Source organism: Empidonax traillii, unplaced genomic scaffold (assembly GCF_003031625.1).
Source record: "Empidonax traillii isolate 1590-97213 ecotype Southwest subspecies unplaced genomic scaffold, ASM303162v1 scaffold43:size1863611, whole genome shotgun sequence".
NCBI classification, from domain to species: domain Eukaryota; kingdom Metazoa; phylum Chordata; class Aves; order Passeriformes; family Tyrannidae; genus Empidonax; species Empidonax traillii.
The window spans coordinates 1,537,995-1,604,760 of record NW_020955236.1 but is presented as its reverse complement, the minus strand read 5'-3'; the positions used below and the strand labels follow the sequence as shown (position 1 = coordinate 1,604,760).

The window sequence follows — 66,766 nt, the reverse complement described above, 5'->3', positions numbered from 1 at the left end:
TCTCCTGAGCTCATGCTTGCAAATCCTGAGGACAAATTTCCTCTGTTTTGGTATATATGAGAATTTCCTGCACTTAGCTACAGGAAACAGAAAATAACCTCAGGGGAGCCAGAGAGACAGGTGACAGCGATGGGGAGGTGTGATCCTGGGCATCCTCTGCTGGGTTACATGAGAGGGTCCCACCTTGGGGAAGGGTCTTCCAGACATGCAGCAAAAGGATTTATCCACTGAACTGGAGGCCTGACCTACCTTGCACACAAGCCTCCTGTAGCTTTCCACTCCCTGCACTGGCCCACTCTTACACTGACCCTGCAGGAGAAGGTCACTGGCTTTGGGCAGCAATAATGCGCTTGCAAACCCCAACCACGTTTATATTAAAAGCACAACAGAGTTTACATCCTAAATCCTACATTTTGGAGAGCCCGAGGACTTCGAGATGAATGGCTATGCCAAGCATCCCAAACTCCTCATCAAACAGATGACACAGGACACCATCTGTGTCAGCTGGAAACTGCACCTAGATCACAATCAGCGAAGACGCACTTGAACCAACTTTTGATGTAATCTGTCGAAAAGGGAAAAAACCCCAAACAATCACCGGCAAAAAAAAAAAGTACTGTGGGGGAGCCACTGACGCAGGACTCCAGGGTGCTTAAATGCAGCCTGGCTGGGCCCAGCCCAGCACTGCAGGCACCAGCAGCTCCAGGGTCACCTCCCAGCCAGCAGCTCTCCCGGCCAAGCCATGGAACGCCGAGCAGGTGGGTCTGCCTTGCCCTCGCTCCTTGTTATCAGGGTGCACTGGCTGATGTTCATCACCAGCTGATGTTCATCACCAGCTCAGCCCCTTCATGCTTTGAAAATGTATCACGCTGCACAAACCCAGAACGCTTTGCAAAAGCTCTGCCGAGGGTTGAGACCCATCATCGTATTCTTTCTTTTCTTTCTCCTTTCGTCTCTCCATTTGAATGCAGAGATCAACAGCTTTGCCATCTTCCTCTTCTGTTTACTGGTTCCTTTGGGCTCCTCAGCACCAACAGAGATATCAAAAGAAGGCAAAGCGACTACAGGAGAGAGGCAGACACATTTTACTGAGATAAAGCCTTTGGTATTAGTGATAGAAAAACAAGCAACTAACCTGTTCAGATACTATGTAAGTATCATTTTGCATGTGCTGTGTCTGTGGAGAAATCTCTTGAGTTACTGTAATAAGATTAGAAAGACCATCAGAAAAGAAATGTTTGGGTTAGAAGCTAGAATAGCCTCTTCTCTGTATTCCATGCAAGAAGAAAAGCACCAACATTGCATTATTTGAGGGCAGAGTCGGAGCAATGGCCAGGGCAGCTGCAGAAACCTTGGCTGACTTTGCCTCAGGTAACTTCCAGTGTTCCTTCTCAGTCTCCAGTCATGCTGGGCTTGGAGCAGGCATCTTTTCGGAGGAACTGGAAACATGGCAAGAATTGCCTTGCTGTTCAATCTGATCCTAGTGCTTGAGCACTTCAGCCAAAACTCCTGCTCGCCCATCCTTTCCCTGGAGATGGTGAAACGTGCACTGAACCCAAGTGTCAGTGCCTCAGACAAACTGCAGTTCCTGGGATTGCATTTCCAAGAGTGTGTTGATAAAAATCAGCATTGATTTTTTCCTCTGAATTCACTGCTGAGATTAAAGCCATCTCTGCCAAAAGAGATGAGAACACACTCGGGCCAAACCAGATCTCTGGCACGAGTAAATTTTGCCCACACAGCAAAAAATAAAACCCAACACTTAGAAAAGCTGCAACCGAGGCAAGCAGGGCACGAGGAGAGGAACTGCACACTCACAGCCACAGCCAGTGTGCAATACCTGCTCGATCAAAGGGGTGTAGGCGTTGGTACAGCTACTGAGCCACAACCAAAAACCCCCAGTGCACCCAAGTGAGAATGAAAACCAAAGGGATCGATGACCTCTCTGCTCTCCCTCCCTCCCAGGAAGGTTGTGTCTCTCCAGGGCTCCAAGGTAAGACCTCGCTGCTTGAGACGTCCGAAGTCAAGGACATGGTGAAGACAATACCCGATTGCCCAGCTTTCCACGCCAACTGCTGTGCCCTGCACCACATTTACAGCACCCTGCAAACCCTGGGGAGCGACATGGAAACCATCTGTAACTCCAGTGCCCGCCGCATTGTCGAGACCAACCTGATCCAGCTGCGCAGCACCCTGAGAGAAAGGGCCGAGTTTTATACCTGCAGGAGCAAGGACCTGGCAGAGGCACAGCCCAGCCAGGGCCAGCCCCTGGGCATAGCAGACACCATGAGCTACATCTGGTTGTTTTTGAAGAAATACAAACAAATCATGCAGAACGCAAGAGAAATGTACTGGGAAGCAGCTGTTTAACACGCTGGGATGAACAGGCACTGCAGACCTGGCTGAATGTGACCTGCCAGTGGTTATGGGATCAGTTTGCCAGAAACAACAACTTGCTACTCTATGTAACTATATAATCGAGTTTAATTTAATATTTAAAGGATGAATGCCTTAAGTTATATTATTTATTATAAAACTATTTATACTATCCTATTTGCAACAGCATAGAAAAAGGATGGACTAATGTGAGTCAGGATGATTTAGTTAACCAATCCTGGCATAAGTAAGCAAAAAACAGGAAAGCATAATTTTAATGTTATTTATATTTTTATCTTGCAAGGTTTTTTTCAAAAGTTGATGGTTAGTAGTTTCTTTACTTCTCTCTCTACTAGTGAATTTTATTTATAAATTTATATAGAATCTATTTTTATAAATCTATTTAAGCAATTATATAGTTGATATAGATATTTATTCATATTTTTAACTATTTTAATACTGAAAGGGATGAATGATGTATTTGCTACTTAGCAGATGCACAGTTTTACTCATTTCCTGCCATTACCTTTGGATAGAACCTGAAACCTAATTAAAATAAATTAAATAAAACCAATGTCAGTGGATTCTCTTTTTACCATCTAATCATTTTTTACACTGTTTTTTTGCACTGAAAGCCTAGCTGTTAAAAGACACTAGAAACAGCACCTCTCCTCCTTTCCCATCTATTTTCATTCATAAAGCTTTCAGCTTTGTCCCTGAAATTCCTGGCTGGTTTCTTGTTTGGATGAACCAGCGGTAGTGGAAAAGCACTCGAGTTTCCCAGGAGGAACAGGGGGACAACCAAGCTCCTTGCTGGAGCCAAGGGAAGAATTCCTCCCCAGTGGACCCAGTTCCAGACACCGCTGTGGAGATGTCACACAGTGGGGATGGGCAGCAGGTGCAATTCCAGCCTCATTCCCTCATTTTTAATGGGAAAGGATCAGTGCCCGGGGGCGTGTTTATCCCCAAGGCAGAAACAACTCCTACTGACCTTTCCAGGTGGGGTCAGCAAACCCCAAAAGGCAGGAGAACATTTGTATCCTGAGGGCATCGACATCACCACTGCCAGTGGTTGACTCGAGCCACTTAAGCCCTGGCTGAACCAGGGGATTATGCAGGGCCACTCCCTGTGGTTTCCTCTCCTCTGCACATCCTTTCTCTCACCTTTTTAAGATATAAATAGCTCCCCAGAAGTGTTTTCCTTGGAGAGGGAAACATTTTCTCAGAAGCTCAAACAAGGCATTCAGGTGAGTCAGATGGTCTGTCCCAGCTCGCATCACCTTCCAGGGCCTGTGAGGAATGAACAGTTTGATGGAGGGGCCACAGATGGGCTTTGTAAGAGGTGTCAGAAGGGCAGGACTCGGGGATGGGATGAGTCTCATCTTTTGTGGGTTTGTTTCCATTTTGTGATGGAAAGGCACTGGGGCGTGTGACACACACACCTTGTTCTGAGACAGGAACATGTTAAACATCTCTCTGGATGACAACAGGGGCTCTTCTGTGTTTGCATAAGACCAACAGCACCTAACAACCATTCTCTGTCTGCCCTGTCACCTCCTGGAGAAAGTCTTGAGGGATGAGAACAGCAGAGAAGAGCTCCTGAGGGTAAATATAGTTTAAAATAAATTAAAAAACATCTAATGAGCCTTACATTCCATTCTTTTACATAGAAAGAGAGCCCTGAGCTGTTTGCCCACTGGAGGGCCAATTCCTTTACAGCAGTGATTTCATTTGGCACCATTTCCAGCAGGTCTGCTTTTGGCAGCGTTTGAGGATTAGCAGAACCAGCCACAGAAAGAAGCCACTTCAAAAACGGTCGTGTGGCACCTCAGCTCAAGTTACAGCAGCCTCCCTGAAATCACCACTGAATCAGTAGTACAGAAAATTTTCTCTCCAGCCACAACTTCCTCCCCGAGAGCTCTGACAGCATCGCTGCAGCAGCTCTGGCATTTGTAACGCTTGGTCAAGAGAGGAGTCAGTCTCAAGTGTTGGTTTGTCACTGGTTAAAGAGCTCTGCTCTTCACTGCCTATTCCTATGAAAGTGCTCTGTGAGATCAAGCTGCAGATTTCTGAAAAATGAAATGCAGAGTTCAAAAACTGCTGTACCCTCTGGAACCGCAGGCCTGACTCATCAGGGCTTCTCATAAGAAATATTAAGTCAAAAGGCACCAATGCCAAGGATAAGATCTACCAGCACAAACTCTCATGCGGTGATTCTAAAATAAAATCCTTCTTTTCACTCATCTGTTATCGCCTTTTACCTCAACTAGAGCCTCAGGCACTCAGTGCTGCTTCTGCTGGGCAAGGAAATCCAAAATACCAACGAGGTGACAACTTTCAGCACAGGGAACTGGAGTGTCCTACCAGGGAAAAACAAAGAGCAGTCGTTAAAGGCAAGGATGAAACGTTACTGATTTCATTTTTTAAATGGGCTTAAGCAGCTCAGTGCATAACACTGCCACCAATCCCATGGGAATACCGTGTTATCCAACCTCAGACTCCGCTGTCCAGCCAATGTGTCAGACTCGAATCCAAGCCTGTAAGAAAGTAAGACCAACAGGGCTCAAGGCATTGGTGCATTGGAGAAATACCAGGGCTGCCTGGGAATTACTGCCTGTTAGAAATGCAGAAATGAAAAAAACCCTGTCAAATGAGCTCACTCTCACTTTTGTTTTCCTGTTCACAGGGAAAGTCACAAAAAAGACTGCCAGGTGCTGGCCCTGGTCCAGGAGCAATTCCACTCAACCATTTCCCCACCTCCAGCTAGAAAATAAAGGCATTGCAACCAGTTTCTTCCAAAAAATATCCTTTATTGTTTTGGTTGTAAATATATATAAAAAAAAATGCATTGCACAATTTAACAGACCTACTGGAAAGTGCTACATATCAACAGCACAACAGAAGTTGTGTCATGCAACAGAAAAGGAAACCTAAGCAAAGCAAGAGCACAACCTGAAGTCCTCATACCTTCAAGCATTTTTTTTTCCTTTTTTTTTTTTTTTTTTTAACAAGAATGAATTCCATTCACTGAAAACACATTTAAATACAAGGTTAGAAGAAGAAAACGAGCAACTTATTAATTGTATTGTTAATTGAAAGGTCTGCTCCTAACACAGATGTCTTTTGATTGATAACCTTTTTCGTGTTGGAAAAGTTCAGACATGAAAGAAGTTCAGACAATGGCTACAAAGTAATTCTATGACATACCTAAGGTGTGTTTCTTTGCAACTGAAGTTACTGTAGAACTCAAGTTTTACAGATAAACCTACAATTTGGTACTACCTCTTCTGCTCTAACACAATAAATGAGCAGGAAATCCAACCAAAAGTGAAACAAAAGGAAACCTGAGGCTTAACTGATGTTGTGGGAAAAATATTGGGGCTCTATAAAAGAAAAAAAACAAGTGATCTCCTCTGAAACTCAAGGGTATAAACTGAGGAGTAACAGAAAAACTCCTGTTGTCTCACCTAATTAAAAAAAACTCCTAGAAGTTATCAACAGTTGTCCATAATCCTCCAAGAGTGGTATGACTGAGTCCCTAAAGCAACCTAAATTGGGTGTCATCAGCCTTTTGTGGGTGTTTTTCCATGCAACAAACGTGAAAAGAAACCAAAAAAAGAGAAAGAAAAAGGTGAACACAGTTAACAACATTCTATTTTCAGCTGCATCTTCTAGTTGGCAACATCAAGGCAAGAATTATTCACTCCAGAAACTCCGAAAGTGAAACAGCCTTCAAATAATTTGCACTACAAAAGCATTGCCTTACTGGATGATCTTGCAGTGAGCTTCCCTCTCTGTTCTCAAACCGTTCTTCAGGAGTTTGGGGTTTTAAAAAAAAACAAAAAATCTAAATTTCCCTGTCCCCTCTACCACACGTGCACAGACACACACACACTCTCACAAAGGAATGTAAAAAACCCTGAAGATGCAAAGGGATGATGATTTTCTCAGTACAATTTGACAGCCCTTTGCCTTTTTCAAGCCATTTCAGATTGAGAGGTTTAAGCCCTTGCATATTTTGTGGTTGCTGTCAAGCCTGTGGTCTGACAGCCTGTACGTGAGTGTGTGTGCTCGTGCGCACGGGACAGCTGAGTGGTGAGTTCAGCAGGAGAGAGGCAACTTTTCCCGTTCACACACACGATTACTCACCAACCTCAGTTTGAAAGGGACACAGATAAAACCTTCTTAAAAGCCAGGGAAGCCCCACTTTGTCCACTCACAGAATTTTCCACAGAGCACTATACTGGGGGGAACAATGCATGAGGTGACAAATCAAATGCAACCATGACACCAAGACCTAAGGCACGGATGGAAACATTCTGGTCAGCCTCCCTTCAAGGAAGCCTTCCCCAGGGGTCCAGAAAAGCATGGAAGAACATTCCAGTAGGCTCAAATGGTAGTAATCAAGATTCCTTTGGTTTTGTGCAGAGATCAGACTGTCATGATGAAGTGTGCACTTATCTCTGATCCTACTACTCATTAATTCCTTCAATCCTAGTGTGCTCCTGGAGTTTCACCACTTACTCCTCCAGCTAAGAGGAGGCTAAAAACTACAACACAAGCTAAGAACTCCACCAGATAATGCCCAGAACCTGTGTTTGGGGTGGGGGCCACCTACAATATTCCGATTAACACAATTCAAGGTCAGAGGAACCACTACACAATCCTAGTTTGACTTTGTGCATATCACAGGCCACAGATAAATCATTTAGCCACTCATTTACTCAGTGAAAGATGTTGGATTTGAATGAATATGACTTGCATTCAGTTCTGGGGGTGTTCTCTGAAAGTTTAGCACCAATTCACTGAAGACAGACGTGCATCACCTGTAATTCTGTGCAGATATAGGCACTGTCTGTTTGGCTTGCTTTGGTGACGCTGAGGAAATCAGAGCCCTTAGATGAGGGGAGAAAGTGTTACTACACTTTTGGAAAAAAAAAAAAAAAGCATTGAAACTCCTCAATGGGCAAGAAAGACAGACTAAGGAGTTCAAAGTGGAAAACTGTGCAGGAACCAATACATACGTGGTCCATCTCTTCTCATACCAGTGCTCAGTAGTTCTACTGCTCAGTGAGCCACAAACCAGCTCTTTCCTCCTGTGTTTCCACATGAAGTGAAATCACTCTCCTCACAAGGCTGACTGATAAAGTAAAGAATTCTGATTTGCAGCAGGAGGGGGACAAAAATATATTGAATCACTGCTTTGAGGAGCAGCCACATCATTTCTGGTAATTGCACTATGTGGAAAATATATTTTCACTTTTCCTTCCCTCCCTCCTACACTCTTGCCTAAGTAAGCAATCTTTGATTTATTTTTTTTCTCTTTAGTACGTTAAGATTTGCAGATTTTCAATAGTGCTTTGAGCTTGATTCTCCACCACAATTTGATAAAATAAGCACTTTCCCTCCAATTGTAACCAGCTCGTGACGCAATGAGCTTGATGGTTTTTCCATCCAGATAAAAACCGTAAATTGACAAAATGTTCAGCAACTCAGTCAAATTACCCTTTCCTGTTCCTTTTAAGTCCCTTTCAGCTTCCAGTCCAGTGAGATCTGGAATGTCAGGATCTGAGCTGCCAGATTTCCCTGGGCCTTGAAGCATTTCTTGCACAGCCCCTTTGCTCGCTGAGACAAAACTCCAACGTCATCGATACCAGAAATGGCAAAAATCACACACGATCGCTGCTGACAAGCAGGAGACCAGAGTGCAGGGGAGGCTCCACTCTGAAAGCTCAGCAAAAACACCCCTTCTTGGACAATGTGCCCACTGATTTCTTGCTAGAAAACAGGAGGTGTTTTTGACAAGCAAACACCCACGTGGTGTCTGTGCATCTCAGGGAGATTTTAGCCCCCTGAGGGAAGGATGGGAGGGACCCTCCCCAGCCCATCACAGTGTTCAATGACTTCACTGGAATCGAGTTTGCAACCAGTGATAAAACCGAAGGATTTAAAGCACTGGTTTAAAAAAGAATTTACCTGTTCAACACTCCTTACCCAGCTGCATCCCAAAAAGTATTGCTTAATTAATTACAACATTATGTATGGAAGATCTAGGTACGGATCTCTCCAGAAAAATCTACTCACTCTTTAATTACAATGACAACCTTTATACACTATTTCAACAAACCATTCCTTAGCTGAGGCTTGGGTTTGTGTTGGTTCTGTCACAGATGAAAACACAGGTTATATGTCAGATTTGCTGTAAAAAAAAGAAAGAAAGATAAAAAAAGCATCTCCTCATCTGTCTGCACAGCTACAGGGAGGCATGATGGGACTCAGCTCTGCCTTCCCCTTCAGCTCTCAGTTCCTCAGCCCAAGGTACCTCTGCTCATGGAGAGGGCCCTGGGGTTCACCTTCCGTGTCTCCTCCTTGCACGTTCCTGCTCACACTGAAGGGAACTCAGCAAGGAAAGCCACTGGCTGCAAAACTTCAGGAAAAATTAAAACCAACCCCACCCCCTGTGCTTAGTTCCACTCCCCAGGATTCTTGTTTCCTTTCAGATTTTGGCCCACCAAGTGGAGGACAGTGGGGACAAGGCTGAGAAAAACTCCATCCCCCAAGGAGGACCCCCTGAGTGCATTTCAGAGTGTGCAACCCTCAGATGTTCCAGCTGCTCCTCATTTTAGCACTGGGAGAGGCTGCAGACCACCTCCAGCAGCCTGATCTTGGAACTGGAAGAAAACTGCTCAGAGGAGGGAGGAGGGAAGAGATCCCCACAGTTTGCATAGCTCTGAAGAGTCAGAGTCAAGCCAGGAGTGGAATTACAAGGGTCACAGGATCATTCCAGACTATGAACTATCAGCTGGAATGACTATTCCAGTGCTGTCTCAGGATGGACCATTCCTGCTGTAACTCAGTTTATCTGCAGCAGAGCACAGTCTGTGCTGAGACTCCAACAGAAAAACGTTATGCAGTGTTTTTGAGCTTTTAATATATTTTTACATGTGTTATAATTCATGCTGAACATAACCCTCCCATACACACCAGGTTTAGCAAAGTCCTTCAGGTTTTTCAGGTAGAAAGCAAAAAGAAGAAAAGAAGACAGAGAAGCAAAAAACTGACTACAAGTCTGTGTGGTTTGATATAGTTTTCTGAGATAATAAAAAAGCCAATTTCTCCCCCTTACAAACTCAATTCTTGCCTCTGAAGTGCTACTACGTTTGCCTATGGGTGTGTTTTATATGTGCACATTTTGTGAGGATGGCAGCTGAACTGTGCAGAGTGCAAGCAAACAGCTCATTGATTAAACTGGTATGAAATTCATAAATTTATCCTAATTGGAGAATTTCTGCAATCTAAACCTGCTTTCTTGCACTTACTGCACAGCCTGCTGCCCCCTTGCAATGGCTGTATCAGGAAAAAGAATAAAAATCAGCTACTTTATTTACTAGAAAATAAAGCACGTCAGGAAACTGATCATATGCAATGACACACTCATTAAAATAAAAAAGACACAAAACACAGCCTGAGATTTTAATTCTAGGATTTTTGCCATGACATCACTGACGGATTTTTCTTCTCCTTTGGTTTTGTCGTGTGATCCTGCTTAACAATTTCCACTATTCAAGTAAAACAAATGGAACTGAACACCAGAAAACAAAATAAAGAGCACGTTTCGCTTCATAAAATCAAAAGTATTTTCCCCTTGAAGAGCACATTCCTCGGTGTACAGGATTTACCCTTCAGAGAGTTTAGTACTCGAAGGTGTTTCTTAGAGATCTGTTGCATACAGATGAAAATGCTGCATTGATGGAGACATATTGCTGCCTGCAGGACTCAAACCTGCTGAGTTTACCTGAGCTTGGTGTTTTTCTCACTGAACGGAGCCAGCACAGCACTGGAGAGGGGTCAGAACGTTGGGACAACGCTGGGTCACTGACAACGTTGCGTCGCTTTGCACGTCGGCTGAAGGCAGAGCCGGACACCCCGAGCGATCGGGGCGATGGAGAGAACCCTTTCTAAAGTGCACAGGCTGACAGGAGCCTCACCAGGCTGGGGCTGGCAGGTTCTGCACCCCTTGGACAAGCACCTCAGTGTCTTTGGTTGTTAGGTTTCTCCAGCTCTCTTGTTCAGTTTGATCACGGCCTCCGTGGCTTGTTCCGGCAGGCGCGACGGGTCCGACAGGATCGACGTGGTTGTGCTGAGGTGCCGGAGGGTGTTCAGCACCACTGCAAAAAACAAAACAGGCAGAAAAGCAGCAAGAAAAGCCATTAGAGTCTGACTGACCTTCCTTCTGCAACCCTCCACAATTATAAATGTAAATTGAATACTTGCTGAACTGCAAGGGGGAACAGAAGGTCATTCCAAAGCTGAACACAAATCTCACACATCTTCCTTCATCGTGAGAGAAATCACACTGCCAAACTTACTCCAATGTATTTGAAATTTAAATGCAGTTTAAGGCTGTTTAAATTCTGGTATATTCAGCAATACGGTTTTTTTTCCTGCTCAGTGTTAAACATGGAACCAAGTGTCTTCTCACTCAGAAGAGGTTCTAACTTTTCCCCTGAGCTAACAAAAAGGAAGTGCAAGTCATATTCATCATGTGCTTTCTTTGTCATCCTCTGACTTTCCAGAGATGATATTATATATGGTCTCGCTTCCTATGATGTGGAATAGCTGCAGGATGGAACTTCGCTTACTTGGCCTCAGAACAGGAAGAGAACAGTGCTGATCCAACCAGGCCAGTGCAGTTTCATTCAGATCCTTAAAGCTTGCTGTGGAAACCATCCCATTGAAGGACTCAAACAATGGCTTAATAATAATGCTGAACTGCAAACCACCAAATGTTAAGGGAGACAACAAAGGAGGAGTTCAAAAACATTCTTTGGGAAAGGCTATTACACAGAAAACACTGGATTTCTTACTGGACTCAACTAGCAGAGGGACTGCAACATTTCAAAAAATATTTGTTCAAACCTACAACACTAAGACACAGGAAAAATTGAACCTCAGTTCCTAATGACACTCATTATATTTTGCACAATCCCTCCATACTCACCTGAAAGGGGAAAAAGGCAAGGGGGAGAAAAAAGGAAGGAAAGGGGAGAAAAGGGGAATGTACAAGTTCGTAATTTTTTTCCCCTGAAGTCTTTGCTATTCTCTGTGTAGGTTTCCCAAAAGACAACATGAGCTGCAGTAACAGCAGAGCCCTAAAGATTTCTTGTAGTACCTCACCTTTGTGTTGCATTTTACTTTCCAGTTACCCCCCATACTTTAGGATGAACAAGTTGTGCCTCAAGGCAGCCTGAAGGCAAGGATTCATATCCATGCACAGATGTGGACGAAAACTGAGGACACTTGTTATTTAAGTAACTTGGCTTCAAGTCCCAGCATCAGAATCCCAAGTTCTCGGCTCTAAATGTCCCAGTACCAAACTCTAAGCTCAACAGGTTGATGTAAAAGGATACAATCCAAAACTTCCAGTTCTGCAGGGTCCTGCTCATCACGTACTCGTCAAACATCTTCCTCATGTGGTCAAACCTCTGGCGCGTTACGGGAACCCCGGTGGCCGGGAGCTGCTGCTGACAGGAACTGCAAAGATGTTCCAAGGTCAGAGTCCCACTAAAAAGGGCACAATTCTCTTCCAGACTAAATCAGAGCACGAGAAATGTGTGTATCCCCACTCTCTCTGATCAAGGGGCTTCCCAGGGCACGAGGCTGACAAAATGTAACTGTTCCAGTCAGGAACACAAACTGTTCTCCCATCAGTTTTGTCTGCATTCAAAGTGGTTCTCAAACTGCTACACACACACTTCTTGTTACAAGCAACAAAACTGAAAACAAAGTATAACACAGGACAAAGTTTTGGGCATCCAATTAGAAGGTACAATAGGAATCAAGGAAATATTTACAGTTAGTCCTGAGCAATGTTACAGGAAAAAATGTTATGGGGATTCTGAAGGAACAGATCAATTTAAAATAAAATTAAACAGACTCCTTCATACTTTTTAAGAAAAATAAAAAGGTTTTGATTTGCTGCTAATTCTGATATTACTCCTAAGCCTAAAACTTCTGGAGATGGAAGTAAAGCCACTGGGGTTCTCAAGGTGCTTTACAATAGTACGTAACAATCATGATCCCACAGAGCAAACTGAGGCAGCAGGAAGGTGAAGTGATTTATCAGAGTTATATTCGACCAGTCCAAACATCTGGAGTCCAAGTCCTGTGCCTTATGTGCTCAATCCTATTTTCCTGTGAAAACTGACATTTGAGAAGAAAACTGCAGCAAAGCCACTGAGAAGAGTAAGAGTGTTTGATCACCAGTGAGCACAGCTTTATAAAAGCATCACCACTGCCTTGTTCTCAGAATTATTCTGACCTGACACATCTTCCCTGATGCTGCCACTGCCATGCATTTGTGCTCAGAGCTTGCTGAAAACCCGCACAGTTTGTACCCACAGGAGCTTTGCCTTTAGTTTGGGGCTGACAGCAACTTCCCTGCTCTTCAGCACCCATCTGCTGCATGGTGTGACCCCTGGGCAAACACTCCCTCTGCTAACCAAAGCAGCACAGAAAGCTCCCCAGGTCTCACATGATCGTGGCGTTCAGCTCCTCGATTTCCTCCCGCAGGCGCTTGGTTTCCTCCTGCATCTGGGTCCTTTCCTGCTGCAGCTTAGCGATATATTCTACTGCCTTCTGGAGTGTGATTGCATGGCTGATCTAGACCAAACACAAACACAGAGCTCACCTTCTGGAACACAGGGAGACACACAAAGAGCTTGTCCCTAACCTGCAAAACACTCACAAAAGCACTTCAGCCCCTCAAGTTTCCTTCACTGTGGTGCAAAAACACACGGCCAGACCAAGCAAAACACTTCAGACACTAAACTCTTCATTCCTCTGACTCCTCTTTGAACTCTAGCACAGAGAAATGTGGTTGCAGTGGTTGCTTTCTTCCAGACATTACATTTCTGCTACTTTGTTGAAAGAAGCATTTTAATAATTTAAAATGTTTTGTTTTGTTATCTGTCCTCTTACAAATATTTACAATTCTTACTTAAGTACTGAAGGCTGTGCTACATCTGCCAATAGATTTATAGGGCTGGTAGAAGTGCTGTTCGAAGTTGACAATATAGATTATTTAGTTTGGGAAACCTGAAGTTATTAAAAAGAAGGTAACACGTCCAGTTTTTTTCAAGTAGACTATTCTAGTCAGGAAGTGAAATTCCGATGACATATCACCTTGAAAAATTATGTAAACAAATAAAAATGCTGCAGAAAAAGCTTTCATATTTTCCAAACTATCCAGCAGTGCTCATAAACACAGGCATTAACTCAGGCCCGATGGCAAGGCACATTAAACCAGGCCCAGCATCACACCAGCAGCATCTCCCTGGCTTCTGGTTAGTTTGTGGCTCAGGCACAGTGAGTTGACAATCCTGGCTGCACAAGGATTGTGCCTTCCTGAGTGCAGCTCTGGGGACCAGACCCACCCAGAACGGGTGTAAGAGCCAGTGTGTCAGAGGAAAGGGGACACCCCAGCAAATGCAAAGTCAGCTTATGCTGCAAACATGACAAACAGCTTCAGTACTGGGGTCCCAAGATCAGTTTTTCTACATTCCCTGTTGGCTTTAAAGCTGCATTATTTCATCAGACAAGACTCTGAAGTTGCACCAGAATGACGACGTCTGAAAGCTGAAGTGCTTGCACACACTCCTGCTTACTATAACTCCTGGATTTCTCCCCTTCCCTTTCCAAATCCCTCAGTTCAAGTATCTTCACTTGATATGCCAGCAGACTGGCATTCTCAGTCAACAGTGAAATGATTAAATTTATTAACAAGTCTTTCAGAATGGCTCTGTTTTACATTTCAAATCAAGCTGTCAGTGCTGCCAAGGTACTCACCGACTTGGAGTTGGCTGACACCAAACTGCTCAGGGCATCGAAACCAATCTTGATATTCACCCTTCTCTTCTGCTCCGACAGATGCTTCATCCTTCGATTCTGCATAAAGAAAACCAGCTCAGTCTGTGCTGCTCTGCTTTCCTGTCCTGCTGCTGTGACTACTTCAGCTGTTCAAAAATCAGTCATTTTGGTTGACCTGTGGCATTCACAGCCTCCCCAGTCAAAGCCACGGCACTATGAATTTGCAAACAATGATTGAGGTTTTTATAAAGGAGCTTTCAGTGTTTTAAATTCAATTCCAAACTTTGTAGGTTTTCTTCCTAAAGTAAAAATTTTTTATTTACACCATTTCTGAAGTCAAATTCCAATTTTTGAGGAATGCAGTTAGTTAAGGTTTTGTTGAAGCTTTTCTGTTTAAAACAGTCCATATCACTTATTCCTAACAGAGAATGCCTACTGATACAACAGACAGCCTGACAAAAAGAAAAAAAAAAAAAAAGAATCCACAACTCCCACCTACCCTGAGGATGAAGGCTTTGTCAGAGATGAGCATTTTCATTTGTAGCCTTAAAAACTTAATTCACAAGAATTTTGAGGGAAACTAAGTTCAGTTAGCTGAAGTCTTTTAACGGCATACTTTTGTCTGAGCAGTTCTTAGCATGAGCAATAAAAGTTGCTGAAGTCTTGGGCCACAAGCTGCAAACTTGTGGGAGACAGAGGGCAGTGCGAGTTGCAAGATAAGGAAGCTGTGACTGTCAGCAGAAGCTGCAACCAGTCCAGATAAACCAGCTAATGACCTGCCTAGAGACAGGGAAAGAATCCAGCAAGGGACAAGAAGATCCTGGACCAAAACCCACCACTGGACCAAGGGCCACAGACAAAGTGTGTCGAGAGCACGTGAAGAAGGTGCTGAGTGTAAGGGAATAAAAACCCAGGGATTTCTCAGCTCTGGGTCCCTCTCCAGAGGCACCAGCTCCAGCTGTTCTTACAGCTGCAGCAACTGTGAGTGATTTAACCCAGGAGGCTGACAGAAGCTCCCAAGGCAGAGGAAGTGGAGTCTATACATTGGCACCCAGAGAAAGAAAAGACTTTCCAAGCTACAAAAGGAGCCTCAGTTTCTGCTCCAGCACTGGGACTGCCAGATTACTCCAAGCCCTTGGAGCTATTTCTGCAGGAGGCCAAAGGAGCAGCGAAGATCCCCTCTCAGAGCTGGCCCACACCGCCGCCCTGTGGCTTCTGCTCAGCTCAGCTGCAGCAGCGAGGAACCACCTCCTGTGTGACAGCCACAGCAGAACAGCCCTCCTGAAAACCAGTCACCCACAGCCTGGAGGCAGAGAAAGAATCCAGTATGGAACAAAACAGCTCCAGACCAAAAACCATCCCCAGCCCAAGAGGTGAGTGCCAGGAGGGTGGAGAGCGTGTGAGGAAGGTGCAGAGATCATAACGGTACAAAAGCCCAGCACTTCTTTGTTCTGGGTTCCTCTCCAGAGGCTCCAGCTTGTGTTGTTCCTATTGCTGCACCCCTCAGTTCCTATTCTTTTCCTGGAATTGGATGCCTGGGACTCTGCTGCAGGAAACCTGGGGTGAAGAAACTTCTTTGTAACATAGTTTGCCCTTTCAGAACACATTCCTGGCAGAGCGAGGCTTTCCGGTGGGAGATCACCGTCACCCCACGCTGGAAGGGAGGAAAAGAGTGTAATAAAGCAGTGAAGTGGCTGCTCAAAACCACAGAAAATGCAGGTTCAAGAGCAGGACCGCTATTTTCAGTGCCCTCTATGCTGTTCCAAACTGAAATAACAATGGTACCTGGCAATACAGAACTGTTGAATTTAACAATGCAGAGGAACAAAAGAACATACACCTAGAGACAGGTAAAATACCACTGCTTCTCTCTTTTCTTACAGAAGAGTTACTAACAATACACATCCAAAGTAATTCCTGTCAGAGCAGGTGAGTTTAAATGGCTATGAAGCCTATTTTGCTGCAGAATTTTTACTTTTAAGAACACTCCTCTATCTAGTGACCCCTTTCCCACCATCAGCTAGCCCTGATAATGTGTTCCTTTGTTAACTTGCTCTTTAGCAGCAAGAACAGGCTGCAGCTACTGGTTGTGGCATTCATGCCATGCAAATCACTGCAAACTTTTATAAGTAACTTGTAGCACGGTCAGCAAGGGCCAGTTCTGATTCTCCTCTGCAACAGAACTAGAACTGAGTGCAATCACAGGCTGGAGGTGCTAAACTTACCTTTCTGCCCTGGGAGTAATCAAGCTGGTATCAACTCACAGCATAAACAGAGCCAGACGGGGGTTGGCACTTGCAAACCAGTTAAGTAACACTCCCTTTCACAACAGAACAAATGAGAGGGTTGCAGCTGATTGTTCTGCATTGGTTTTTTTTTTGTGGATAGGTTTCTCATACCATCACAGAAAGTGTTCTGACAAGGTCAGCTCGTGTGTGAGGCGCAACCAGCGTCAGGTGCTACCTCTAGACCGCCGAGTTCTTACCCCAGTAATTCTCGAAGGGTTTTACAGGTGTAACTTGTAGAGTCTGTGGAGCTGCTTCTCTGTGGAGCAGCAAAGCATCACTGGAGACATGTAAGTAACTCAGCAGGTCATGAACTTCCCCTCCAGCGATGGCCAGAGCCCTGCAGACTGAAGAGCCCCAACAGAACAACGGCAAAAAGCCACGGTTTAGAACACTAAGCCTGAAACCTTTGACCAAGTAAACTGAGACCTGTCACAACACTCCTGTGAGCCACAGCAGGAACTGCTGTCATGACCATAAGGACCTGCAGAGGTACAGCTAAGCCTGGCCCCTCTGGTGACACATCCCTGAGGAACAGAGCAGATCATTAAGGACTGACATTTTGAACTGAACAGAGCAGCACAGATGCAGCAGCAAGCTAAGCCCAACACACGGATATGCTGCTGCCTGAAGCACAACCTTCTCTAGTCCATGCTCAGAAAAACAGCTCCAAAGGCAAAGGAGAAAAGCCCCTCAAAGGAAAGGACACACACCTTAAACGCAGCCATAGTGGGGTCCGTGGCAGGTTTTCCTGAGCAGCTGTTCTGAGGAGACTGAGGGCTGGGGCTCTGCTCAGAGGTGCACGGGGAAGCTTGGCCTGAATTCTGGCAGTCCCGGCCTTCATAAAGGAAGAAACACAAGTCACATTAACAAACAACTTCCTGTAGCAAACGTAACTGCTGAGAAGTTTCTACTCAGAAACGAACTGAAATGCAGTCGGCAACCAAATTACACTGTTTGATGCAGCAGCCACATGCTAGAAAACACCAAGACTGCTGGGAAAGCTTAGAATCTCATGGCACAAGCATAATAGAGCCCAAATAGCAAGATGTAATACTCCTTTCACAGACACATAGTTCAGCAAAGGCATGTTGAACATGTAGGCTGCGACTCCATCGTCCTGCTGGACTCCCCCATTCGACTCCAATGGCCTGGGACACGATGGTGACACTTCACAAGCCATTTACCACCAAAACCAGCTCCACTGATGCACATGCAGAAGGATCTTTGCACTTACCTACTGTGTCTGAGATCCTCCAGTCAGAATTAGGGTTATGACACTGAACAACAAACCTATTCAGCACTTCCTACACAGATGCCTTTCAACGGGTTTAATTTCTTGGTGACTATGACAGCACATCCTTTTAGAAAGGAGCCACTTGCAGGAAGCACAAACCCACAGTTTGTGGGAACACTGCACAGTCATTTAGGACAAAAATTGCCAACAACTGGATGCAACTGAAGCTGCAGGGTAGAAAGGGATTATCCAGGGATCCTCAAGGCCCATTTATACCCTGCCTAACCAACAGAAACACACTTACATGTGCAGGGCAGAGAGAACGCTTAGAGCTTTCTAACTTACTGGGTGTAGGTGAGGGAACTTGTGAACTGCAACTGTGGGAAGGGATGTGCTCTCCTTTCACCAACACATCCTGGACTACACTAGGAGAGAAGAGATGTGAGACTGTGGACTGGCTTTGTTGGCTACTTGGTGCTCGCTGTGCTGGACCAACCAGAATGTTACTACGGAACTCCGTCACCCCGGGAGCCTGGGAACAGCACAGAGACAGCACAGAGAAACACAGAGAGAGAGAGAGCAGGGGGGGCACAGGGAGAGGAGTGAGAGAACGGAGAAAGCGGGGAGAGAGAGAGAGATTAGGAAAGAGAAAGAGAGAGAGAGAGATTTGTTACCTTGCCTTTCACTAAAAGGAGCAAATTAATACATGATTAACAATCTGACGACAAGAAACAAGGGCTTATATATAAGGAATTGGCAGGCACCGAAGTCAGGCTTCTGGCAGGAGACCAGTGTCCTTTCATAGCTTAAAGCAGTATTATAACACATCAACAACATAATATACTACAGTCTATTTCCATCTTCCTGCACACAACATATTGGGGAAACCGACTCACATACTCAAGGCATGCTTTCCAATATGTCAGTGGAAAGGTGACTTTCCTGGCTCCTTCTGGCTTAAAGCACAAGCCATCCCCATCCACAGCACTGTGTACACAGGCCTCCTTGGAACCTTACTGTTGTGTGAGACAGTTTCTGAAGACTATTAAGTGCTTCCAGGCCCACAGTGTAACTAAATTAAAGATAAGCAAAGGTAATGCTGAGTGCACAAATGCATACGCGGGGTAACAGGTCATTTAGTGGACTCGTTACCCTCCTGAGCACATTATGGTTCTCACTGCTTGCAAATAACAGGCCTAGAAAATAAATATATTATTTTTTGTTCTTCTCCTTACTCTGACAATTCCAGCTGGTGCAATTGCAACATTAGACTGAGACGTGGCTGGCGTCAAAATCCCCTCTCTTTTTAAAGGTGCTGGAGTTACAATCACAGCTCTGGACTGTCCCTGAAAGGCAGCTGAAGAACAATAATTCAGTTAGAATAGTTAATGAGACAAAAAACAAAAAGGTGGAGATTATTATGTATGAAATAACTTGTCATTAAACAGGGGGATGGATTAATGAGCACCTATTTGGTACTGTTTCACTGCCACCAGTTTTCCATTAATCTCAACCCCCTTAATCCAGTACAAAGGACTCCAACACATCATTTTTTTTCTGAGGTTTTTAGCATCAGTGTCACTGTTTCCAGGGGAATTTACAGAGGTACACAGTAATTCAGGGAGCTGCATTCTGTCAGAGCTGAGTTTGACAGGAGGAAGATCATCTTCACCTCTCCTCTCACATCCACACTTCTTGTTCTGCTGACCCAGGAGGGGTCAGTGATCCAACACTTCATGCTTCCTTCCATACATATTGAATCCTTTTCCTCACCACTTCATTCTACCAGATTCTTTCACTATCTGGTTTTACAGCTGCCTCAGATGACACACAAGCACAAGACAAACAAATGTGACTGGGAATCAGCACCAAAAATCCAGAAAACAGGCTAAAGAACCAGGAGTTCTGCAGTGCTTGGACAGCTAGAGAGAATTCTGACTAGCAGCAAATGTCTGCACATGAATCTGTGAAGATCTCCATTTAACCAAGGCAAATGTGCTGTTGGTTCTTGCCCAGAATTCAGAGAGAACACGATGGACCCTCCTAGACTGCTATTAAGGGAGGAATCAGGCAAAGACAAAACTTCCATCTGGTTTTTGAGAAAACTGACCCAAACTTTCTCAGTTTCATTCTTGCCTCTATTGGATCCATCCCTCCTTCGTACTAACACAGTCAGGATGCACCAGAAGCGTCCCCACAGCCCAGGCCCTGCAGTTTAGCATCAGGACTCTGGAGGGCACACACAGCAGGACAGGGAGACAGTGCAGGATTATCCACTGTCCCCTTCCTGACCGATCATCTGCGACTGTGTTTTGGATCAAGGGGAGTATCTGCACATCCTTTACCAGAGAGGACTGCACAGACCTTGTGCCAGCCCTTGGGTGGGGCTGTGGGGCACAGAGCTCTGTCACTGTGACACAGGGAGCTCATTCTTTGAGCATTCTCCCCATCTAAAGGCAGAATCACAGCCCTTCCACTGTTCACTGACGTTCAGCTGGACTCACGACATCTCCATCGAGCTCAAGAGCCTACTCTTAGCAGTGCATTAATGCTGCCACACAGGCTTGGCATTCCTGACTTCCACATTTGGGGAACAACATTTAGAAGTCACTTTACACGTTCTATGTTTCTGTCCTACACGTGCATCTTTTGCAGACTTTTCTCTCAAAATCAGCACATTTATCCTGAAGGGGTGATAGCAGACTTCTTCCCCCTGTGAAGTCTTGTACCTGATGAGACAATCTGTACAGATTTGTTGAGTCCTAATACCACTAGGCAGTAAATGTGTTACATCCCTTTCTAACACAAGATAGAATGGCATTTGCTTTATACTCAGGAGATGATTTGTTTGTCCTGAACACAAGTGACAGGCATAAATGCCTCAGTGACCAGTACTGATATTTATTCTGTTGCCAAAAATAAAGCGCTAGTCTTTATATAAAAAGTCTTGGATTTGTCCCCAGAGCTTGGTGTCCCAGTACTTTAGGAGCACTGTGATTCCCAAACACCACCACTACCAGGAATGACAAACAACAACAGTTTTAAACCCAGATGAGAAATGAAGTCATCGGTTGTGATGGTCTAGAAGCAACTGGTAAAGCATTGGGAAAGTGATATATGGGGTGAGGAAAAACCCAGGAAGCACTAAGAGAGCCAGAAGCAAAGGCTTTCTCACAGTGAATTGCCTACAAAGCTTTACTAAGTGAGAAATTCTTGTCTTGACTGCTGGAGGTACATGGACTTTTGGTTTATAATCCACTATAGACAGGACCAGTGCCATTAACACCCTGGAACATTAATCATGGACCAACCTGATTCCAAGTGACATGTTAGAATTAGATCCTTGGGTATGTTATTCTCCTGAACAGTGATTTTATTTTTTTTTTTTAGTGGGTAAGCTCAGTATCAGGCCTCGGCAGACACACCTACTCCCTAGTAAAGCCTGTTTAACAATACTCCTCCAGGCAGGGTTTTTTGTGAATTATTGTTGCTCATTTCAAGTGGCTGAAGTCACTTGGCCCCCAGCCAGCACAAGTCTAAAAACAGCCTGCAACAATCCCAACAAAAAGCTTGCTGTCTGTCCTGCTCTGGCCTTGAGCTTTCCCACAAGAACCACCACAAGCAAAACTCCCTCTGCTCCTCTTGCTATTCTTAGCCTTGTGCCAAAGGCTCCAAATCACACCCAGTGTGGAGGTCCCAGCACATCAGTAGGTGCTCGTGCTCTGACCCAAAACCCACGTGCTCCATTTCAGCATCTCAGGAGTCTGTAGATTGCTCGAGACAAAGATCTCCAGTTCCCTCAGGAGATCTCCTGATCTCTCCTAGGGAAGAGCAACACTCTCTCCCTACCACCTCCTCCTCCACAGTGGCTGAATGCACTGAGGGGCAGAGTTCATCACAACAGCATGACCTGAACCTGAGCTTTCCTGGGCCAGGATCACAGGGCCCATGTGCTGATGCAGATACAGGCCCAGCACTGTTGTTACAAGGAGAGACCCCCTTTTGCAGGTCAGCTTTTCACACTCGCAGTCAAACTGCTCCCAGTCCTTCCAGCAGTCCAGAGCATCCCACTGACCAGTGTGGTCACACCCCAGTGCACTCAGGGGTTCCACGGACACCGCAGCAAGATGTATTTTTACTTATTATGCAAAACAAGAAAAGCAAGGTGGTCTTTCCCTCCTGCTGGTCCCACTCAGACAGGAAACCCATGACCCCCCCAGTGCTGCTCACCTGGGGTGATGAAGGCATTCTTTACCAATAAGGACACTGTTTCAGGCTTCGGAGTAGGCACTATTTTTTGTGACTGTTTGGGCCTTGTCCCAGCACTGGCCAGAGGAACAGCTTTGGGGAGTGCAAATGTCAGCTGGGACTGGAGCTGGGGCCGGGGCTGGCCCTGCACAACAGCAGTCTGGAAAGCCAGGTTACAAGGCACTCCCACCCCCGGCTGCTGCGTGGCCAGGACGACGTTCTGGCTCTGGCTGAAGGTGGTGGCGGGGGCGTTGTGGGTCAGCGTGGCAGAGGCCGTGTGTGTGATCACCGTGGAGTCACAGAGCCCAAACTTGGGGGTTTCTGGTGCAGCAAAGGCAGCCGGGGCAGAGCTCAGGTTGGAGCTCAGAGGCACCGCCGGCAGCGGGGACTGGTGCTGCGCAGTCGCAGGCTGGAGCAGCGGCAGGGGGGGCTGGAACACTGGCATGAAAGTTTGTGGCCCGCTGAGAGACGAGTCCGGAGGGAAGTCCGGAGGCTGGATGAAAGATCCCCCACTTCTAATGGTGGAACACTGGTCAGTGCCAACGTCAGGAATGACGGGAGTAGGTACTGAGGAAGCAATCAGTCCATCATCGATGTTCCCTGCTGGAAGAGTGTTGGGCAACGACCCCGACGGCAGGACAGGAGACTGACAGGAAAGACAAATATTACTGATTCAGACATGTCTAAACTCCTCCAGAGGAGCACATGGCTCATGTCAGAGCCTTCTGTTTTAAACATCAGGAATCCCTCTCACCTGGGAGGAGTGGCTGCTGCTGTCTGTCGTGGCTGAGCTGACAGCGGACGCAGAAGGGAAATAATTATTGGAGCGACTGGGCGTGAATAATTCTGAAATAGGAAAGGTCCCCTATTAATTTTCTACTTTTCATACCCAAGTTACAGCATTGCTAAATCCTAAAATTCACAGGAATATTAGTGTTCTTTAGCAAATAATAAAACCAGGCCCTTTTTGCTTCACACAACTGCTGTTAATTAAGGAATGAATTGATCTCTTCAGGGCAGATTTCAGCCTCCATGTAGGCTGGGACAACACAAAAATCTGCCCTCTGCTTAAGGTTCACCTACACACAGACAGCCAAGAGCTGGTCCCCAGCGCAGTCCCACAAAGCTCAGTTATGTGATGCAGGCTGCAGGCAGGGCCAGAAAACAGATGTGACTTTTGACTTCCATGGAGATCCATAACCATCAGAGTCATCAGTAGCAGTTTAACGTCACATGGAATTCTCGACAGTACCATAAAATGTTCGAAGGCAAACAAAATGTTAAATCTCTTCATCACTAAGAAGTGTTAAATGGGAAAACCTTAGACATCTGCAACATAATTTATCCTTGTTTGAAAAACTAGTTCACCAACCACTACAATTTTAAAGAAATTACTTGACAATTTATTATTCTTACCCTGAAAAGGCTCAAAAGTATCCATAAAATCAAAATTTGGCTGGAGAGGAATAAGCCCTGGTTGAATCATATCAGCATTTCCTAAGTGTCCTGCAAAATTCAGGAGACAGATTACATTAGCTTCCCATCACTCACACAGTAACAGCAGCAGGAATAAAGCATTTGGCTAAAACATGAACACACTCCACAGCCAGGCTTGGCCAAGATATCACAGAAAAACTGCTGCTGAAGTGAACTGAGCATCTGCTTCTCTTCAGAACTACAGCACAGTTCTGAAATCAAAAGCACTGGGGAATGAAACTTTCAACTACTAAAATGGAGGAGGTGAGACATGAAGGCTCTCACTAACAACTGGGGATTGCCAAGCTTGGATGTCTCCTGCTCCCAAACCTGTCCTGCCCCTGCTGCACAACACAAACTTGCTGGGAAGCACAACCTGAACCACCAGAGCACAGTATTTTAAAGTAAATTATCGTGCAGCTCATTTGCCTTGAGTACGATTCACGTAAACCACAGTTGCTCTGCAGTTTCTCAGACATCCCTGCAGCAAGGACGGTGCACAGTTCCCACCAGACAGAACTCTAAAGCTCTTGGAATTGTTTTTACAGATGGGACTTGCACTCATTTTAAGGGACAAAAACAATTAAAAAGACACAGGTGCTCCCTCAAAAACACACCCACAACTGTGCTCTGAGATAAATAACAATGCCTTCACCACTGACAAAGAGAAATATTGCTCATCACAGATTTATTCACAGCAATGTCAGAAGGCAAAGCTGGGAGCAGCACACAAGAAGTTAAGACAGAAGTTAAATTTGGATGAATAGCTGGGATTCCATAACCTATAAAGCATAAGACAGACACAGGCTCTGACCTATTTTTCTCTGTCTCAGCAATATAAGACAGATTTCTTAGGCAAGGCTGCAAGAGCAGCAAAGCAGCAAACCAGGGACTTTCCACAGAGGTTCTCACTGCAACAGAGCTACAGCCAAGAAATACCTATGTCCCTGGAATCTGGCCAGGAAACCAGCTGATGTGAAGACAGTGTGGAGAAGAGAGTGTCGGTGAACTCGGACATGAGCATGTCTGCATCCAACAGGCTGCCTTCCTCCATAGGGACTGGGGTTTCCCTGCCATACCTTCTCTTTTGCCAGAGAACCACGTCATCGTCCTGCCAAAGGAAAGGGAGACGAGTCAGGCTGCCCAGACAATGCTGCAGCAGCCTGCTGCAGACCCGTAAAAACAGTCCTCATTCTTCACATTCTTAGGGAAAGAAGCTCTCTTTGAGGAGTCATCAAATGGACTGAAACAGGTCAGTGGTGTTTCTTACACACCAACAACTTCAGCTCGCTGGTTTGAGCAACAACAGAAAACTTCTGCAGAATAAATACCATGACACGCCAGGAAAGGTTTTTGCCCCAGAAAAATAGATGTTGAGTAGAAGGACATAAAACAACTTCATCAACACCCTCTTGTTTGATTCACTACATGTGTATTTTTGTACCTACACTTTAACAACCCTTTGGTTCGAACAAAAATTAAAAATAACATGAACAGCAAGAATGCAAAGCAAACAATTCCTGTCTGGTGAGAAGTATCTGGAACTCTGCAATGCAGTGAAGTGTAATTGTACTCTGACTTTGCACAAGGTGTGCTGATATTCCTGTGGGCACTTTTAGTCCATGGAAAATACAACATAATGTGACTTGGCTTACCCATCCCTCTCTAAAGGCTGAGCTAAAATGCATTGCCTTGCAAAACAGAAAAGAGAACAGTGCTTCTGATCATCAGTTTATATGCCCAAAGCAGCTCTGATGGGCTTGAGGGGACACACTAAAAGGTGACACCACTGTTCCTTTAAAAATTCTGTCTTTCTTTAGGATCCTGGCACAATATCTGCCCGAGTTGGGCACAGCAGGAAGATCTGCAACATGTAGCTCACACATCCTCACAGATCCAGTTACACAAGCAAGGCAGCAGCACCAGTTACAACTCGGTAACCAGATGAAATCACGTGCCAGCCCTCAAAGAGATTCATCTCTCTGGGCATGCAACACTGATTCTCATTTCTTCTGTCACAGCACTTCACCTTCAACCTCTCCTCCAACCAATCTCAGCTACAAACCTTACATTGCTCTCTAAGGCACAGAACATGAAGGTGTCTAATCTTAATTAAGGCTTAAGCAAGATGCTTGTCTTAGATTTGAATCAAAAGCAAGCTACTGCACGTTACAGCTTCGTTATCTACTGTGGGTTCTACAAGCACAAATGCCATTACCTACCCTGACCAAACTTGAAAGATCTTCATCTTTGTGTTTCTGTAGCTGCAAAAGGAGAACAAAACAGATGGTAAAGTCAGAACAGGGCCGGCATGTGCCAGGAGAAGACCTGATTTTGCAAAACTTTTAAGACCCAATCATGCACAGTCAGTCCCAGCACAATAATTTTTAGTTAAGTGGAACTAATCAGATGAGCGTGTCTGTACCAGCTTATCATCCGGCTTAAGTGCTCCTGCATGCTAGAAAAAGGGATAGAAAAGCCTCAAAAAGCAACAACATACTGATCAAGCTCAAGTGAACCAACAGACCCTTTTCTTGAAGTATGTTCTCCACTTGTGGTATTCCCTGATGACTATTTCGATTCTTCGCTTCCAGTATTTCCCTTCCGTCGCAATGGCCTGAGAACACAAACACATACCACGAATTACACGGGATCACACAAGGCCTGAATGTTCAACATGTTTCCAAGCAAATATTCAGGCATAAAAAATGCAAAAGAAAGCATGCTGATTCTGTTTGAGCTCGTGTATCAGCAGCCCACACTGCCCCGGAGTTCAGCTATCACAGAGCAAATCTGACAGTACCAACTTCATCTTTCCCACAGAAACCAAACACGAGATGATGTCTGGCTGCACTGTCAGCATCTCCCACACCAGCTCAACCACAGCCAACAGTTAAGAAATGGCCAAAAAAAAGTAAATTAAACTTAACTTTCTGAAATATAACGTATAAAGCACAGAATATCCTGTGAATGCCACCAGGTTACATGCACAGATACACACACATAAGCAAGAGCTGCTACAGAGAACACAAAGCAATATAAATTTGATGTCCAGCTCAGGGAGGAATGTGACCCTGCAGGTCACACACTAATGGCAACAAAAGGATCAGACAACATGGTCTTTGATGTGTCACAGAGAGCAGTGTATAAATTGGGGAGAGCAGACTAATGAGAGCCTTAACTTTGTGTTCGAGGGTCACTTTCAACACAAACATCAACACCGTTCTTTTGAAAACCTGAGACAGTTCCACAAAGTCATCTGGAACTCCTTTGAGTTATAAATTATTCTAGAGTTATGCAGTACAGAGAGAGTCACATATTGCCACATCAAGGGCCTCACTGGTTTTCTGCAAGGAGCCAGAGGGCAGATGTTAGTGTTCATTTACGTTTACAAGAGCACAAAAATGAAAGAACACAAACTCGTATTTGCTCTTCCTGTGAAGTTACCCTGACACAAAAAAAAAGAAATTGTTTGTTGTCCTGAAACTACACCTCACCACTTACATCAAATACAGAAAACTCTCAGAGGGTCACTCAGATTCAGTCCTGAAAACAGCTGTCACTCTGATTTCCCACCAACTTCCAGCCAGAAGACACCTCTGGCTGTCAAAATCCTAACTAATCAAATTTCACCTCTTTGACTTACAATTCACTAAACTGGAACATTAACATAAGTTACACAGACAACAAACATCCTTCTGATTGCACCTTGATCACCTTAACGTGATAAACCTACAAAAGCAGGTTCAGTCTGCTTGTAAGGGTTCCTTCTAAACAGAAACAGAGCAAAGATTTGCTCAGCTGCCCTCACTTCTAGCAGAGCAGGAAATGTTGCGGAGCCCAGGGGTCAGCGGGCTGTCCCTCGAGTGTCACACACACCTCTGGCCGGCGATGCTCGTCCACGTCCACGGAGCCGTCCAGCGGAGTCACAAAGTGACACACGGGGTTCTTGCGCTTCTCCAGGTCTGGAACAAGAACCAAAGGGTGAGTGCTCAGCACGGGAAGGGTCTGCCATCTGTCACCTCAGTGGCAACACGTGAAAGGGAGTCTGGCCAGGGCTTCTTCCCAACAGCAGGAGACAGGGAGCTCTCGGTGTGTGCTCGGAGCGCTCAGTGCGTCCTCTGGGACCTCCCTAAGCAAGCCCTGATCCAACGGCTCTGCCTCTGAGACATCAGCCTTGAGCACAGTTCTGAGCTTGCCACTGCACAATCATTTGCACCCTGCTGTTGTTACATTTGTCTCAGGGAAGCTGTGACACACGGGAGCGCGGTACTTACACTGCATGTACCAGGCCCTCCAGATGGCGTTATTGAGACGGATTTTATCTCTCCACTGAAGTTTCAGTCCCTTAAAATTTTTCCATTTTGGTGAAACCAACCTTCCGCTGAAACAAAACAGACAACAAATCATTCTGCCTTCAGTTTTTCTCTCCTTTCAAGACAACGTATCTCCCTAAAACTGCCAAGCTGTCAGTAGAAAAAAATTAAAACAAGTCACACTCGGTCAGTGACAACTTTTGCCATGTGCTGTCCATGGCTCACTGAGCCAGGAGACAGAGATTCATCCAGTTTTCAAGACTCCTTCATGCTCTCATCCATGAGAACTAAAGAACTGTCACAACTGGTCTCACAAGTATCTTCAGCAGCAATGAAATTCATTTCACCCACTCTTTTCTCCTTGCCATTATCCCAGCTTTTCAAATCCCCACCTATGAGCTTCCATCAACTGAGAACAAGGGTACTCAAAATTAAGCCCAAAACCTGGCCTCGAGGTTTTTGAATGTTTGGTCACATATAGCTGTGGCTTGGACTTTTTGAAGTTCATTTCTACAGTTCCACTCGGTTTTCCAGGCTGGTAACACTGGAAAGGAAGAATGAAATGCCAGTTCTGGCCCAAGAAAAACCAAACCCCAACAATTCTACGGTGCTGGCAAACACAGTTGGGCACAAAGGATCACCAACAGGCTGGAAATAGTAAGTTTTCTCCAAGGAAAGGTAAGGTTGGAAAGAGAAATAGGTTATGTATGAATGATCTTGGGAGGTAGAAGGGAGATGGAAGAGAAAAGGAACAAGTAACAAGGATTCCAGTCAACACTGTACAAACACAAACCACCCAGCCCTCAAAACACACCTCTGTGAATCATTAATCCATCCTACTGACAGAGCAGGGGAAGTAGGAAATATTTATAGCACAGTTAACTTTAAGCCAGAGACTAAAGCACTATCCCAGGTTCTCCCTCTCGTTTTTTGAGGGTTCAGCTGCACATCTTCCCAGGCAAAGGAAACAGCTTCATCTTGGCATGAGCATCAGGTCATGGACATCTGCAGTAAAATGTGCACAAGGGAGTGACAGAACAGTCACCTCCAAACCCTGTGCCCTCTCAAGGGAAATCACTGAGCACCTGGGCAGGGGGGAGTGATTTCTGCCATGAACTGCAGTGGCACTGCAGGGATGCACCAGCACAGGAAACCTGCCACCACCCACTCGGTACAAGGGAACTCACAGATGAATTATTTATCCTTAAAAGCCCCTGTTTTACACGTAAGCTCTAAAATCACTCTGCAAATTGGAAGTACATCCTACAGAAGCGCCAGGAACTTTCCTATTTGGTCTGGGAAACCTCCTGACAGCAGGTCTTTTTGAAGAAAACTTTTAATAAAACTTGTAATGCTATAAACAAGTAAAAAGTCCTCACAGCCTAAACAAAAGCAGCCAGGATGCCAGACCTGCCAATAGCAGGATATTAAAATAACACTTTCTTCAAGTATTTGGCTCACCATTTCTTTCCTCCCTTGTAAACACCACAGTTGCTCTGGCCACTCCAGTACTCCCCCAATCCTAACAGTAACAGAACAGTAAATGCCAGACTGCAGCCAAGTGACAGGTAAAGAAACCCAATTCTGCTCTTTTAATTTGACTACTGAGTAAAATGCCAGTTGTAGCAACAGGCTGTAGAAATGCACCATCCAGGGAGTTGTTGCCCGACTGTAAAAACTTAAAAAACATCTCCCCAAACCCCATTTCCAAGTTTCAAGACTCTTTTAGTTTATAAAAAGATCCTCAAATTAAGTATTAATGTCACTGTTCTCCAGCTGTTGTATGTCAGGGTAGAGAGCAGATCTCTCCACCTGTTTAATATTTCCCCCCTCACCTTCAGTGTTCACTGAACACCTTGTCTTATCTTTCCTTCTAAACCCAGACAAGCACATAGTTTCCTATTTTTCCCTCTGTACATTAGTAGTTTGGAGATGGGAGATTAACTGATGATGCATCACCAACACCAACAAAGTGCCCACATGCCTTCCACTAAGAAATCTGTCAACTTAATGTTCATCTTTCAGGGCTCTGTGTGACAGTTTGCCAAAGCAGCCAAACTCTAATAATCTGCACTAGGAATAGAGAAGAGCAAATGCTTTTCTATAAAAAGACTAAAAGGAACTGTAATCAAGTCTGCTACACTCCTTGCATCTTCAAAGAGCTAATTAAAACTGGAATTAAAACACAAATAGTTTAAAATATTTTCTACTACATTCTTAGAAAATGTTAAACAAAAGTAGTGCATCAAAAGAAGGAAGTGATTAAGAACCTATTCTTAAAATAATTATTATTTTTAGTTCCCAAGGGAGCAAAACACAAGTCCAGCTTGAGGTCATAAGTGAAACGACTTCAGGCTCAGTGGAGAGGAATCAGCATGAAGCTGACAACAATGTTTAGATACTATTCCAAATTCCAAAGTCAATGGAAAGTCAATTACTTCGGACAACACTGGGACTGAGAGCAGCTGCTTAACTGAAACCAGCCTTCAGATTTTAAAGCAGCAAAACAACAAGGAAAAACCCCAAAAAACAGGAGAGCCCCTCAGGCTGCTGCTCCTGCCAGCTCGGTAAGAACACACCAACTCCTGCAGCAAATGCAGAGCAACCTGCCCGACACCGGCACGGTCAGCGTGTACCTGGCAGTGGAAATCAGCACACACGTGGTCCTGCCTCCCTCTGCCACGGCTGCTGCAGCTCTGCAGAGGTGCTGCTTCCAAGGAGGGGAGCAGGAGAACATCCCAAGGGACAGCTGGGCCCACCAGTGCCCGGCACAAGCCAGGACAGCAGCACCCACAGCATGGGCTGGGGATGCTGGGGCTGCACAGGGGGGGCCTGGGCAGAGCAGCACCCACAGAAACAGGCTCTGGGCACAGCTGATGCAAACAAGGCTGGGGGAATAGGTGACTTTCCTATTTTCCTCACTGTCACACACACACACATCACATCAAAGCAGCTGAAAACCATCTGGTGGGTAAATGTGCAGTGCATTCCAGCAGCTCAGCTCAGTCTCCCATGAAGAAATCTCCTCCTCCTCCTCCTCCTCCTCCTGCTGAGACCAAATGTCCTCAAGTGATTTGATTGCAGCAAACCAGCCAAAAAAGCTTCCCCTGCACAGCCAAGAGAGCTGGAATTCCCCCTGGACACAGTGGCCCAAACGTGCTTCAGAGAGTCACAGGGCTGCCAGCAGAGAAGTTGCAGACACTCGAGGCTGCCACTTCCATGTGCTGCAGCTTTCACCTGCGAGTCCTGGATACACCAGGAGAGCTGGAGTCCTTTCCCAAGTTTTTTCACGTACTTTTTCCCAGCTCAGGAACTGCCTGAGCCAACAGATACAGGTGGGCAGACAGATTTGTCACAGTGACACCACCCTCTCCATTTTTAAAACTCCAGGTTAAGCAGTTGTGTTTTAGAAACAGTTACAAACATTCAAATATCACAAAATTTGCAGCAAAGTACAAGAAATAGATGTCCATTGTGGGAGTGTGACCTGATTCCCTTCAAGGTGTTTTATTTTTTTCTTCAGTCAACTGAAGTGTAATTAGGAGAAGGTTTGTATTCTAACAGCACAAAACCCTGGCAATATCTACCTACATGCAAGGTTTTGCCTCGGAGAACCTCATCATTTTGTTCTATATTAATAAACCCAGCTAATGAATGACCTTGCAGGATATTTTAGCCGTGGTTTTGACTCTGCAGGGACAAGGCAGATGGGTGACCTTCTCTCTTAGCAGGTAGAGGGCACACGAGATGCCACTCACAGCTGTTAAATTGACTTCAAATTTAAACCAGTAGCTCTTATGGCACCGAAAAAAAACATCCAATTAACAACCCAAATGAAAAAAACTCCTTGCAGCTTCTGCAGAAGCACAATCAGGCTCTGATATGAGATGACTCAACAGCAGAAGAATCCCCTGTTCTCTTCCCTTAACCAGAGGATTTTAAGAGGGACTTCACTCAGCATGAAACCATATGACACAAGCACCGTCCAGATTTGGGCAGAAAGGGACATTTATTTGTGTGCAAACCCAGAAGAATTTTGGTGGTTTGTTTTGTTTTTTTTCATTACTGATCAGCCTCAAGGAACACCAGCATTTTAAGAAACTAATTTCTACAAAGAACACTGAAGGGGCAGACAAGGAGATGTCAAAATAAATTCTACCCAAACCAAGCCAACCTCCAAAGGCTGGTCTGGTCGGTTTATATATTCTCCACTTAACAGGTGGTTTGAATTCCTATTGATTCCATGGAAACTGTAGGTATAGTATGGTAGAACTCATGGTTTTCATACAGCTCAAATGCTTCATTAAGCTGGTTCTGGTTCCACTTGCTGTTCCCCCATTTTTTTTCTCCCTCAGAAACGCTCACAGCAGCACCACAGCCTTGTGTTTAAATCCCCTTCTAACACAAGGCAACAGGGAAGACTTTGCTGTGAACACCAGCCTGAGAAATCCCCTTTTCCCATTCAGAAAAATGTAAGTTCATTCTCCACACCACGACACGTAAATGTTGCTGAGCAGGACTTTCAGCTGGCAAGGGAGCTTGGGATTGTAATGAATTAAATGCTGCACAAAGCCAGAGCTCTTTCAAATGCCCTGGGAGGGATGAAATGCAGAATCTTGTGCTTAAAAATAAGTGAATTGCATGCCAATGGCTACAAAGTGGGGCGTGGATTTTTTCGATGTCCCACTGAACTCCGCACATAAAATCCTCATTTCCAGCCTCTCATCTTTCCCTTGTTGTGACTGCAGGAACAAGGAAAATCTACAGCTGGCTCTCCAGCTCAGGAGGTGTTATTTCTTCTTCTGCACTCAGAGACCACCTGGCCAAGACCTGCAGATGGAATTTAAACACAAACCTCCCAGCGCTGCTGTTTAGATTCCATAGGCCTGGCCCTGCTGCCCAAATATGTGTTCCCAGCCAGCACAGCACATACTCTGGAAAGCAGCTACTGCAGACCTGCAGGAACCACTTCTCCAGACCACTGGGGTCTGGTGTACTATGGCTGTAAACAAACTGTTTTGTTTTCAAAGCTGAATTTTGTAAATTCAGTTTACAGGAACAAGCTGCAGAAATGTGTTGTGTTTCCTGTTTAGGTAACAGATTCCCACTGCCCTTGTGCTAAAGCACCTCTTTTTTGCCTTGTTAACCCCTGGTCAAAACCCACTTCCTCTGTGCCTCCCCCCTCAGTTCCTTCCTGAACAGGATCATGCAATTTAAATAGACTAAGAATTTTCCTTTTACTACAGGCAATGGTAACGAGGCTCTTAATTTAAGCAACAGAAAGAGAATCTGATTTGATAGTACAGTAGCTAAATAGATCAGCTTTTTCAGCAACACAGAAAAGGAAGTGTTTGGCTTCTCCCCAGCAATTTTTTTTTCGAAGGCGTGGTTTTAGTTTGTTTTTTAATCTCTGATCTGTTTTGTTGGGGAGTTGGGCCTGTCAGCTCAGCTATCCAAGAGCCAAAACTAACAGTATTTCCCCAAACAAAGGTTCATTCAGAGAATCAGATTATATGCATTGTGTACTGGAGCAAAGAGGCAGGGGAGAGGAACCAAAATATTTCTACACCAAGTGGATGCGTAGGACCGGTGAGGAGACCACACTGGAGCATTTTCCTATTTGCACCTACAAAGTTAATCCCATCTGCAGCTCCAGGATACTAATCCCAGCCAGAGCTCATTTTAAAAGCCAGATTTAGGGCAGGTCATTTGCTTGGTTACCTGGTTCATCCTCCTTACCTGAAATCCTCCCTCCAGGGATGTGCAAGGGGAAGGATGTTCTACTGCCCACACTCCACACAGGAGAGAAGGGAGCACCATGCTGGAGTTACAGCAAACATTTTAAACCAACCAAACCATCCCCACCGTTTGATTAATCTCCTCTTAAAAATAACACTTCAATCTTGAAGACAGAGACGCTGGGAGAGACAAACGTTCTCCCTCTATCACGAGTGTTATATATTAAGAAGTGCCAGAAAAACAAAAACAGAAATCAAAGCCAGCCACTGGCAAATGGAAATTGTAACACCTGCCAAGGAACATGTTATCTCAACTGATTTCACGTAGGCAGGCTCAGGTATGCACCTCCTGAGATGGAACAGCAAAGGGAAAGGTTACTTGTACACCTGCCCCAAACACACCATAAACCTTCATTTATTTATATTATAAGTTCAACACTATTTGAAGCAAAGTCTGGAAGTTTAAATTCATTTGCATAAATGAAGGTTCACAGCGCCTGGGCTCTTGCTCTGATAACACCCTGTCTGTGCTGGACTCACAAATGGCCAAGTAGATGTTGTGCACACAAGCGCTCCCGTGGCAGCAGACCTGTGCTTTGCCAAGGAAATGTCCTGCAGCCTCCTCAGGCTGAAGCAAGAGCTGAAAAACTCCTGTTCTGAGAGTGTTTTCACATCTCCCCTGACTGCTCTTCATACCACCACCACTGAGTCAATCCAGGAAAGGAGTCTCGTGCTCCAGCTCAACACAACAGGGCCAGGGCCTGCTGTGTGCACAGGGAGCCTGCTGGGAAGCACCTCTGGGAAATGCCTGCACCAGCTGCAGGTTTCATACAAGTTAGGGAAGGGTGAAAAGAGCACAGGGCAAAGGGGAACATAAAGAACAGTACAAATATCAAGGAGACTTGGAGGATGGAGTGTTCTTTAGACAGTGGCTATTTAAAGACTCAGAATATTTAGAGAGTTTCTCATTTCCAGTCAGAAATCAAAGGATATTTCTAGACATGTTCCTGCTTTTCAGACGTTTGTCCAACATTGACTCACTTTACTACAGAACTGAAACAGCAAGAGAAGAGAAAAAGCTTCATAAGAAATACCACACATATGTCAGTCAAAAGGTTGAGAAAGGAGCCTCACCATCACCTCTGCCACTGCTGACCCTCCCCAAAACCTCCCCCTGACCCCTGCTGGGCTTTAGTTTTGTAGAGGGACCAAGTCATACCTTTGTAACTTTGTACATATTATTACTTCACACCCCTCAACTGTCAAAAATCAGGACCTTCAACAAAGAACTGCCAGAAACATCATCATGAAAACAGGTGCTGACACACAGGACTAACACAGTGTCATTTTTAGAGCAGCTTCAATATAAAGGGAAGTGATTCCTACTTACTTATTTCACAGTGTCTTGAAACTTCCCACTTCTTCCTAAAATTTGCTTTCTGCCACTGGCTTTTCATCAACCTTCTCAGAATCAGAATATTCACTACAAAGAGCTGGAACTGCACCTTCCTTCTCATTTAAAAGGATGGCTGTTGGCAAGGTCCCTCTTGTACAGAGAGGGAGCTACACGTCAGAATCTTTTTGAACATGAAGACCTCAGCCCAGATTAATGAACCGATCAAGATGTGACGATCTCGGGCTTTTTAATTATGGTTCAAAGATTTTTTTCACACACAGAGCTTCTGAAAAACCCAAACAAACCCTATCAGTGTGACAGATCAGCACAGCTCTCTGAGCAGCACACACACCACCAGAGCCCAGAGCTGTTTACCGTGCGGGAGAAACCCGAAACCAGCTCCGTCCGCAGAGGATAGTGTAACGTTCTCTGAACAACATTAGAAGCCTATAAATACACTGCAAGACTTCAGGGATCTTATTCTGAAAGCCCCTTAAGGGTTTGCAAAAGCAGAGATGCTCCCCCAGCTCTCCCCTTGTGACACAAAGCTTTCATACCAGCTGTCTGCAGCCAGCTCCCCGCAGCTTGAAAAACACCAGGCTTGTTCCCAAATCCACTTATTACAGACTCAAGGCTTCAGCAACACATACAGTTTATTCAAAGTTTACATAAAAGCTGAACCAGAAACTACACGAGAGACAGAGGCAGGCTACAGGCACCCATGTGTTACTACTGAAGCTACTGAAAGATCGATCAAAATCTCATGGAAAGGTAATGAAGGGAGAAAACTCCTTCCAGAATGAACACGAAACGGCCTGGAATGTGGGAAAGGAGTTTAGGGAAAAAATAAAATCACTTCTAAAAGGTCATGCATGCCTCTCAGGAAAAGCCTCTATTCAGAGCTTTGTTGGATCCATGTGTAAAGAAATGCTTTGGCAATGCCTGCACCAAAACCAGCCCTTCAATTCGAGGGGAACATCCCAGGGACCTTGTGAAGTGGCAGTTCCTGCCATGGGAGCAGCCACATCCCAAACAGGGCAGTGAAAGTCCCTGGGATTCGCTATTCCAAGAGCACAGCCTCCGAGGAAGGGGGAACATTCAGAGAACAAGCAGTGGAAAACAAACCTTCACCTCTGGGTCAGCAGCTCAAATGGGAGCCGTGAGATCTGCAGCAGGAAAGGCTGGGAGTGACCCTTCCCTGGTTAACTGGGACACGAGGCTGGCAGGGGAGCACCAATGCTCGTGCCACTCAGTGCTCTGCACGCTTTTCCCAGACGGCTCTTGTTCCCCGTTTAGGACTGGACAGGCCAAGGGCCATGCCTGGTTCCCACACACAGATGGAAAGAAGACCAGCCCTGTCCTTAGGGAAGTTAACCCTCCACTCCTGAGCTGTTGAATCTGTTTCTTTATAATGATGGTGGTTATGGACACCATGCACGGGGCTCTGACAAATGTTTCATGGCAGTTCACTTTATAAAGCAATACTGAACCTCACTATATGTGGCGAGTGTCAGAGAAAGACCTCGATTTTATTGCATTAGACCCTTGTGAAGTCATTCCATTGCTCACAGTGACTCCCATGATTAAGTATTTAGCAACAAAATCGTTCAGAAATTCTCAAGCCATCCACCTGTGCAGCAGTTCAAAGATACAGGTCGACCGATGCAGCTCCTTACCAAGGACGCACCTCCAAATGGACCAAGATGGTTTGTGTCCCAAAGCAAGGGGTGACATCACCGGTAAAACCTGTAACAATATCAGCACTTTTCTGAATCTTACTACAAAAAAAAAGTCACCAAATGACCCTCATACGAGTCTCTTCGAACCACATTTTCCCCATGTGCCAAAATCACTAGAAAGCAGCCTCAGTCTTCACTTTGTAGAGTCCTTTAGAAAGCTCACGTGACAGGTAAATAACACTTCTTACACATTTATTGCTATAGAGAGAAGCAAACCCCTCAGAACTTCCTCAGATCTGTCTCCCCATTTCCCAAGGCCTTGCTCCATTCCAGCCAGCCCATAATCACCCCATGCCAAGCTCAGACACCAAGCCTATTAATGTGCTAATAAAAACCGCTAATAAAAGTTTTAGGTTCCTTAAGCTCTGCTAAGATTTTTACTGGAGATTTGAGGGTTGCATGACTGGATACTGGAAACAGATGGGATCCATGCTGGGTTCCTAAACAACAGCCTTCACACCCCAAAAGTTTATTAGAAACAGTAATGAATTGGCTTTTATTGCAGAATTCTGTGCATCCACTCGCAGTCTCCAGGCTGAGCCGTGTTCTTCAGTAACATCTGCTGATTTCCTAAAGCAAATGAGTGGAATCTAATGAGGTTTCCCAGGAAGGGTTAACTGTGTCACACAGCAAGAGACAAACCAGAACTCAGGGATGCCTCTGGTTCCCATGCAGTCTGATTAGAGATGACCCCTCCTCACAGGAGGAAGGACTCAGATCACAGTGTCATATTCCAGTCACAAACATATTGGCTCTCTGCTTTCACAACACCATGGAATATCCAGGATATTCAGGCAGATGGTGAGGGAGGGCAGCAGCACCAAACAGGGCTGATATAACAGAGCAGCAACACACGCTGGCCTTACAGCTTCCAGAGACCAAATGCTGCCTGGAATTTTTCCGCAGTTGATACCAAAACACTGCCCAGCTCCCTCCAGCACTTGGCACCAGAGCTCTCCTGCTTTAGCAAGAGCTGCAAGAACACCCCTCCAGGTTGGTCACGGGTCCTGCCTTCCCAGTACTGTCCCCAGCACTGCACACGAGCAGCTGCTTGGGGAGGAGTCAGAACACGACCAGCACGCTCCTGTGACTCTCCTACCAGCTCCAACAACCAGCCCCCCTCAGTTGTGAAGGAAAATGATGTTAACAAGTACATTAACTCACTCCCTAACAGTGAATTGGAATAGCTACATAGCTGCCCCTTTTGCTGTGCTTATAGACACTTCTTCCCCTCATATCTGTGTGAGTTGAATATGTTCGCTGATTTAGGAGGTGTGTGCTTTGAAAAGGGAGGGATAATGACATTTTTAGTAGAGAACAGCCAATGTGGTGACCACTGCAATGACTCAGATGCCCCAGCTTTTGGACAGATTGGATTCTCAGCTATTTCACAATCTCTGCTTTCTATTTTCAGCAGGGTTTAGGTGTCAAATGTGGTTGCTGATTACTCAAAGTGAATGCAGATTCCTCCTCGAGGATATCTGTATTTCTGATCAAGTCAGTCCTCCCATCCCAACCCTGAGTTCATCTGAAATAAGCTGACAACATGCAAAGAACTTCTCTGGCTCTGCAACAGATCTCAACGTTTCATAACCACATCCAAATCCTTTGACTAAGTCCTTCCTTTCCAAAAGTTTCATATCCTCAAACCCAGAAAAGTCATTTCTGTGTGTGTTTCCAGGTCACAAACCTGTTCCCCCCCTCTACAACCCCTCCACTCAGTTTTCTTTCCCAAAGGCTGTGTCATAAAGAGCAAAAGCAAGTTTCTTGCTTTCCCACATCTGGCACACCACCATCACCACCAGGTTTTGTATCCAAGTTCACTCAACCTCCATCCCCAGGGACAGATGTTTACCAAGCAAACAGAGCTGGACTGAGCTGTGCAGATACCAACATGCAGGGTTTTATAGAGGGAGACAGTCTCACCTTCTTTGGACACTGTACAGAACAAGCTAACAGCAGAGGCATGACATGTAACCAGACCTGTGCGTGCTGCTGACAGACCAGCAAATTTCAGAGCCCGTTCCTGAATCCACAACACAGCTTAGCAGGACCAGGACTTCAGTGGGCAAATACCAGGAGTTCTCCTGATGCACAGCTGTCACTGCAATTATTACTAACAGAGCTTGACTTGCCATGGGGAAGCTTACTCAGACCACAGCTCCCATATAAACATGCAGAAATTCATCAGGATGAGCAGAGACCAACCATCCTAGAACATAACAAATGATAACATTCTTTGCTCTGGGAAACATGGCAGCAGATAATAGCCATATCCAGTGACTGGCAGATCAGGAATGCAGTAAGATCTTCCCTGGCCTCTTCCTGTTTGGCACTTCTTCTCTAACAGCTGCCAGATCTACAAGCCCTTTTTGACTTCTTTAATAAGTTTTCCTTGTTTACCTGCACGCCTTTCCTTTCTTACACTGCTGATCACTTCTGCCTCCAACACACTGCAAAGTAATGGCTTTCAATAACTAACACAGGCTACATCAAGGGTCACCCCACAGCACCAAAAGCAAAAGCCTGCATGATAAAAAGATCATCAAGAGCAGTCGTGGGCTTCAAAGAAGAATCACAAAGACCTGAGAAGCTCTTCCATAATTCCTGCTCCATTTGGTCTCTGTCCTTTTGGGAATGGTGTCAACAGTGAGGACAAACAAGATTTTACAGCACTCTAAAATCTGGATGCAAAATGCAGCAAGCAGAATTTAGCAGAGCAACCTGTGATGGCTCTCAGAGCGTGTTCACACCAACATAACGAAATGCAGCGGGCTCGAGTTATTTTTAGGACTATTGTGAAACCTCAGTGTCACTTCATTCCAGCTGCTCCAAAGATACAGCAGCAGCACCGCACAGCCTGGGCTCTGTCTCCTCACTCCTGGCTGCATGGAGTGAGTCTCACCCTTGCCCTACATCAGAATTCCGATGCCAAGGCAGTGAAGTCCCTGGCACAGACAGGGCCATGTGGACAAGAAGGGTGTTTTGGACAAGGAGCTCACATGGGCTGGGGAAGGGTCTGGCTGATGGACAGAGGAGTCCCCGTCTCTGCAGCCTGGCCAGAGGTCTCCTGGCCATGCCGGCCAAGGTCACTTCAGCTGTTGTTGAACTGCTGCAGGCACAGCCCCCGTTACTATGGGACCTTGAGGGAAAGGAGAGTAAACAGAGGGAAAGGACAGCCAGGATTTCGAGTAAACACCCCATGCTAGGGAGTTCTGAAAACAACAAACTTGACAGATCCCAGAAGGAAACCCTTCTTGGTGCCTCTGCAATGTTTGCTCTGAGCTTGTTATGCAGACAACAACCCCATCTCTGAGGAATAACAGGCTCCACTGCTGGAAGGATCAGTGAGAAGAAAAGGTCCCATCCTGCTTCCATGTGCTTCTGCAGTTCTGTTCTGGGCAGTGGTACAAGATGCACCCAGACTTTTCAGGACAAACCAGTTGTACACTCTCCTTCCTTTGTTCCTCCAGCCTGGCAGGACACAGCCAGGCCCAGGGCCCTGCATTCAGCACAGCCATTCCAAAGGCAGCAAAGGTTCTGGGGTTCACACAGGCTCCCAGCACAGCTGCCTCTGGAGCAGCCACATGCACAGGACTCTCTTGGAATACCAGGGCAGACACAGCACAGGAGGCAAGCCAGGCTGGGGACCACAGACACACCACACAGAGGGGTCAGAGCAGGGCACACCTGCAGGCTGCCACCTTCCCCCCAGGTCTGCAAGACCCAGATATAAACGATGCAGCTGCTGCCTCGCTCCCAAACCCAGTAACAGCAATCCTCTTTCTCAGGAAGGGCAAACCTACTGCACAAGAGCAAGGCTATCTGGATCTTCTCCTTACCCCTCAGTCACCCTTAAGGCTCAACTCTTCAATTCTTGTTCTTAGTCACAAGCCAACCCTAGTACAAATAATCCCCAGCCAACACCAGCAAAGATGAGACCACCTTTCCATCTCCCAGCTGAGATGGAAGAAGCCCTCTCAAGCTCAAGCAGAAACAAAGTTGTAGCAAACATCAGATGCCTGTACTTGGATAAGGACAGCTGTTTAGGACTAAAGGTAGATCTCTCAACCTTTCTTCCTTTGCTCCTTTGACTCAAAGCAGCGTCACCTCTTCTATTTCTGCTCTGAACTGTCCCCCTCAAATTCTCTTCTTTGCTTCCCAAATCACTGGAAGAATGCAGAGGGACATATTGTTAACCTGCAATAAAACAGAAGCACACAAACACCACAGATGTACTCTACCCATTAACCTATCCTCTGCTTGCTCTGCTGTGGGATAATTGAGCAATAAGGATACCCCTGGAAATCCAGAAACCTCCCATTATAATTATAAAAAGATAAATGTATCTCTGTATGTAGGAAGACATTACCATATATAAAATATTACAGTAAAAAAGGACATTAAATATGGCAAAAAGGAGTGTATCCAGTGCTTCTTGCACCACACAATCTGCTGACCTAGAAGTAGAGAGAGATGAAAAGGCCTCTAACTGTACATTAATATCATAGATAATGTGCTGCATGAACACAAAACCAAGGACAAAAAGCTCTCTAACAAGTTATTAAAATCGTTCTGTGCTTTTCAGGAAAAGTGATCAATTCATTAGGCACCACGGTGAGCTACTTACACAGCTGAACCCTTTCCTCACATCACGGTACGTCACCAACCCTGTCCCGGCCAAGGGTTATCTGGGGGTCAGCAGCGGCCTGGCCAAAACACACCGACATATCACTAATTGGAGGGAATCAGATTCTTTCGCTAACACCCTGCTACAAGATAATCCTCCCAGTGGCCTGCAAGCTCTTCCCATCTGGCCTGTCACCTTTTGTTTTACAGTCTCAAAGGTGACAAAGCAGCTCTGAGAGCCACTCCTGACACCCCGGGCTTTGTACCTACGTGTACCTTGCAGGTGCTCTGGATAACCAGCCAAGGGGAGAAACTTTGTCACTAAATGGCTTTCCATTTTCTATTAGCCACCTGACAACACAGCTGACAACCCAACTAAAAATATTAGTCTTCCACAAGCTAACTGTCCCTGAGCTTGCTCCTAAGTAGCAGACAGTTTCCATACCTTAAGGCACAAACTGAAATCCGCTTAACAGAGAGGGAATGGCAATCCCCCTGCAGCCAGTCATTGACACCACACAGAATGGCCAAGGTGCCATCCAGGCTCTCCTTTAACACCTGCTCCTCAGAGGCATTAAGCCTGCAAGGGACCTGTAAGAGATTGTCACATGGATGGGAACAGCAGTAAGATAAACACTATCCCTGCGGGAGTGGGAGTGAACATCTGCTCCATCCAACACTCCATTTACCCAGGGAGGCAGAGTCCAGAACTGCAGCACGTCCAGCCCAGGCAGGAGAGCAGACCAGGAGCCCTTGTCACTCCTGCTGGCAGAGTCAAGGTGGTCCCTTCACAGGCAGGGTCCTCCTGAGGCCTGGAGCAAACCTCTCCTGCAGAAAGGGGTCGTGCCTCTAATGCAATCAACCATCTGACAGCTCAGGGAAGCTGACACCATTTAGACTTCCAAGGCCAGCAAAACACCTCTGCCCAGGTAAAAAAATCCGAATTCCTCCAGCAGAACGCAGCCCCCGCTGTTCTGAAAGCAGGGGGGTTTTCTAGAGTCTCCAAAAGGCCACTATCAGCACCGGACTCGTGGATCCAGGGTGAAGTTCCAGACACTGAAGCTTCCTCAGTGACTGCACCATGAGGGCAATGAGCCTCTCAGAAGCACAGACACCAGTCCCAGCAGGGAGCAGGTGTTTTTCACAGGCAGTTCCATGAATGCCCAAGGCACTCCGCAGAGCTCTGCCTTCCAGGAGCATTAGGATTACCATTAAAATATCAGTCTGGGTTTATTACCCTGTGATTTGTATCTGTGGGGTTCCTCATCACTTACAGTAGCTTTTCTAACAGAGGTGTCAATAAGCTGCACATCATCTTCCTCGTCCCCTCCTAAATCTTTCTTCCATTTGTCTCCTTTCCTTTATTATTTAAGTTTGTAGCTGAAGTGTCATCTCTGATACTGCTTCCTTTCAGACTCCTGTGTGAGCTCACTTCTAAACCTCATGCCTTTGTTTCCCCCTTTCAAAAAAGTCAGCACACACATCTGGGGCTCTGAAGTGTTCAGACTGTTTGGGTCATTTCTAGAAGGGAGAAAGGGAGGAAAAAGCAGTAGCTGATTTATCTAAGATCAACAGCCAAGAAACCAAGGGCCAGTGAAGAGCTTTGTGCTTGTGTCACAAAGTAAATAAGCTGTGGCAAACGCACACGGGAACGCTTCCGATGGCAATTGCTCTTCACTCACAAAGGGATGGCCACATTAATTATATCGGGAATGGCACCAAGTCAGCCTGTTCTATGTTCAAAAACAAACAATCAAAAGTGGCCTTCCAGCTCCCATTTGAGCAAACAAACAAAAAATTATTTGAAAAGACCGTGTTTAGAATTTCTGTTCTAGTAGTAAAACTATTGGAAGCCATTTCTGGAAAACCTTGCTTTTCCTAACCCCATTTTTCAAGCCTTCCTGCTTCAGAAACTGTGACAATAGTGTAAGCCCAGCTTGCACTAAAAACAATCAGATTCAGGTTTTTCCATCACTGTCTGAAACACAAAGAGCCAACTCTATTTTCTTTGGAGGCAACTGAAACAAGTACTTTTCCTAATCATCTTCATAATTGTTTTATGGGCATGTTAAAGGTTTCCTTCCCAGAGCCAAAGGAAAAATCATATGAAAGCTGTAAAATCTTTCTATAGCCATCAAAGAGTTTAGAAAGCTTGCCTTTTTCCTCAGAAGAAGCTTAGAAGTTTTGTCTTTAAAGAAACTGCTCGGGCCAATGACATTAAGATATCAAAGGACAGACGAGGAAAACTGTAAATGCAATTAATGTCTGTATACAAAGAAAGGAAGCAGCATATAGTCTGTAGTCTGCTAATTAAAAATAAAATACCAGATTAAACCCAAACTGGTCCAAGTTTCTAAACTGATAAGGATTTTTGCTGCTGTTGTTGTGTTTTAAAAAGACAGCCCTTTCTCCCTAATAGAAAAGAAAGCAAGGCAGCATGAGAAGAGCCAAAGCAGGAACCCCAGCTCTCCTACCCCTATTTTACTGGGTGATCATCCATGACTTCCACATCTGGGTCCATCCAGCTCATTCCCTCCCTTTATCAGGCACACCCTCCTGAAGTGATTCCTATCCAGGTCTTCCATTAAAGATCAAAGCACGGGGAATAAAGGCTGGACTTTTCTGACTCCAAACACACCTTCAATCATCTACCCTCACTTTCCATATATTCTTCCCTTTCATGCCTATTTCAACAGCACAACACCCACATCTTTTTTTCCCAACTCATCTCATTTACCTCTGTCTTCTTTATCAGATCTCCTCAAAGTACAGCTCCAACCTCTTTTCTTCTCCACAGTGTCCCTACCATGCTCAGACACTTCCCTTTCCTCCCTGCCATTCCATCCACCCCTCCTGCTGAACATTTCCTCACTCACACGAGTTCAGGGAGTTTGTAACCCAGGCTCAAACCCACCCAATCAGCTGAGACAACCTTTGTTTGACTTGAACTTCACAGGATCTTTCCCGCCCCCCTTCCTGTTTCCATCCTTGTGACCTCTGACAACACCATCCAGCTCATCCTGTGGCTTTACCTTGGCCCTTTGAATTTATTCAGTGCATTCCTCAAAGATCCTTTTAAGTTCACTCCAAATCTCAGTGAGTTTCCACCCTCCTTCCTCACCCTCTCAACTCTTCCTGCTTTGCAACAGATCCCAGCCCTGTTATTAGGGGGAAAATCCCCCTCACACCAATTTACAATTTACTCTCTACTTCAAGCCTGTGACATCCCAGAAATGCCCAACCTTCAGCTCAATATGGCCACAAAGCTCCCTTTATTCCTCCCCACCCCTTCCCAGCTCGCAGCATCACCAGATACCCCTTTGTTTGATTAAGACTAATCATAGCTTAAGGACACACAGTCAGATAAGCAGCTGCTCAAGTGACTCTATATCAACTCTGCTTTCCAAAAGAATGGAAAGAATGGAAATTCTTTTTTTTTCCCCACATGGGAAAGTAACAAACAAGAATGATTCAGTGACCTACTAAAGGGGCGTGTGGAAAAACATGAGTAAAGCTAAGACCTGAATTTCGGGTTTCTTGGCTTCAATTCCTCCTGCCACTCAGTAGAAAGAAATTAAAAAGGGGAAAGGGGAGAGAACTGGAAATCAATGTGTTAATTTCTGTTGCCATCAAATGCCATTCACAGCACATCATAAACACGCAGCACAAAATCTTCACTAAAAGAAATGCCAAATCTCAACAGTCCAGCCAAGTTTTTTCAGAGCACGCAACAGTTACTGAGAACTGGCAATCTGAGGACAGAGCAGCTCCCTCTTCCCTGTTTCAGCAATCCATCAAAAATGATGGTTATGAAATCCATGCTGTATTTAAGCCAGGAAATAACATCTGTTTACTGAGTGCAAACACCAGATGAGAACTACAACAAAACATGTACACGGTAAATCAGAAGATGATATCAACAATATGCTTTTTTAATGAAAAATGTGACTACTGTGCACATACCTCTGCAGTAACACCCTGCACAACCAGGCCCACAGAAACCACTAACAGCTTGGGACCTGCAGAACCACCAAAATAGCCAGGAGCAACATGAAAAAATTGTCCCTGTATCCAAACCTCTGTCTGCAGAATTTGGCTGTTCTTCTTTGAGTCACGTGTAGCCCTGAAGACACCAAGACCTTAATCTGAACCAAGGCCTTCTCACACTACCACTACCAAGTGTTTACTTTGGCAAAGAAATGCATCTTTGAAAGGAGAACAGCTCAGCAGTCGTTCCGCAAACTGTCCCCAGGTTCAAGGTTGTCAAGGTGGAATTTCAAAGTGCATCTTACTCAGAGCTTAAAAGCTTGTGACTATATCAAGCATTTGACATAAGCAGGGTAAGAGGCTCAGAACCAATGCCCTGGTTCATACTGCACCCTGAATACAGCATCCTCGCTTTGAAGGGAGCCTTGTTATGGTTAATAAAGACTCATAACACAGCAACTCTGTTTAAATTCGGCTTAATTCACAGGGTAAACGCGGGAGTTTTTATCAGAGTAGCTTCTACAAGCAGTGTGTGAAATATGGAACTAAATTCTGGAAGTTCTTAATCTCAAACTTGCCATCAGCACTGCTAAGAACTTCCCCAAACAAACACACGATGCATTAACAAAGAATATGTGGCAAAGGTGCTTTGGAAACAAGCTGACCCCTAACGTCAGTCCACTGAGGAAGGGAATATTTTTGGCTTATACGAAGTGAAGGGGTCATATTGCCAAAGAGGAGAGATGAAATCTAGAAATGACCTGGCAAGCTGATCACAAGGCAGCCTTTGTCCCAGTTCCCAGACCCCGCTCTCCTGTTCTGTGCAACTTTAACAGGCAGGACCCAGAAGGTTTTAGACAAGTATCTCACACCAAAGTTAAAGCTCTTACCTCAAGCACAACACCTGGCACGGTGCTTAAGCTCTTATTAGGAGGAAAGAGAACTCTGAGGCTACTTCGGAATAACTGAGCCCACAAAGTCATCTTCATCTATTACATTAGTCATTCCAGCAGGATTTACCTCCCTGTCCTAGAGACAAATTATCACAAGGTCATTGACTCCTAACACGCATTTTTCAGAGCTCCACATGCAGTTTGGAACATGCAGATCTGCGTTTCCAAGTGCCTATTTCAGGTTTTGACCATTAGACAAACTATATCTCATTGTTCCCAAAGCAGAGTTTTCCACAGGGAAATCCAATGTCCCATATTCCAGCTTCTTAGGGCAATAAATGGTTTATAGTGCCCTTTTGTAAAGCACAAATTTTCACTTCACATGAGCCTTCAGCCCACATTCCACATGGAGCTGAACAGGATATTTCCACTGAAGACAACAGGCCTCCAAAATTAAGAGAAAAAATTCTTCTGCCCCAATCTCAGGAAAAAAGCCCTTCATGATACGCTGTTGCTGGAACATTTCCGAATACAGTTCAGCTTTGGAAAGTTATTTCTGGGTAATGTAATTATTTGGATAATGGTAAAGTTACTATTAAAGGCCTTTACTAAATTAAATATCAAGATGACGAATCATTTTACTTAATTCTGCACATTGCAGGTCATACAACCGCGAGCACAGTTTGTCATCAGAACGAGCAGTGTCCAAAGCTCTTTTTCATTTCAGAAAGCACATTTTTTACGATCTTTTTGCCTTTACAGTGGCCCGCCTGCCGCAGGGCAATTCTAGCTACCTCCACACACCAAGGTCTGCAAGGTCACCTTGTTTCAAAGAGCCGAGATGAAGAGGGTAAGAGGGGAAAACCAACGTCCTTTCATCTCTGTGAGTGTGGAACAATTCCCCCAATCAATCTCGGGAGAAAAACAGGTGACATTTAGATAAAGCCCAGCCCGTGCGATACCTGTTGTAAACCGCGGTGTTTATAAGTAACTTATTGATTTGGAAAATTGTTTTTAATCTGCTCGCTGTGCAGGGGACTATGCTATAGGCATACTTCCCCCTGTGGAACTGGCTTGTCTGAAATGAGACTTTTCAAGCCGTGCAACTGGATACGTGACTGAAACAGCTGTGATGAACATCAGAGTCAGCTTGGCTTGTACTGCACCAAGGCACAAGGGAATCGCTTCTCTGGTGTTCAGAAAAGGCTTTTTTTTTAATCCTAGGAAGTCTGACAGATAATAGCAGAAAGCCAAATTAAAAATAAATAAATAAATAAATTACATCACAATTAAAAGAGCCCAGGCTACACCACACATCCGTGATTCAGCATAAATTTGGTCACTGCCAAACGTTAACCACCCGAGGTAATGACCAAGGTAATGACCGAGGTAATCTAGAAAAACTCTGCTTTCTAGTCCATCAGCAAAGTTAATGGATACCATGCATTTTACTGCTTCTCTTTAAAACTTAAAACACTGAAACCCTAGAAAGGGGTGTCATGTGTAAATAAATATTACACAGAGAGCTCTGTTACAGCAGCTTCCTTGGGATTGTATTTAACACAGCTCTGAACACATGGGGAGTCAGCTCATGCTCCCACAAAGCAAAAAAACCCACTTCTGCACCTTTCTGTGCTACAGTTCTGGTTTCCATGCCCCCCACTTCTTTTCTAGAGTGAATTTCCATCCAGCACGGAAAATGTTAACACAGAATCCGAGTGTTTTGTCAGTGCTGGATCTGACATGGTGGGAAAGGTACAGCTGAGGCAACAGCCACCAAAACATCCCCATAAACCAACCAGGATCAAACCTGACCTGAAGCACAGCACAGAAGGCAGCTGCTGGTTACCTGAGGAGGACATGGACAGAGACCTACAACCTACACACTCAAATTAATCAACTGTTAAACAGAGATAACTCCTCATTTCATACCTACATTCATCACCCCAAACCAGACTTTCCAAAGTTATTTTAATCCTTTTTAGACCCAAGTTCACAGTCAGTTTGTTGAGCAGACTTAAAAAGCCGTCGAGTAATCAGGCTGGATCTGGGCAGGATGTTTCAGGGCTGCAGCTGAGCAAACCTTGAGGTACCCAAGCACAGAAGCATTAACAATGTGCTCTTCTCTGGCAGCCTCAGAGAAGATATTCTCTGCACCTTGTCTTATACCACCACCAGCAAGCAGGGTAAAATTATTTCTTCTGAAATAGATTTAGTGCTCAGTTTGTGCATCTGCACCAGAGTTCAGTACTGTCAGTTGGTGTGACAGATTTACTCCTTTGCATCAGATGTGATCCTTCGTTTCAAAATCCCAAGGACACACTGGTGGAAGCAAAAAATAAAACAAAGCTGATAGAGGCCGATGAGCAGCTGCACATGAGCAGTCTTTTTATGGCCCTTGCAATACTTGCGGTTCCTCTGCAGGTTCCCCCCAGCTTGTTCAATAAAGGCAGACTAGTTAATTTTCCATCAATGTTTAAATTTTTATTTCCTTTGGAGGTGCAAAGTATTTACGTCCACTGCTGTACACACCTTATCTGAGGTTCGCTCTCCTGCCAGTAACTAATACTGTGTTCAGCAAATATTATCAAAATTTGAAGATTACTTACATTACACCTCAGTGCTGTACAGAACAGATAGTTCTATTGTTTCCCCTTCATTGAGCAATACTTAAATAGAGGAATTTGGGGTGGGCAAAAGTTAATTTTCTTTAAGCAAGCAAACGTGGCTCCTATAAGTGGAAATAAATATTTCTGTTAATATGCTCAGAGGCATTTTCCATCATCCCCTTTAATCAACTTCCAAAATACGCTCAGCAGAGAACATCAGATTGGATCCAATTTCTGCTATATCACAGGGAACAAAAGGCTCCAGCAGACACACATCTTTCCAAAACACTTCTATTCCACGGCTCTGCCTCCATTTTGGATGACAGACAAAGGGGATAAATGTGAATATAACGCCTTGTAGAAGAGATGAAAAGCACAACCGAAGTCGGAGCAGAAGGTGCAGATAAACCCAGGAAGTGCTGCTGCCAGCTGCAACCACCACAGGAACAAAGGAAACGGCGACAGAGCCCGCTGGCTTGAATTTGTTATAAAAATAAAATTTGAGGAGGGGAGAAAAAAGAAAATTGGCCGGGGGTTTCACACGGAGCGGGCCACGAGGGTTCACTCTGCCCTTTAAGGGTTTCTCCAGGGACTGTTCAGCACTAGAGGCTTCCACTCGCTCCCAGCCCGGCCGTGGGATGCTGAGGGTTCCCGGTGGCACCAGGAGCCGGAACCCCTCACCCCCCAGCCCTGACCCCTCATCCCGGGGGTGCAGTGACAGCCCCCCCCGCTTCCCTCTAAGCCACGGGCCTCAGGCCTAAGGAAAGAACCCACGAGGATCCCCAAGTTCACCGAACACAAAAGCGGCCCCGACTCCCCACGCGTGGCTCGGCTCGGGTCCGCTCGGGGGGTCCCCGCCGAGGGGCGACGCCCGGGCCGCGCCCCCGCCCCTCACGGCGGCCTCGGGCTCCCGGCGCGGTGCCCCCGCCCGGCCCCGCCGGGGCTTTCCCGCGGCCGTGCCCCGCTCCGGGCGGTACCTGTAGGCCAGGGACATGCACTCGAACAGCTTCGTGAGGGACGCGTCGATGCTGAGGCGGCCGCCGGCGCCGCCGCCGCCGCGGGCCGCCCCGAACTGGTAGGTCTGGCAGGTCTGCTCGTTGACCGTGTCGAAGTCGTAGCCCTTCTTGGGCGGGTGTTCGCTGTGCGGCGACGAGACCATGAAGTGCCCCGAGTGGATGATCTGCGGGCCCGGGGGCTGCCCCCGGCGCGGCCCGCACCGCCGCCCCCCGCCCGGCGAGGCCCCGCCATCGTCCGTGTCCGACGAGTCCTCGTCGGGCTCGGTGCGGGGGGACAGCGGCCCCGCCGCCCCGAGGAGCCGCGCCGGCCGCATGAACACGTCGGCGGCCATGGCCCCGCTGCCGCCCGGCCGAGCCCGCCGCCCGCTCTGCGCCGCCACCGCCCCGCTCCGCCCCGGCCCGGCCCCCGCCGCGCTTAAAGGAGACGGAGCGGCCCCGCCGCCACCGCCCTTCCCCTCAGCCCCCGCCCCGCCTGAGGGGACCCACCCGCGTCACTTCACCCACCCGGCTCATCCTCACCCACCCCGGTCAGCGTCACCCACCCGGGTCATTGTCACGCACCCCCGTCATCATCACCTCCACCGAGGCCCACTAGGGAACCCCCCCCCCCTTCCTTCTGTGGTTCCACCGGGATCACCAAAAAAAGCAGAAAGTATTGGTGCTGCTGCGCTGTCCCCGCTGCGGTTGTTGTTTTGAAATGTTTAATTTTTTTTATTTTTTTTTTCTTTGTGGTTAGGATAGCCCCAGTCAGAACGCCATGCTGGGAGATGGCAGTTAATGCTTGGTTTAATTAAGCCCTAATTAATTTAACCCTGACCCTAACCCCGCTCCTGCTGAGGATAACTGGTATAAATGAGCCAGCAGGGCAATTCATCCGGGAGGTCAAGGAGTTTAAAAAAAAAAATTCCCATAAACAAAAACACAAGAAATTTCACCTCAACATGGGGGAGAACTTTCCGTAGAGGTAGCAGAGCACTGGAACAGCTGCCCAGGGAGGGTGTGGAGTTTCCCTCTCTGGAGACATTCCAAACCCATCTGGACATGTTCCTGTGCCATTTGCTCCAGGTGACCCTGCCTGGGCTGGGGGATTGGACTGCACGATCTCCAGAGGTCCCTTCCATCCCTAATGATTCTGTGATTCTGAAAAACATCCCTAAACTTAAGGGATTGTGAGGAACATGGAAATATAGAATAGCTCAGAACTGGCTGAAGAATGTTAACAAGATAGCAATTGTGCTAGAAATACCTAATTTAAACTGTCTTTAACACACTATATTGCTTATTATTTTCCAGAAGCCATGGCACCTGGAGAAGCTGGAGACCTGCAGCAAGCGCTGCTGGAGTCACAGGGAGGGCAGGACATGGAGCTTCTCCTGCCAGGCTGGTGGCTCAACCCCCCATGGTACCTGCTCGGTGGCACCTGTGAAGGAACCACAATTGTTCCAGGGGAAGGAAAGATCAGATTTCATCCTTCTCAAAAGCATAAAGGAACAATGGATCCTGTAGGTCAACATGAAAGCACAGCAATAGGGCTGGTGTGGGGAGAGAGCAGCATCCTACATACAGCACAAATCCCCATACATGTACCTATGTGTACACAAAGTCAAGAGGAAAGGCCTTGAGTGTGCCCTGTAGAGCAAACCCCCATCACCAGGACAGCAATCCTGCATGCCATACTCCAAAGCACTGATACTAAATTGTGAATATTATTTCAGTTTTAGGACCTCATACTTAAAATGAAAAAACAGGCTTGTCTACACAGTCATGCTCAGGAGGGGAAAAACCTCCAAATGTTAAATTGCCAAATGCTACTTCCTCTGCTTTGTAAAACCAGAAATAATATCAAGGGAAGCTCAAGAGACTGAGAGCAAGTCTTGGGCATGCAAAGAGGAGCATTCCCACAGTATCCCAATTACGCCCATGCAATGATCCAGCGTTCCCCATTAGCATGAGATCAAGGCTGATCACTGTGTTTAGGGGAGGAGTGGTAGGTCAAACACTCCTCCACACACGAGAGCAGCAGGAAGGCAAGGCCACATCATGCAAGGGCTCTCTTAGAGATGTTTAAAAACCAAAACCAACATTCAGTTCTTACTTAGCATCACCTACCTCTCAAATTCTGAAGGCCAGTCATATTTAGCTTCAAAGCTGGTTATTGCTACCTTATATTAATATTTGCTTAAAAAAAAAAAAAAGAAAAAAAATGCTATCTCTCAGCAAGGCATTCTGACTGAGTATAAAAGAAACAAAACGTTTCAAAACAACATTTGCAGTTTTACAGTACCTATTTTAAGTCTTCCATATAGTTCAAGAACTAAACCAGAACTAAAAAAAATCATGACACCTCAGCAACAGCACTGTATAAACACTTCCATGACAACAGCCTGTACATTTACCTCAGTAAATTCTAAGCAAGCCACACAGGCTTCATCCTGTAGGAAAAGAGGGATAATTTGTCAACATGAATTTAGGTAACAATGCAATTTTCTAGGAAGAGTAGCACTACATCACTTAAAGCAGAGGCAGCAGCCTTTAGCTACAACTAACATTTGATAAAGTTCAAGTCCTCTAGTCAGGTGCAAAGATAGGGACATCCCTTAAAATAAATCCAGTTATTTTGGAGACAGATCTCTTGGTTTGCCTTACAATGAGCATTTAGCCGATCAGTACCAGGTCAAGCCTGCCTGTTCTCCACTCCTCCTCCACAGTAAGGAATTCCAGGAGGCACAAGGAAACCCTAGGAGGGCCCCAGCAGCATCTTTGGAGTATGTTTTTTCTGTTTCTTTTCATCAATCCCCAGTGAGAGGTGAAACACAGGCCGCTGTCTTCTGATGGTGTTCCTTCAACAAGGAACATCAATTGCTTGAACAAGGCTTTTAGCACAGGAGGAGGACTTAGCACTGCACTGCAGCACACACTGAGCAGAGACATTCAAGCTGTTTAAAGACATACCCACAGTGTATTCCACACCACTTAGTGGTGAGAGATTATCCTCCTAAATCTCCAGACAGGAAGATAAGCATTCCCATACTGATGAGGGACAGAGCTCAGGGAAGCTTCCTCCCAGCCTCAGACAGGGCTGGCTGCAGGCTCCGAGTCCAGCCGTGCCACCGGCTCTGCTGCCCGTCCTGCTCCCAGGAAAACCCTGGGGACAGCCTGTGTGTGCCCTGCTCCAGGCTCCTGCTGTTCCTTCACCCTTCCCTGGCACAAACCTTACCTGTTCAGAGGCCTTTCCTCCGGGGACCCATCTTGAGTTACATCCTTGCTGCTACCTGTGTTCTCTCTCTCCAGTTCCACCCTGTATGTAACTCTTTTATATAAAGTCTGTTGGTTCAATTCACTGATCTGGAGGAATTAAAAAACCATCTACACTGTGGTTTCTTTCCCAGGTTAGTGAACCGTAGGGGTTAACGGGAATGTTATGAGCACCCCAGCAAATGCAAGGGAGGGAACAGGCGGGCTGGGCTTGCCCCTCTGGGAGCAGCGAGCCAGCAGGGCAGACCAGCTGCCCGTGGAACCACAGGCCACTTTGGGACAGAGCACATAGAACACTAAAAATAAGCTGGACACTTTATATCCACCTTGAATGTAAAGAATCTTTCCAAAACTCCTCAGGAGTTTCACCCTTGCAAGCATCAGACTCGAGCTTGTTTCCAAACTGAAGCACATTTCCACTCTCTGGGCTCTCTCCTCCCTCCAGTTTAAGTTACTGCAGCACATTAACCGAGTACCAAATGAGGAATTTGGAACTTAAATTACCTTAAATTACCAAATTACTCAGCAGGTTGCTGTAATTACATAGGCCATATCTATTCTGTCTGTTGTTCTTACAACCACCACCTGCCCCACCACGCTATCAAGACACCTTTGGACTGCTCAAAGGTGAATCATTTTAAACATTACCAAACAAGACACCACCGTAAATGAACATTTAAAAATGCCATTTATAAAAACAGAAATTTCTTGTAAATTAAAAAGAAACAAGCAAAACAAAAAACAGACTAAGTTTCTTGATAAAAATTATTCACACAGCATTCGTGTTGTGATTTTTTATTTTATTTTTTTGAAATGAAACCATTGTACATTGTACAAACCATAACTACCGATGGAATAAATAAGTGAAAAATTATACTGCTGTACAACACACACACACACAAATCATAAGATGGAAAACGATTAGGTATTGAAGAAAACAAAATTCTTTACACCTTCTAACAGGCCCTTAGATATAAAGAACATTCCAAAACATGACAATGTTTATGTATGAAGATAGCCACCCAAAACCGATATTTTATACTGCCTTGTTGATTTTTTATTTTTTATTATTTTTTTTTGTTGTTTTGTAAGTGCCAGCACTTTTTGGAATGTTTTAACAACTACTTTCCCAAGCATAAAAATTCCAAGGAATACTTCTGCTATAAAATGTTTGGCTGAGTAAATCGCTTATCCCGGAAGGCCTTCCCACATGTTCCACAAACTCAGCTAAGTTACTTGCTTGCTTCTAGTTTCCTTTTTTTTTTTTTTTTTGTCTTTTTAGGTTTTTTTATTTAGTTATCTGTAACTGAAGCTCCAACATTCAGCATTGTAGCAAGGAAGCACTTCTTGATATTTGCACTATTTCTAAAACATCAGCTGTATGAGAACTTTCAGTCATCTTGAAGAAAATTACATCTCTCCTCCTGCTCCACCTCTCAATGCTTTCAATAAACCCTTTTACAGTGAGTTCATAAAACAAGTTTCGGGTAGAGATAGGTCCAAGCCAAAACCAGCTGGATTTAGATCTGGTTTCAAACCTCAGGTGGATTTGAATTCCATATTCTGGTTTGGTCCCATCTGTACTTTCTGGCATTAAAATGTGTTTAATCACATCCGTTGGCCCATAAATGTTATCAGGCACTTCAAAAAAAGACTAATAACAGTCTTATACACTATTTTGGATTTCTTCATACCAGATAATGTCAAAGTCTCTTCCCTCAGAGACTGACAATAACAGGTCTAAGGAACCCAAATCTATCTGCTTGTTCAGTTGTCTGTTGTCACTAGAATCTCTGGTTAAAATAAAAGATCTGAATGTATTCTGTGTAAGCTGTAAATAAAGGATTCCTACCTCAGAAATAAAGCCTCTAGGAAGATGGTTATGATGCCTTGTCTTGTAAGCCACAGAACACTGAACAGTTCTGAGCAGAAGCCACAGGAGAGAAAAGGAAGTTTATAATTAAACCTGTTGATGTCAATAATGCCAATAAATGCTTCTATCTAATGAAAAATTTGAGGTATTTTTTAGTGCTATTTATATATTTTATTTCTTCCTAAAGTACAGGAATTAGTTCCTAAATGAAAAGTCTATTTACTCCCTTGGAAACGTCTACAAAATGAAAATTAAAAACTTGCTGCGATGCACCTGAAGAGAGGGATTAGTAAACACGACTACTTGTCAAAGGTGGCATCAGATTTGTTTTGTTTTAGCATTAAAAACAACGAAAAGTTAGTAAATCAAAAAAATACTTTAAAAGTTTGAATCTTTCTAGATTTGCCCATTTAATATATCAATAGAACTTCTCACAAAATATCACTTAAATCTGAAGGTAATATACATACAAATCAATCGTCATGGACCAGTTATCCACATTTTAGGCATACACACAATTCAAGAGAGAATTCTACCGTTTCATTGCATATATTGTGCAAATTCAGTTTTTGGCTCCTCATTTCCTTATTTTCAGGATGTTAATGGACTTCATGATCAGACCAGAAATCCCAAAAGCCTATTAGGGAGCACGCTGTTTTCAGGAATGATTTGCAATCCGGTTTTATTCGGTTAAAAATCCAAAAAGTTTTATTTCAACAGAAAGGAAAAGTTCCGAAACTGAGCGTCATAGGTTACGTGGAGTTCAGTCCTACAAACATCTTCCCGAAGGTCAGTATTGGCTCCCCGCTCCTCCCTCCCCCTGCTCCCTCCCCCCAATTCCTCATTGCTTTTCCTAATAAAGTGGTAATTGCGAACGTAATGCAGTAGTCTAAGTGCAAGCCATTTTCACTATTGGAGAATCCCGACCTAAATTAAGCTTCATGAAGAGAGCTAATTATGAAAATGTATCGACTGGAAGCGATTTCATCCTTTTCACCTTAAAAAAGTATTTACAGTTTTATTCAGCTTACAAACGACACGCAACCATTTCCAGAGCAGTGAGATCGTAGTTTAAATTACAGGTTCCATCTCCCACGCCAAGTGAGGACAGAGTGAGGGCCTGATTCTGCAGTATGGACGTATGGATGGATGTGTGTATGTGTGTGTGTGTGTGTGTGTGTGTGTGTGTGCACGGAAGCGGGAAAGGAGCGGTTCCACCGACACCGGGGGTTTATTCCCTGGAAGTACAAAGCCCACTGGAAGACCAGACCCTTGGGACCTGACGCAGATGGTTCTGCTCGCCACGAATTTGAAGGGAGTTGCACCTACCTCGTGCCTTTCCACCAAGTTTAGCATAAGCACACTTGAGTGGGGAGAGAAGGAACATTTCTAACTGATGTGGGGACTGTGGAGACAACAAGGCTTATTTACAAGACTTGCTGAAAGAGAGAAGGAAACCCCCAATACAGTAATTTCCTGGAACACAGAAGTAAACATCTCACAATGAAACAGTACAGTGAAATCCAGTTCAGTGAAAACATGATATCAAAAAAGACCAATTGAAAATAAAACTGACTGTGCATCAATCCCTTTGATCCTATTTATGTACATAGTGGAACTTTGCTGTAAAGTTGTACCCAGTACAGAGATCTGGACCTAATACGTAAGTATTTTAAGTGCCTGTGTTATAGTAAATATTCAGATCTGGACTATAAATGGTAAACAGATCATGTTAACTTCTGATGAAGTTAAGTATTTAGAAGACCAAATTTACAGTTGCGAATGCCATGCATTCAATAAAAGATCTCCACTATAGCTGCTAAAATAAAACATCAAGCTCCTTTTTCTCCTTGGACTCCAAGAGTGAAAATGGCTTCCTGATCTGTAGTTGTTTAAAAATTTAAGCACCAGGGATTTAAAACTTAAAAACGAAAGAAAAAAAAAACCCCAAACAAAACAAACAAAAAAGAAAAAAAAAAAAAAGAAAGAAAAAAAGGAAAAAAAAAAGCCTTTCTACATGGCATTATACAAACATAGGCCACTTTGCAAAGGAGACAGTTGCAAAACAACTTTTAAAAGTTAGCACTGTTTTCAGAACACAAGGCACAAAACAAAAGCAGACATCACGCCAGAACAATGAACTTCACATGAAAGCTAATACCTGACCTGTACCATCCTTAAATATCTTACAATGTTAAATAGAGAAATGAAAAAAAAAAAAAATACAGCAGCAACATAATTGTAATTTTGACTTTAGAAACAGTGCGTAGACCCCTCCTGAGTTGTTTACTCCAACCATTTCAGAGACAGTAACTTAAAAGTTCTCAATGTTTGTTTCACAGGAAAAAGTTTTCAGTGTCTGAGAAGTTAAACCTTTGTTAGGCTTTCTTGGATTTTTGCTTGGTAACTTGAAAAGTTAGGAGTTCTGTCCTCATCCAAGAGAAGATGCTTAAGTAAGGTTGTTCTATAATTAAGCCCACTGATGTACCTTACATAAAATCTGACCAGAAAGATCTATAGTCTAAATCTCTTCAACATTTTGTTGGGAAGCCTCTACTTTCATCTTTTTAGAAGGTGGCACTCCTTCAGAGTCCTTAATGAGGGGGGAAAAGAAAAACAGCCACGTTATCATTGCACCGAAGTTGAGGAACCGTAAACATCAAACAAACAGCCCGAAAATGTCCCGTGTGACAGCCAAAGCATCCCTGGATGCCAGAACAACACTCCCAAGTGCATCTGCTTCCTGAAATCACTCCTCTACTTACATCTCACCTCCACATCTTTACACTTGTTGTCGTCTACAAAGGGCAAAAATTCTAGTTCCGGGCTAAAAACCACAGGGAATATTCCGTGGAATGCAGGGTTATCCCTGCACCAAGCACACAGGGATCTCCTCCTGCTGCAGCCACAGCAACCTCTACAGGATAGAACAGGCAGGTTTGGGAAGTGCCAGGTGTGCACTGGAACAAACCACTGACCCCCAGGAGAACCAGTGGATGAGGATCTGGAGTTGTCCTGCCCTGAGAAGGGCACACCTGAAAGGATAATTTCTTTCTCCCACCTATCCAGAATTTTTCAGTGTATCAGCAAGTAAATATCCAAACATCTCATCCACTGTATCTATAAAAATTAACTTTCCTAACTGCCTATGCATTTACCTTTATAGAAGGCATTTTACCTCTGAATGGTCCTCAAAGGGGCCCGTTCAGTAGGTTTGGTCCAAGCAATTTATCAACGTAAAATTTTATTCCATTACAAAACACAGACTGGCTTTTAATAACCAAAAAATCAATCAGACCAATCTGGTCTTACTGTTCCAATTATGTGAAATTCAAGCAGCCAGTCACCTTTGGAAATTATTCTAAACACACAACTGGCCTCCTTATATTTCTTTTTTTACTAAAAATACTCTTTTCCAAAATCCAAGTAATTGGGCTTTTGCACTTTTAAGTTACCTGAGAGTTTTTAGATGCCTCTGTAATTATATCATTTTCTCCAGAGGACTGAATTTCTGCTTTCTCTGAACTATTCATGGAATTTTCCATTGAAGACTGTGAATTCTGTTCATCAGAGGTATCTGAAATGTCAAGAAACAATTTTAAGCAAACAAATGAAAGCGTTCAGCAGGAGCTTTTGGGATGTCTTCCCATCAGCAGCCTCCCAAGCACACGCACTTCACCCACATGTAATGGTTAATGATCTCGTACATAACAACTGTGTGAACATCGTGAATTAAGCTCCAAGTGCAGGATCACAACCCGGCTGCTGTCACAGCTTCTCCTCCCCAGTGGCGGCAGCAGAGCCCTGGGATCAGACCCTAGAGGGAGCCAGAATCCCACACACCCTCACCCTGCCAGCAGCCAAGTCTCAACACAAACTGACTGCAAACAAACTTCCCCCAAAGCAGAAGGAAAAGGCTGCTGCAGCAAGGGCTCAGCTGTGGTAACTAATGGGTCTAAAACCGTGTGGCTACAGAGAGAATAAAATTACCTGAATCAAAATTCACCATATAATTAAAATCCACTTTTTTGCTCGATGCTACTTTTAAGATAGAATTTAGAAATTCAGCTAACTAGCTTCACCATTAAGGTTAAAGAATTTTTAATTTTGGTGCATAGCTGTGGAGAAGTCTTCCAGCCTGTTATAGCTGTTCCTGCTTTCAATTTTCATCGGGATTTTTTTATTCTTGGGTTTTGTTTTGGTTTGGGCTTTTTAGTTTTTTAGTTGTTTTTTTAAACCCTTCTCTCTCTCAAAACATGACTTACAGAAGACTCAAGGTTAAAGCATCCATTCACTCAAAAGAGAGGCCAGAGGCACTTTAAATGTCTTCACAGGTTAAAGATCCCTGGAAGTTAACAAAGTGTGTCCAGAAGCAGGGAATCAACAAAAAAACCCACCACCCAAACCCCTCTGACTGTAAAAGATCAGTTATAGTTCCTCCAGTATCCACTTCAGGAACAGTTTAAGGACCCTATTCTTTCCTTCACCTCATTTAAAAATCCTTTTTGACTCAGATTCTCACAAGTGTGGGTGAAGTCTTATGTAGCGATCCCTCCGTAGATCCCTGACCCAAGAAACTTGAAGTTATTCCACATGAAGAGAAATACAAGATCAAACCAATTCTGGACAGCTCTGGTTAACAAAGATGACACAACCAGTGAGTGATGGATATTTCTGTGACACACTGGATAAAAAGCATTTCAGAGTTCGAGATAAAGCGATGCCCATGATGAGCATCTCAAAGATCACACTCCACAAACTCGCTCAGGATCCTCTTCCTGTCCACGTCTCACCCGAAAATCATCTCCATGCTGACAGAGAAACAAGTCCCAAGGGTCAGAAGACATTTCAATTTGAATTTTTGCTGTGCCTGCCTCAGCAGACACCGAGCTGAGGAGCTCTGCCATGTGCCCATCTCCCCACAGCAGACTCCTCGTGGCCGCTGTTCTCTTCCAGGTGCCTCTGATACACTCAGGCTGCTGCTGACCCTTTGGGCAAGGGGACTTATGTTTTAACCAGCCAAGTCCCAATGCCTGCAGTGAATTGTTCACACAGCAAACTGATTTGAGTGCACCTCTTTTGTTTAAGAAGTCCTCCTTGGGCATTTCTGCCCACCTAAACTCTCCCCTGGCTTGAAAGAACCTCCCTTATTTCAGTGGAGCAACGTGCAGGGTCCTTAACCCTGTCCAGCTGAATAATGTCACAATTCCAGGGCTCTGACTGATCCCTTTGGTAGATAAATGTTTACTAAATTGTATAACACAGCAAATAACCAACAGAAAAAAACCCACATTACCAACAGGTCTTTTTTGCCATCATATCTCCCTTTCCTTTCACAGTAACTGGCTCTGGAGCTAATCCAGAGGACTTGGTGTGATTTTTCCCTCAACCTAAATTTAGCCAGGGGAGCTTTGTAACAACTTCCCATCACCAGGTTCAGACAGTGTTACTCCTGGGGGTAAATCCTTACCATTTAATGTGGTCAAATATGCAAGCTGGGATTTTCTTTGAAGGAAATGGTGCTCTGATTTATTTCAATGTGGTGACAGTTCTGTTGTCAAATTTTAACCCCAGTTAACAATGACAATATTTAACATACTTCACCACCGGCATTACCCAGATAAAGGCTCTAAATTTAAACTGGTCATTGGATCTACTGAGTGAAGAACTAAATCAGGAGGGTATAATTTAATTGCTTTGCTATGGGAAGAATTCTGCAACCAAATCATTAGAATGGTGTTAAGGACATCTTTTATCTGCTATAATAGGACGAAGGAAGTTATCTTCCCAGCAATATAAACACAGAGCACTTTTCAATTACCCAAAATACCATTTAAAGAGTGAGGTTCAGAACAATCTCTTAACCCACATGTATTTTTAATCTGTGCACAACTGCAGTTAAAATCTTGTAACGCTCTGAGGAAATTAGGACAGAATTCAGAGCTTACTTTTGAATAACTAATTAGCAGGGTTAAGAGAAAAGAAAGCTTACATTATAGTTTAGACAATTTAAAAAAATAACTTCAAATTATCTCACCTCTATTTCACTTTCTCACTAGATAACAAACATTCACAGACCTACACAAAGTAATACCCTCCAGGGTTTGTGTGATTACATGGTAGCAGCCATTTCAAAGATGAAAAATTCTTTCATTTATAAATTATTTCTTCTTTCAAGGCTGAGATTATGACAACAATAAACCAAGTATTTTGTCTCTCTCTGAAAAGACCCTGAATGTCAACGTGACCTTTCCAGCTGTATGAAGGATCACCAGGAAGTCAGAGAGACTGTGGCCCATTTTCACATAAATGCTGAGAATTCAGCAACCATCTCTTTCAAACTGTTGGTTTTTTGCAGTTCTTAAAGTGGATAATCAAATAAATGACACTCTAAAGGATAACATTTCTTTGTTTGGCTTTGAAGGTGGCCTTCCCAGCTTACCTTCTGAGCCAGGCTGCTCCTTTGCCTCTGCCTGAGTTTCGTCAGATTTGACTTCAGTGCCGTCTGCTTGTGTTGCCAAGTTCTGCTCTGGTGCTGGACTTGAATTACTACTGTTTTCCTGTTTTATTGGAGAAGCATCAGCTATTGAACTCTGGTTGCTATTGTCATCTGTTAACAAAAGAGTGACAAACAACCAAGTTTAATGTGACAAGACACAAAGCAAACCTTAATTCCCCCGTATTTTTCCTGTGTTATTCCCTGGTAACACATGACATAATTTAGCTCATTAGGGATCAAGTCCAAGCATTCAGACTAACACTACATTTAACTTTTTTCCACACCAGCCTAAGGAGTTATCTAGCAGTTGCTAAAAATCAGAAAACTTCAAATCCCACGTTCTAACTAATTTTATACATCAAAACCAAGAGTGTTTTACTCAGCTCTTATCCAAAAGAACCCAGAGTTTTGCAGTATGAATAAACCAGACAGACTGAAGTGACAGTCTCATTAAGGGCTAATTAACTGTTCATGCTGCAGATTTACAAATACCCATCACTCCACTGTTCAGATGAGCAGATGTTTTTGAAGTGTGTCCTGAAGGTCAAAAAAAAAAACCAAACCAACCCCCCTTAAAAAAACCTCCATCAAGATAAAACGTAACATCCAGTCCCAATATCAATAGTTCCTAAGTAATAATTGTCCAGGATATTCCCAAGCCCTCAAAGACCTGAATCACAGTTTCTGCAGCACAGATATTGTCTCTGCAGTCAGAAATGAGATTAAGTTTATCATGCAATTGTACAGCATGGCTTAGAAACATAAATGATATGATAAAAAAGCAAGTAGTACATTCACCTTGTGGATGGGAGCAACAAGACTTAAAAAAATTAAATGAGTTGACCAATGCAAAAAGCCCAGAAGTTTGAAACAGATGAAAAATTAATCCAGATCTGTGAAAATCCTGCTCAATCCTCTAATAGCAAGACCACACTTGCTGTGAACACTGCAAAAACCAACCAGGAGGCAACAGAAATGCAAATAAAACCGAAATGGAAAATTTACAACCCACTAAAGAGTGATCCCCTCTTATCAGCTCAAATAGTGTTGCTTTCTCAGCCATAATTGTTATCCAAACACCCAGAAGGTAAAAACTTGAAACAGAGCTGAGCTGCGCGAACTCCTCTCTAATAAACACCAGGTAAACACTCAGCAGTCACACTTCAAAAAAAAAATTAAAATAAAATAAAATTGACCTTATAGTGCCTGACTGGCAAGCCAAAAAATATTTCCTTAAGCAGGCAATTTCATCAGGCTGAAGGAGAAGGAAGACAACACAGAGCCACAGCTTGTTTTCTTGGCCCTTGCAGAATTCCTTCGACCTTAACCAGTCACAGAGTTAATAAGTACAAAACCTGCACAAACTGCAGGAGGTACCACTGAGGCTTTGGGGGTCTCTGGGTTCTTCAAGCAGCAAACTCGACAGAGTTACTACTTCACCTCAGTGTAGTATTTGGAACATTAGATATTTCTAATTTTCTGTTTAGCTCCACTAACAGTTTTTTTCCCCCACACTCCAAGCCCAAATAAAAATGTCATTTAAAAAACTGTTAGTACATCCACAGAAGAGAAGTCCAAGGTACCAAATAAGCATCTGATGCTGTTTTCCCTTTGGCTCCATCACACTGTCCATGCACTGGAGCAAGGTTGGATCTGATGTTGTTGGCAGTGCAGGAGGGGAATTGGGGCCGACCTTCTCCCACTCACCGTGCATGTCCATCATCCCTGGGGAGGAGCTGTTCTCTGGAGTGGTCACTTCAGAGCCACATTTTTCATCTTTGCCCTTTTTCTTATTCTTATTTTTCTGAAAAACAAAAGGCATCACGTTCAAATGAGGTACCACCACCTCCAGGAAGAGAAATCCATGTTGCAGCATAAAACCCTCATCACTCATTACTTCCATAAGCACCTCTTAATTTCAAGTGAGAAATAAAGCCAGTGTGATAATAACTGCCATTATCAATAATGCATTAGTCCCAATAACTGCAGGGCTGTTTTTCCATTTGTATTTTTCCTGACACAGAGCACCAGGATTTATGGGCTTTTATCCAGGAATTCTAAGAACAGCACTAAACATGATCTTAAAGCTCTTTTCTAACCTGAACGTTTCTGGGATTCTGTTCTTCACCTTCAAACTGCACCATTTCTGTAAAAAGCACAGAAGTTCTCAGAAACCCTCCTGGTTCTACACCCAGGAATCTGAGGCACAGTGATTAAAGGGTTTGCTGCAACAGACTCTGAGAACTTGGCAGGTGCTGTTGCCAACTCTGTACTCAGCCCTGAGAGCTACAGAGGCAAGGTCAAAGGAATCTCTGCCACACCAGGAACAGGCAGTGATATTGCTGATCAGAGGCAGGGCTGAGATCCACCAAAACACCCCATTTCTGAGTGGCTTATGTCTATCAACACACCACTACCCAACCCACTACACTGTCCCTTTCCTCTCAGGAACCTTCAAGAGCACACCAAGACACCGTTTACCAGAGGAATGACAAAGATCATCAATTTTACACTCAAGAGACAGCTTTTTACCACCTCCTCAAGGGCTGCAGAGACCTCCTCCTTCCCTACAACCAATGCTGCTTCTTCATCCTAACTAAAAGATGGATCAAGAAAAGTCAGGCTGGCCTAAAACAAAGAGCACAAGCACAAGAGCCCTGCGTGAGCAGCAGGTGCCAACCTGCTCAGGACTGACAGGGCACTACAACAAAGGGAGAGCCCGTGGATCCGTCACGTGGGAATCTGCGGCATTTCCAATGAGGAGGTGACGTCATCAGCCTCCCAGGAGAAAGAGCAGCTGCACTGCTTTTGGAGGATCCTGCTGCCTGCTGAGGACACAATGGGAAGCCTGACTCCAGGAAGAACACTCTCAACCCATCCTTTTGGACAGAGAGAGTCTTACAGCAGGGGAAGGAACTAAACCACAATCAAACATTGTCTGAGACCGCAGAAGAAATTCAACAAGTGGTATCTGGGAAGGACTTTTGTCTTTCTTTTAAACAGATTATTTAGGTTATTTCTAAACTGTATTTTTACTTCAGAGAAGCCAGACTTTACTCCCTAACAGAGGTGAGAGTAAGTACACGGACTTCTTTACCTTTGCAAAATGAAAGTTCAGAGGGGTCATAATCTCTCTCAGGTTTGGTTTTGCTATTTTTTTAAAGGCAATAAAGACCCTTTTGCCACAAAAGAAATACTGAAAATGACAGCAAGCAATTTAAGCTGAAAAGTGCTTTACAAAGGTTTCACCATCAAAGTGATGAGGCTCTAAAACAGCCTTCCAGACCCAACAAGAGGAAAAGAGCCCAGCTAATTGTAGTTCAGAGAAATGTCAGAGTGTCTTTGGAACAACACATGAGGGGGGAAGAAATCTAATCACTGTTCACTAAAATCAAAGACAACTTCCATTTGACAAAAGGAAAGGTCCCATTCTCCTACTCTAGTGAAAAGCAAAGACACCATCTGCTCCTTCCCAGTGGGTGAAATTGGATATAAAGGGATGCCCACAACAAAATCAAATAGCCAGGATTAGCCCTGCCTGGTATTTATTTGTAAAATACATGCACTTGTTTTATTTGTGAGAACTTCCAGAGCAAGAAGACAGAAACCTTGTGACATCAACGCTGCAACAACTGCAGCATGAAAAGAGTGTGACTGTAGGACACCAAAGTAACTGGTCTTGAACAAGTGTCCCAATTTCAGCAAATCTGGAGCCTCAACCTACAGATGATGGCTCAGAAAACACAATTAAACTCTGCACAGAGACCATTATAAAAACCCATTCTTCATAACAGGGAATCTGACTTCAGGTACCAGTGACCTTGAAAACTCATCCAGAAGCTGACTTAGAAATTCTATTTCCAAGTCCCACAGCACCCATCCTGCAGGAACACCTTCACTGCAGGAAAATGATCTTCAGAAGCCATGAACCTAAATATCCTAAACCTTACACTCTCTCTCTCTCACAGGGATAGCACACTTCTCCCCCCATCCCAATTATTATAAATAAAAAAAAAATCCAGACCAAACATTTGACAACTAGAAAGAATGAAGAGATTTCTCTAAAGAAAGTTTCCCAACTCCTAAGGGGTTACTTCACAGAGATGCTGCTCAAGCACTGGAAGAACCCAAGAGGTTTCCCACAACTCTGACAGTCACTGATATATGTGGGACAACCAAAGGCACAGGAAGAAACAAAGTGAAAGCACGTGAAGCCCAAGCAAGGAGCACCAAACTTAGCACATATATTCTATTGTATCATTATTTTACTGTGATATCATGGATTAGTTTTCCATTACAATATTTCAACTTTTAAAAAAAGCAGTGTTTTGAAAATCCATTTGTAAGTCCCACCCACTCTGATTTTTACAGCAATTTTTATGCCACACGAAGAGTGCACACTGAGAACACAAACATGATGCAAACACAGAACATTTATGAAGAGAAAACACACATTACAACACAAGTGTTTGCGCTGTATCATGTGGGCTGAACAGCTTGATACAAACTATCTCAGTTCCACAGGGTTTTCCTGCCCTCACATCAGTGTTTTCACCTATTTTTGAGCAAAACAGAGAATACTCTGCCTGGTTCCAAACCACTTCTTTCCTCTAAAACATCAAGCAGAAGGAGGGAGAGTGGTCAATGTCTTAACTTTCCCTCCCCGCTTCCCAGTCGTTACATTAGAGAAAGGTTTAAAAAAATCAGTTTCAGGCTGAATATTTAACAGTTATCTGAGAACTGATCCCAGCTGACTCCAGGAAGACTCACCCACTGACCCATCAACATCACTTTCCATAGAGATCAACATCTCCCTGGAGCGTGCAAGACCCACACCAGCCTTAGCTTAAAGGCTCGGAGAAGATCAAGAATATTTCTTTGGATTTTCCCTAAACACAAAGGAACAAGCAGAGACTGCAGGATATACTTACATCATCGACCTTGGGCTCTGTTACTGGGACCCATTTGTAAATCCTTAGGGATGTGTCGCCAACTGTCACCCACTTCTTCTCCCTAGAAAATTACAATGCAGGAGAAGTTAAACTTCGAATTCAGAAGACAGTGATCTCCTATTGTAAGTTGTCAAAGATTTAAACAGGCTATTAAGTAGGATGATCTCTATTACATCGTCTTTAGCACTGCATTGTGCAAATTGTTCTTTGCATTTCACAAAGTTGTTAGAGCACTGCTACCCTCCAGATTTCTCAGGGCTGTTACTTGACTGGGTGAGTAACTGCAGTAGCAGTAATAAGCTCTGGATTAAAGGTACAGTTAAGAAAGAACAGCGATTGAAAATGCAGATTTAATGCCTACAATTTTCACTTCG

At 44.6% G+C, this 66,766-nt stretch overlaps 2 protein-coding genes across 3 annotated transcripts in view; both read right to left on the bottom strand.

Moving 5' to 3' along the window:
* Positions 1–8,811: 8,811 nt before the first annotated feature.
* Positions 8,812–50,145, bottom strand: MLXIP (MLX interacting protein). Its single transcript, XM_027878640.1, has 17 exons — positions 49,775–50,145; positions 27,768–27,874; positions 27,370–27,455; positions 26,018–26,107; positions 25,713–25,754; positions 24,430–24,601; positions 23,431–23,520; positions 22,769–22,860; positions 21,997–22,660; positions 19,002–19,123; positions 18,112–18,298; positions 17,243–17,367; positions 14,224–14,322; positions 12,911–13,038; positions 11,787–11,910; positions 11,019–11,148; positions 8,812–10,544 (listed from the first exon to the last, which is right to left on the bottom strand). Exons 1-17 carry the CDS (start codon positions 50,143–50,145, stop codon positions 10,423–10,425), a joined length of 2,751 nt encoding a protein of 916 aa, XP_027734441.1. The 3' UTR covers positions 8,812–10,422.
* A 5,981-nt stretch (positions 50,146–56,126) lies between these two features.
* The window catches only part of BCL7A (BCL7A, BAF complex component), an 18,334-nt gene continuing 7,694 nt past the window's right edge, over positions 56,127–66,766 (bottom strand). Inside the window, exons 2-6 of one of the 2 annotated variants that reach the window (XM_027878652.1) lie at positions 66,372–66,453; positions 63,148–63,244; positions 61,384–61,551; positions 58,397–58,518; positions 56,127–57,534 (exon numbers count right to left, since the gene is read on the bottom strand). In XM_027878652.1, the coding sequence (XP_027734453.1) occupies positions 57,463–57,534; positions 58,397–58,518; positions 61,384–61,551; positions 63,148–63,244; positions 66,372–66,453 (541 nt within the window). In that variant the 3' untranslated portion in view covers positions 56,127–57,462. The remainder of the gene's footprint in view (positions 57,535–58,396; positions 58,519–61,383; positions 61,552–63,147; positions 63,245–66,371; positions 66,454–66,766) is intronic. The other variant, XM_027878653.1, reaches the window with a different exon arrangement.

Coding starts and splice junctions, on each gene's coding strand:
- MLXIP (XM_027878640.1), bottom strand. CDS start 50,145: ATGGCCGCCGACGTGTTCATGCGGCCGGCGCGGCTCCTCGGGGCGGCG. Junction 24,602..25,712: donor ATCTTTCAAGTTTGGTCAGG/GTAGGTAATGGC, acceptor TTCCTTTGGCAG/GACGATGACGTGGTTCTCTG. Junction 19,124..21,996: donor GAATGCCTTCATCACCCCAG/GTGAGCAGCACT, acceptor ATTGTTCTTCAG/CTGCCTTTCAGGGACAGTCC.